Genomic DNA, 72,089 nt, shown 5'->3' on the forward strand with positions numbered 1-72,089 from the left:
ACTGAATCAAAGGTTATTGAGTCAAAGACAACCATGGCTTATTTTAGATTGTCCTCTATAATTTGTAACTTTAACAAGTTACTTGAAACTTGATCATTCATCATAACTTAGCTAATTTATCTCATACTACCAGGTGCTAAATTCTACAATCAGACAAAACGTTTGGCAAGAACCATGCAATAAGTTGTATCATGGGAAAATGGCAGAAAGACAAGTGGCCACGTCTCAGAAAAGCAAGAGAGTGAGCTGAGAAGGTTGACCATGCTTCCATAAGACTTGTTTAATAAGTCACATTGTCTCATGGCTATTAACTCTCTCTCTGAAAAAGGCTTTTATCCTAAGGATCCCTGAAACGCTACCTTTCATCAGTTCTTCATACCAGTACACTGGGATAAATTTGTGCTTGCTTTTCAGAGTTGAAGAGGGGGAAATCATAATAGATTAATGTGTCACTCTTGATCTAACTGTCTAATATCTTCTTTGGAGAATACGCAGCAGTTCTCAAGCCCATTGGGACTCTCCTCAAGTGTAGTGTCTGAACAGTGGGGCAGTCAGTGTCTAAGTCACAACAGGACTTAGTAACATGCACACCCACATCACTTACAAGTAAGTTTATATATTTTAATGGAAATAGCACAGCATCATTATTAAAAGAATAAAATTAGGATAAATATATGTGAATGTTAAATGAGGTTATAGGGACTAGTAAACTAATAACAGAAAAAAGTATAAATTCCCAACTATAAAATGTTATCTAGTGATGTTCTAAATCTTTTTTGAGCCTCTGAGATGTGTTAGGCATTTACATGCTTCAGGTAGACACAAAGGATCACCTGCACTCACTCTAACACAGCAGTCTTCAAGTTTATTAAAAATAGAAGTAAACTAGTTGGTGTTAGCATACCCCTTCAATCCCAGTACTTAAGAAACAGAGGCAGGCAGATCTCTCTGAGTTCCTGGCTAGCCTGGTCTACAGAATGAGTTCCAGGACAACTAAGGCTACACAGAGAAACTCTAGTCTTGAAAACCCCAAAAAATGCATATATAAAAAGATATGGGGGCTGTGGACCTCCAGACTCTAAATTTCCTGTAAACAACTTGTTTTACTGTGCTCTGGGCAAAACAACTTTTTTTCCTGTGTTTACAGCTGCTCTGAGCATGAGACCCTTAGGAGTTCCTGATGGCAGGGAAGTGGTTTCTGGTAGGTTTGGCTGGGGTGTTGGCTATCAGTTAAGAATTCCTATATAAGCTGCCCTGGAACACAGTAAAGGGATATTCTTGGGGAATTCAAGGATGACCGATGTTCCTGTGTCTCTATCTCTCTGTCTCTCTGTGTGTCAATCTCCAGGTCCTTGTTCAAGACTTGTGAACTTTCATGTAGTACAGGGGTGTACCATACCATAGCGTGTAGCAAATAGTGTAAAGAATGGATGTGGTGTTGTGCTGTACATAAAGAAAGAAAGCAGCAAGAAGCAAGACAAGTATTAAGAAGCACAGTGAGTAGAGAAGGTCTATTGGGATATGGAACTGTAAACTATGTACCATACTTGAGAGCTATAGAGAGTGATTTCTCTTCTATGTATGTTATGTGATCGCTGTGTGTGCCAATATATACCAGTACTTCTAGGATCTGGGAGACTGAAACAAGAATTTAGAGTAGGAGTTCCTCCTGGATTACAAAAGGAAAACCCATGTATATATACACAGTATGGGCACTTTGTGTCCATATTTTATAACACACAATGGAGTTTTACATAGTAACAAAAAATACCACAATTATGTCCTTTACTTAGAAATAGGAGCAACTGGAGATCATTGCATTAAAAAATAATAAGTCAGATCAGAAAGACAAGTAGGTCATGTTTTCTTTCATATGGGGCCTACATAGACCCATATGTACAAATATGCTGTGAAAACAGAAGGTAGATTGGGTAAGTAGGGGCAATAGTGGCAGTGGAAGTGTTGTTTTTGTGAATTAAAAAACACATATAGCTCTTAACATTAACTTTGACTTTTCAGTCTAACCAGAGGAATATGCATGTATTTGATTGAAACACAAACCTGTACACCAGGCAATGACTGAGTGACATGGTCCAGTTCAGAGTGGTGAAGTTGTATTTATGTAGCAGAGGGGATGACATGGATGAAATAGAAGTGACCATCTGTTTATGGTGGCAAACAGAGCTTTAATGACCCCTTTACGAGTCTTACATTCACACTTGCACATACACCCATACCCTGGCCTCCAAAATGACCTGTTCTTTTATGTTAACATGAGTCATTTCCAATTCCAGAACCTTTTTTTTTAAAAAAAAAAAACAATTTGTATCTAAACTTTTATATGCCCATGGTCCTTGCATTCTAGTACCAAATAGTCTGAATACTTATGATGAGATTTATTCCAAAAGATGTCTCTTATTTAACAAACTAAGAATCAGAAAGGAAAAGCTGGGGAATATGGGTTAATTCTTGCCTTTTCATTCCCCACTTGTTTCATGCTGTCATGAATGTCACATTTTAACACTTTCAGCAAGAGGATAATGTCCTCATTAGTGTCTTTCTTTATTGTCCCAAAGTCATGTCCCACAATTGAGCTGCACAGTTCCAGGTCTCTTGCCTCATTGTGGCAAAAGCTCTTGATTTTCTTCAATGCATGAATGTTTAGCCAAGCTTTTGGGAGCCCTATGTATGGGGTATGGACAAAGATTGACATCTTGTCATTTTTCCCTTAATCAAATTTTGAACCCAAACTCATCCCCTATCCTGAAAAGTCTTTATATCTGTTCTCTATTGAATCATTTCTTTTCTCAGTTCTATTTAGAATCCTTGTCTGTACACTTAATATATAAGATACTTTTTAATCTATTGAGATAAATAAATTTTATGGTTTTGTACCAACATATAAATGGACTAGGCTAAGAAACTTTCCACAAGATTTACAAAGTATAAAAAATTAGCTAAAATTGTTTTCACCATTAAATTAATCCTACTATATTTTTACCTATGTACATATAAAATATATTGTATGTGACTAATGTATTCATTAAAATTATCTGGAAATATAGTGATAAGTACAAGTAATGACAAGTATAATTAAGAACTGTCATTTGTTTTTAGTTTTAAATAGGAAATGGTTAAAGTAACTATTTTCAAGGCACACAAAAGTAGCTGAAGCATTTCAGCAATATGTATAATATGAAGATCTTATTTGGTTTCAAGCACACTGGGTCATATTTATATTGACTTTATATCATCAATGATGTGATGAATCTGAATCAGGCCATGTAACACTAAGGAAATTAAAGAACAAGAGGTAGGTGGTAAGATACTGAAAAAGAAAAAATATATTTATCAATATATGTTGATGGAAAGAGGGTGGCCCTTTGTTTGTCCCAGCCGCCCAGTTAACTTACACCAGAAATAATCACACAGAAATTGTATTAATTAAATCACTGCCTGGCCCATTATTTCTACCCTCTTATTGGCTAACTCTCACAATTTGATTTAAACCATTTCTATTAATCTGGGTATCACCACAAGGTCATGGCTTATGGAGAAAGATTCAGCATGTCTGATTCTGGTGGCTCCATGGCAGTTCTCTGACTCTGCTTTCTTTCTCCCAGAATTCAGTTCTGTCTTCTCTGCACACCTAAGTTCTGTCATCCCAGGCCAAGCAGTTTCTTTATTGATTAACCAATAAAAACAACACACAAACAGAAAGACCTCCTACACCATTTCCCCTTTTCTGTTTAAAAAGAAAAGAAAGGCTTTAACTTTCTTTAACATAGGAAAATTACATATAACAAAACAGTCATCAAGCAAGAATTACAGTTACAATATTTATATCTATTTTTTTCAAAGTTTATTAAATTATGAAAGTTTCCATTTCCGCCCCTCCTCCCAACACCCTCCCACTCCCCCACTCCCCTTCCTCCTCCCTCTCCATCCCTAAGAGCAGTCAGGGCTTCCAGCCCTGTGGGAAGTTCAAGTTCCTCCCCCCTCCCTCCAGGTCCAGGAAGGTGAGTATCCAAACAGACTGGATCCCAAAAATCCAGTATATGCAGAGGAAACGAGTCCCAGTGTCATTGTCAGTGGCTTTTCAGAAAGGCTCCGGGCCAGCCACATTCAGAAAATCTGGTTGGATCACATACTCATTCAGTCCCAGTCCAACTGGCCTTGGTGAACTCTCATTAGATCAGTCCCCTTGTATCAGTGGGTGATCGCACCCCTCGTGGTCCTGAGTTTTTTTTCATGTTCTTCCTCCTTCTGCCCCTCATTTGGAACATGGAGGGCTCAGTCCGGTGCTCCAGTGTGGGTCTCCGTCTGTATCGTCATCCATCAGTGTGGCGGTTTCTCAGGAAACTGGGAGTCAACCTCCCTCAGGACCCAGCAATTCCACTCTTGGGAATATACCCAAGAGATGCCCTATCATACTACAAAAGCATTTGTTCAACTATGTTCATAGCAGCACTATTTGTAATAGCCAGAACCTGGAAACAACCCAGGTGCCCCTCAATAGAAGAATGGTTAAAGAAGGTGTGGAACATATATACACTAGAGTTTTACTCAGCGGTAAAAAACAATGACATCTTGAATTTTGCATGCAAATGGATGGACATAGAAAACGCTTTACTGAGTGAGGTAAGCCAGACCCAAAAAGAGGAATATGGTATGTATTCACTCATAAGTGGATTCTAGCCATAATTAAAGGTCTTTGAGCCTATTATTCGAGATCCTAGAGAAGCTAAATAAGAAGGTGAACCTGAAGAAAATCATGTACTTATCCTCCTGGAGATTGGAAATATTTACATCTATTTTATCTTTTATTATAACTGAGGAAAACAATAACTATCTATCTATTCTTCAACTCCATCAAAGACTCCAGAAGGATATAATATTACTTAAGTAAAAAGGAAGTGCATTTCAAGCAACTTCCAAAACTCTAAAATTGACATCTCACTACCTGGACAGTCACCCAAAGTTTTTCTGTACAATTGGGGCATCCATCTTCAGCCTTCAGGCCCATAGTATCCAGCAGACTTTTCTATGAGGCACAAATTTCAAAGACAGTTCAGTCACTTTCTTCTGTATCTTGTATAATGTCTCACAGACTCTTTCATGAAGCAGGAACCCCAAAGGATCATCTCACCTTTAGGCAAGTACAGCAGTCATCTCTCTGTGGGTTCTCTATGTCCAGTTTTGGAATAGTCCAGGAAAGAGCAGTTTCTTGCCCAAATGGCTAACCAACTCCACAAGGAGCCTCTTCAATGCCCATCTTCCTCTTGAAGTAGTTGGTGCTGCCAGGAGCAAACATGTCTCACTGTCATAAAAAGCCCGAAGTTATCAAAACATTTTAAATGTCATATTTAAAGTCTCTGAAAGATTTGAAGACTATCTAACTGAAATATATCTCTATATATCTATAAAATCTAACTAACATGACTACAAGCTTGACTATTAAAGATGACTCTCTATTAACCTATATTTCTTAATTATACATTTTCAAATGAGCTACACAGTCATAATACCTTAATCAAGATCAGAAATACATATACATATAAGAACTTACCTTAAATTTGTATCAATAAAGCAAGATCCACAGCAATGCAAATTATTCATATCTATATAATATCCCTTTAAATGTAAAAGAACATTTATAAACAATATTTGGGAATATAGGTGTAGCTATTTTCTCCAAACTTTTTCCTGCTGTATGGGGGTGCTGTTAATCAGGTCTTTCATGTTTGCTAGATTCATCTCAGTCAGCAGTTGAGTGAAGTAATTTTTTGAGGGTTTTCATGGCAACCTTTCAGGAGGCCTTGATCCATGAAACCATATTAGCCTGGAGGCAATCCACAGGTTCTCATCTTCTGTGAAAGCAAAACAACCTTTTTTTCAAAGCATCATATCCTTAGATCCAAATTCAGAAGTCGTAATATCTTTATAATTTCAACATTGGTTTAGCTTAGTAGCCCACACAATGAAATGTATTTCTGTACTTAGCTCCTTCACAGTCAAAAAATTCAAAGAAAACAAAATAAAATACATAATCCAGACTCTCTGTGAATTTTCCATTTTTATGTGGCTTAGTTTTCTTTACTCCTTTTCATCTGTGACTATCTGTACTCTGTCTCTCTAAAGACTTTACTCTTTGTTTTTAAAGCATTAACATTTTTATGACTCTCTATATTCTTTTTCTTCTCTCTCCTGAGCCTATGTACATTTATCCAACATTGTGAATCACTTAGAGGTCTTTTATGTCTGAATTTGTCCTACTGTGAATCTGTAATTCTTTACTGTCCAGGAGCACCTCTTAAAATGCTAAGCGCTTCTTAAAACTTAAGCTGTGCCATTAATAAGGGTAATACAGTAACGCCTGTTTGCCTGCCCAGTCTAAAACTTAAGCTGCACTGTTGTTATGGTAAATATGGTAGTTTCTGCCAGTGCTCTGCACATTCCAGCATGGCAGAGCTGCTTGTCTTTCTGAGCTGTGCATACTGACCAACTTCCAGGCACACAGCTGATCCAAGTTGCCATCAAGCAAGCAGGAGCAATCTGCTCACAAATCTCATGCAAATGCTCTGTCTCCAGCAAGAGATAGAGGTTGAGCTAGCAGCATAACCCAGGAAGCCACCATTTTAAAACTGCCACTCCCTCCCCGTTATGGGTGCTGTGTCAGGAAATTCTCTCTTAAAGAATCTATGTCATGCTGCCAACTGTGCTAAACTATATCTTTGTGTCTAGAATTCCTTCTCAAGCCCTCTCAGGTTTTACATAATTGACCACGTTGAAGCACCAGTGGAGAGAAGGTAGCCCTTTGTTTGTCTCGGCCGCCCAGCTAGTTTACCCCCGAAATAACCACACAGAAATTGTATTAATTAAATCACTGCCTGGCCTATTATCTCTACCCTCTTATTGGCTAACTATCACATCTTGATTTAAACCATTTCTATTAATCTGTGTATCACCACAAGGTCATGGCTTATGGAGAAAGATTCAGCAATGTCTGATTCTGGTGGCTCCATGGCAGTTCTCTGATTCTGCTTTCTTCCTCTTAGAATTCAGTTCTGTCTTCTTTACATACTTAAGTTTTGCCATATCAGGCCAAGCAGTTTCTTTATTGATTAGCCAATGAAAGCAACACATGAACAGAAGAACCTCCTACACCGAATATAGAAGACTAGATGGAGTAAGCCTTTTTGTCAGTAAACAAATGTCTGTATTTTGAGAAGAATCAGTTACTTTGCCTGTCACAGACCATCTAGAAATAACTGGAAAGTTAGGATAGTATCTCAGTATTTAAATCTCTTTAAATTATAATTTATTTTCACATTTTGAAAGTTTCCTCAGCACCACAGATTGAAACACTGTAAATCCAGTCTGTTTTGAACAATGATGCCCATGTGCAAATATATTGAAACCGTATTTTACCTACACTGATTGACAATTTTATTTGTTTCATAGAGACACTTTTCATAAGATCTGAAATGTATAATAGAAATTAGGACCAAGTGAAGTTTGTGTCATTTATGCCTGAGTTGCCTGGAAAAGTCATCATACTAGAGTAACAGTTTATTAAAGCTGTTATAAGCATTACTATACATTAAAGGTGTGAAATTCCACTTTCTACCTTAGTGTTTCAGTTCAAAACATATGCAGATATAAATATTCAAGTTGTACTCATAGGCAGAGAGGCTCAATTAAGCATCTGTGCCATTGTTCTGGTAACACACACATACATATCTCAGAAGAATATGCTGTCTCCTACAAATTATAATTATGCTTATGACTTTTGGAGGTCTTTCTAAGTGGGAAATCCAGTACAAGAAATAGCACATAAGCAGGAGCAGTATGCTAGGAGTGATGTGTAGACTAAGAGAAGGGAGAGTTACATTAGAATATGTGAGAGATGGTGATGGGGACAAACACAGTATACAACACTAAGTGAATGTTGTTGCATATCAGATGTTTTGTATATTCTCAAATAAATACACTGAAGCTAGTACTATAATATCTGTTCTATAGGAAGAAAAGAGAAAGCATAAATTTTTCCAGATCCAAGAGATTGTCACAGAAGCAAATACCATATTGTTAGTGCTTAGTGAAAGAGAAGGTATGAAGAATAAAATTCAAGGAGCTAAGAAAAATGAGAATATAAATGGGTAAATCTAGACAGTGCATATTTTTGTGAGTTAAACTTTACTTTTTTTGTAGACCAGTGTTGACTTCTTTTCTTTTTTCAAGAGTAATTTGTAAAGTGAATTAAAGAATTCTAGAGCAAGAAACATAGTTTCAATGGAATACATTCACAGTATTAGTTCTGAATGGTGAAAAAGCAAAATTGCTGCTATCTGAAGTAATCACATAGCTCATTTTACATGATCTTAAAAAGGGTTTCCTCTATCTGGGAGATGCAAAAATCTGCTATAGAAGTTTGACTATCACTGACTAAATAGGTAATATACTTTGATAAAGTCACTTAATTATCCTAAGAGGAAAAAAATAAGAAAATTACAGAGAATACAGAATAGTAAGATGTATCTCACAGAAAATAGACATCAGACATGCATTACAGAAGGTAAGGGCATAGTCATTCTTTCCATATTCATGCTAATTGCAGTGCTCCAATACTTCAAAAACCTACTTCATGTCTCCCTTTCCCTTTCAGTCTCCTTCTCCTTACAGTCCCTTCTTCAGCTCGTCACTCTTTTTAGTAATTTGAATGCTAACTAATCTTGTTACATGAAGTATGAGGTTAAAAATTATTATTAAATATAAAAATAAAATTAAGGACCACGTGAAGACCTAAAGTATACAAAAAAGAGGCTTCATTTAAGGAACATGCTGATATTATAAAGCAGGCACGAGGTTAGGAAATGTGTGACTCTAGCACTTAGAAGGCTGAGAGATGGTCAGGGTCACTCTAAGTTTGAGGTCACCTAAGATCTAGAGTATGAGGGTCTATCTCAAATCACACAAAACAAAAGCAACTGAAGAAGCACCATATATACTTCTAATGTATCCAGTAATAAAGCTACAGTTTCTTTGCTTGTTGCTGTGATAAGACACCTCCATGAATGCACATTAAGGAGAAAGGGTTTATTTGGGCACAGAGTCCAAGATTCCTGTTCATGGATGCAGAATAATGATAGAGGCAGACACTTAAAGGGCTGGTCATGGTCCATACACAGACATAACGCAGAGTGATGAGTGCAAGACAGTGTTCTGCTTTCTTTATCCGTTTGTAGAATCCAGAACCCCAGTCCTGGGATGCTGTTATCCACAGCAGGAGACTTCCATATCAATTAACATAACCAAAGTAACCCCCTTGAGGTCCATTCTCCTGGTGCTTCTAGATTCTACTAAGATGACAGTTGACACCAGCCATGGCAAATAGCTGCACACACATAAAATCAGGGTAAACTAGAATGTTCGTGTCTCATATTTGGTAACAATGATGCTAATTTTTTTTCTAAAATATAAACAAGGGTTATTTTTATCACTGTTTTAAGACAAAGCTTTTGAAATTTGGTGCATTTAATCTGCAATTATATATATGCTGCAGAATCCAGGGTATTATGTAAGGTTACAACAAAGTGGGCAATTTTGCATCAATACCTGAGAGTTAAATAAAGTTGTAGCAATGTCAGTCTCAAACGAAATCATTTCAACAGGGTCATCAATATTCTTTCACATTTCATTTGCCATTTGACAGCTGTCAGAAGCATTCTTGGGTGCATCTCAAACACTATCTTTATTTAAAGGCAAAGGTTTTCTTTCTAGTTTGTATTATAACTTACCATTTTAACTTAAGGCATACATATTGTCAGTTTTCAAAAATGCGAGTATCAAATCAATACATAGGGAAAAGGCATCAATACAGAGAGCAAATTAGTGATTTATAATAATTAGTTCCAGAGTAATAACGGCAACATGAGGTAAACTGAGAATTTCTAAAACATCTGGCATATTCTTGGTAGAGCTAAAAATGTGTAGGCTTTGACAGGCAGAAAAGAGAGTGTTTGCATCTGGTCGAGAAGGCTGAAGTGACAAAATCTACTTCCTTGGAAATATATTTTTTTTTATAGAAAGGATATTTAAATGGTAGCCTTTAAAATCTTGATTCTAAGAATCCCTGAATCAATCCATGAGGAATAGTGAACAACCAGGGAAGCCCTGCTTTCCCTCAAATGGTCACACTGTGTGTATTTCAGGCACAAATTCAAATCTTCCTTTGTAAACCCCTGAAATATGGAACTGTAGACAGCAAACCCATGATCAAGATAAAGTTTACAGAATAAAAGGAAAAACAGAAAGAGTATTATGAGCAAGATTACCTGAGGCTGAGGAAGAACCACAACACAGGATCAGAAAGAATGGACCTCAGTGATCATCCAAGGTAGGAAATTGTGGCGTTTCAAGAGCAAAGCTGCAGCAGGAGAGTCTAGTTTATGCAGCATTGGGCCAATTGTTCAGAAAGAACCTGAAGTGATTAACAGGGAACGAATAGACTCAGATTGTTCTAACATGTCCTAATGAGTCTTACAAGTACATATGAAGAAGACCAAACACTGCTTAGAGGCCAGTGAGGAAGAAGTAGGCAAAGGTGCTTGCTATGAAGCCTGACACCTGAGTCTGATACCCAGAATTCATGTGATCAAAGGCAAACAAATTGCTGACTCCTACAAGTTACCCTCTGAGTTCTACACACATGTAATGGAATACATATACATGGTTATTTGTCCTCTCACACATACATTCAGACACAGAGAGAAATAAAATTTTTAAAACTGAAAGGAAAAAAATTAAATTGAATACTACAAAAAATTTCTCCAGTTTTCAAGAAATATTCAAGACTTCTTGTGATATTTCCTCCCACTTTTTCCTTCTCTTTTAACAATCTCTTTCTTTTTGACAGAGCCTTCTACTTTAACCCAGATTATATCAAACTTTAGGTCAGTCTGCCTCAGACTCCCTGGCTGCTGGAACCTTAAGTATACATCGGATTATTTTCCTCTTCAACAAAGCTTCGCCGTTGTAAACAAGTTTCACTGAAAAAAAAGTCTAAGTCATATAAAGTCATTCTGATCACAAAGAAATGAACTAAAAATCAATGCCTTTTAAATGTACTCTGTGGCATATGTACACATGTGTGCTCCACACAAATAAATAAATAAATATAAACAAAATGTTAGTGAAAATCTATATTTTGTGACAAGCAGCAAATCAGCTGGCTAGGAATATGAAGGACTTGCATCACTGTGACTGGTTAAGGAGTCATGAATATATTTATCCTTTAGACTATGATTATGATAAAATTTATGGTAAAGTTGAGAAAATTTATGGTATAATTATGGTAAGATTACGGTAAACAAATTTAGTTGTATTCTTGACATGGTGTGACTTATTGTATGCCTAACACAGTTCAATAAGGCTGTTAGAATAGCTAGACCATTAGCAATTTTTATATGTTCAGTTGGTATTTTGTTCATATATATGAATAAAAAGAATAGTTTATACTATTTATTTATACTGTGTTGGTACAGTTATACCAACACACCCATATATTCACATACACACACATATCCACATAGAGGGAGAATGAGTTTTAGAACATTTTGAATCTACTTTGTTCTAAAATTTTTAATAATTCATTTAATTATTCTGCATTTATTGTCTGTCGTGTTTCAGAAATTTTATTGTGAAAGTTTTTTCTTTGTTATTTTCTTTTTTGTTTCTTAACATGAGACTCCCAACAACTAAATAACACATACATACATGTAAGAAGACAAGGTCTACAAGCCTGAGAGAGTAGTCAACCTGGGGTCTATCTGGGGACCTAACTACAGGCAGTGTCAGAAGTCCTGATCATGCGTAGCCAATGAGGTGTGAGCACGTGATGCTGCCTGAGTGCCTAGCCAATGAAGGGCGACCATGCAATGTGGATGGATTAGAACACAGCCTGGGTGCTCTTCCCAGTGCTGAATACAGGAGTCTGCTGTTTACCTTTGACATGCCTCCTGGTGTCCATGCTGTTGATGCTGCACCTTCTCACTCCCTTCCCCAAGGGTGTTGTTAGGACCCAACAACATCTGGCAGCTGAACAGATTCTAGTCATCTCCCTCTCATCACTCATGGTGTTCAACAGCACCCTCAAGATGATGTATTTCGATGAGAAATCCTTTCCATGCTGTGTGTCCCTTCAGCAGTTAAGCACTGGGACCCTCTTCCTTTCCTTCTTTTGTGTTGTCTGTCATGTTTGTTGCCAGTCTGGTTAAGAAGGCAGATTTTGGCTGCATCTGTTCACCCGGCGCTTCCACATAAGGGCTGACCCCTCAGGAGGTGGAGCTATGACTTGACTCTGGAATGCCATCTCTCGTCCAGAGACACCATGTGGACTTAAGATCTTGGCCTAAAAAGCCACAGAAGTCCCTACTAAGCACAAAACCTGAAATTCCAACACAATTTTCCTTTCCTGTTGATTGCCATCTTCTCTCTGACTGTTGCTCGCCTGCCCGCTATCTCTCTCCCTCTTCAAAATGTGTAGCTCTCCATCACCTCCACTCCTTCCACGTCTGATCTCTCTGTGGCATCCGATGATGAAGAGGCAGACAGTGCAGGCCCCGCAAAACCCTCTGAGGAGAGCACAGCCAGTTAAGACTGCATGTGCTGCTTCCCTGTTGGCTCCACATCCCCTGTGGGAGGCTTCCACCTCCTTCACGGTACCCTTGGAGTGAATTGCTTCAATGTCTGCCTCCCCCTGAAGGTGGAAATTCCCTCACACTGCAGTATGACTCCCCCAGCCAATGTAGCCCCCTGACTCAGGCCTTAAAGTCCAGTGGATGTCTTTCCGGTCAATGAGGGACAAGATGTCTTTTAATGTCCTGGATCCCACACCCATAGGTGAACTCTCCCTTATCCAGAAGGTGGCTAATGAGTTGGACACAGATTCACCTTCCTTCAAAGAGGCTCTCACTCAATGGGCAATGTAACTACAGACTTACACTGAGTGATACAGTCTGCTCAAATCTGTGCTAGATCTGGCTGCCTTTCTTAGCTGAACATTGGCTTACTATGATAGAGCAGAAACTTAATCACCAACAAACCTCTTAATTAATGTTCCTGTGACCTTTGACATGCTCACTGAATGGGGTAACTTTGTCCATCCCATCCATCAGGCACATATTGGCTGTCAAACCTACTACCAACAGGTTTCTGACTTGGCTTCAAGGCTCTTAAAGCATACATCCCACGGAACCCTTCATCCTAACTCTACAGTCTATTCAATAGCCAGGGTAACATTTACGGAAAGGTTAGTCATAATATAAAAATTCTGTTTGACCCCTCCTGGATTCTCATATTTGCCTTAATTTGTGGGGTGGTATTGTTAATCTTTATTCTTTTTAAATGTCTCCTACATCATATTCGAAAGCACTGGACATATACTGACATGACTCTCAGGTGTTAATAGTTCTTGTCTTAGGCATTGCTCTCGAAGACCTCCACAGGAGGTTATGCATGCCTGATTGATTACCTGAAATTCAAAAGGCTACTGCCTAGTTCCCCACCCTGGCAGCTCCCTAGGAATAAATGTTCTTTGAGGATTGATAGTTAATGACAGATAAGAGCCTGTTTGGCAGTCCAAGCTAAGACAGACCCAGTTCAGTCACTGAGCTTTTCTGAGGCTGGGTCAACAAAGGCTGAGCAAAGAACTCTGGCTCCTGCTCAGTGCCTATGTAATAAATAAAAGAGGGTGAATATGTATGAATATAAGGCCTATAAGGCCAAGAAATAAGCCAATGTGGAGTCTCCTTGACGGCCTAGCAAAAGGTGCTGTCTCTGGTCCTGATCATGCCTAGTCAATGAGGGGTAAATACCTAATGACAACAGGAAGAAGGTATATAAGGTATATAAGGCTCTCCCCATTGCTGAATAAAGGAATATGATGTTTGCCTTTTAACAGATTCCAGCTGTCACACCTTTTCACTCCATCCCCTGAGGGAGCTGTTAGGACCCAGCCACACATACAAGGCCAATTAATTCAGCATTTTGATTTTGGTTGATTACATTGGTTTTTGTTGTTGTTGTTGTTTTTACTTTTTTCTCTTTTTGGTTTTTCAAGACAGGATTCTCTGTAGCTTTGGAGCCTGTCCTGAAACTAGCTCTAGTAGACCAGGCTGAACTCAAACTCACAGAGATCCATCTGCCTCTGCCTCCTGAGTGCTGGGGTTAAAGACATGTGCCACCACTGCCCGGCGGTTGATTATATTGTAAAACAGTTCATCAAATAAACTTAAAATACACAGAAAGTTTAAAGCTGAATCCTCTAAAGAAGTCATTTGTTTTTCTACTTTGTCTTTTAGTACAGCTTTTCTTAATGAGATAGAATACATATAATGAAAAGATTCTAATCTATAACAATGAAGCTACCTAGGATAAAATTTCTGATGCTCTACAGAAGTGGTTCTCAAGCTTGCTAATACAGTGACTCTTTAATACATTTCCTTATGCTGTGGTGCTCCCAACCATAAAATTATTACATTGCTACTTCATAACTGTGGTTTTTCTACTGTTATGAATTATAATGTAATTATCTGATATTTCCATCGGTCTTAGGCTACCCTGTAAAAGGGTCATTTGATCCCCAAAGGGGTCATGATGCATAGGTTGAGAACCATTGCTCTACAGGCTGTCAGGAGGACAGAATCAGACTAAGATATTTTGTCCTTCTTCTTAACAAAAGCACTTAATAAAACATTTAATTCAGTTAGTTGACTTTAGGAATATAGTTGTTAAGCATGTCATTAATATTTTAAATATTATTAAAAGAACACATTGTACTTGAAGACTTAGTGTCCATCCTAATCGTCCTCACCAATTGAATGCACATCAAAACAAGAAGGGATCTGTGATATAAAAGTATCATTTAGGATTGATCATATTGCAACCCTTTGTTCTCTGTACCTTGACCAATTATGTGTATTAATCACCATCTACTGTAAACAGAAGCTTCTCTGGTGATCCTTAAGGGATGCATTAATCTATAGAAATAATAATGAAATCATTTTGTATTTTTTATAGTATGTCTATTTATTAGAATAATAGTAATAAGTTCTCCTCTAAGACCTATGTGCTGTTTAGGTACACATTGTTGGGCTGATAATACTGTCAAGTATGTTTCTTTTCATTTTCCTTATTTGTGTGTGTGTGTGTGTCAGGACTGAAGTCACTCAGAAAGCCATTGTTTACTGATTTCATGCCATTGTTGCACTGATGGTTATGCCTTGCCAGACCCGTCCATCATTCTAACTTTCAGGGTTCAGGAAGCAAGACTGATAATATTATTGCTCTTCTGTGGTGGTATGTGAATCAATTTCCAGCACTATTAAAACTAATGAAGATTCTAAGACTTGAACAGCTTAATGTCATCAATTTCTATGATTTTCAAGTTTGCAATTTCTTCAGCAATAGGGTCATACCATCAAGTTCTCGGAGGCAGCTAATGGTCCTGGTAATAGTCTATGTTGCTTGGGGGTCTGTGGGACCTTGGCAGCAAATAATTCCAACAGAGGTAACCAATTTCTGACACTGGGTGTTTTACTTTTTATCCTATGATGTTTAGTAATGGTATTATCACCCGAGGATAACCACAATTTAATTATTTTTACATGTGTATATACTTAGGAAGGTTATTCAACAATAGGTTATCTTTCCCCCAAAGTCTTTCATTTTATTTATTCCTGCTTCATATTCCCTCCTCTGCCAAACCAGTTTATCTCTGTTGCTAATTTAACCCTTTCTGATCCTTTAGCACTTTATACCACTGAGTTCTATGATCCCTCTTGAAAACTCTTCTACCATGGCCCTTTACCAACTTATTGAGTTCTATGGGAATTTTAAATGAAACATACATATATACATATCTGAAGACTCAAAGCTAACATCCACAAACGAGAGGGAATATCGGGCATTTGTCTTTCTGGGTCTAAGTCACCTAACTCAGAATATTTCCAGCTCCATCAGGTTACTCAAGAATTTCAGAATTTCTTTTTCTTTCTTCTTCTCCTCCTTTTTCTTTTTCCTCTTCTTAATTTGGTGGTTAGCACAGAATTAGCTTTTTTTTGTTATTATTTTCAAAAGTTTTCTAAAGAAAAAGTCACCATATTCAAAGACTATGTAAGTTATTGAATTTATACAGTTAGAATTGCCTGATCTTGGAGAAGAACTTGACCCAGGCCCTCTTGATTCTTCATTCCCAGGGCTCTGCTTGCACAGATCCTCATCTCTGTGACTTCCTTGAAAACCATTTCCTGGATGAGGAGGTGAAGGTCATCAAGAAGATGGGCAACCACCTGACCAACCTCCGCAGGTTGGCTGCTGGGCCCCAGGCATCTCTGGGCGAGTACTTCTTTGAGCGGCTCACTCTGAAGCATGACTAGGGGGCCTCTCCTTCCGAGGGGCTCCCACCTCTGCTCTGCACCAGCCAGCCTCAGGACCTTCACCCCAACCTCTCAAGAAGCCACTAGGCAGCTTTGTAACGCCCTGGAGCCCCTCTCAAGTCTTGGACCAAGTAAAAATAAAGCCTTTTGGAACAGAAAAAAAAAAGAATTGACATTTAAGATAGAAACTGTGAAGGTTCACATTAAATTTATACACTTATGCACTACCAAACCGTAAAATAATTCATGACAAAATTAGAACTAGGAAAATTGAAATATTTGTGTGTATATGAACTCATACCCATTACCTGCATTCAATTCCTGTCTTTGTATTTAGGCTTTATGGTGTTCTCTTTTGTTTGTATTCTACTGTGGCCACTTGTGCGTTTGTGTCATATATTCTGCATTTGAGAGGAGAGGGAATGCAATTTATTACTTTCCAAGATTGTGTTACCTTTCTTAATATAGATTATAATCAATGGATTTTTCAGAAATATTTCTAGCTTCATTTTTCTTTAGAGCTGTGTAGTGTCTGTCTGTGCGTGCATGTGTGTGTGTGTATATATACATATGTTACATTTTCATTATCCATTCATCTGCTTATGGACAATTAAGTTGACTCCAATTCTTCACTATAGCAAATAAAGCAGTAATTAGAACTGAGTAATATTCCTCCATGCAAATATACTATATTTTCATTATATACTTACCAATTAAGAGACAAATAGGCTGATATTTCTGTTCATTCCATGTCTGTTGTGAATAGAGCAGCAAAAAGTATTACTGGCAGGTATCTCTATAGTAGTACATAGAGTTCTTTGGGAATCTCCCCAATACTGGATCATGATCTTTTTCTAGCTTTTCAACAACATCTGCAATGGTTTCCACATACGTTACACAGTCTTCTCTTCCACCATGAGTCAATGAAGAGTCCTCTTTTCTCAATATCGTGCCTGCACTTATCATATTTTTTATTTTTACACATAGGCATTCTGAGGAGGGTAAGATGAAATCTCAAAGTAGTTTTAACCTATCTTTCCCTAATGGATAAGAATACTAAACTTCTCCTCTAACAAGACTAAGGGATCACTGTAGGAAAGGGACTGGAAAGACCAGAAGAGTCAGGAATGGTGGATGCCTACAAAGGAGCATCATCGTTTAGATATAACGCATGGGCTCCCTATGATTGTGACAGTGTACATAGAAGCTGCATAGACTGAAGCCAGAGAAACGTCATAACAAGGAGAAGGGAATGTGTGCACAAAGTGCCACCTCTGGCTGAAGAACCATTGGCAATAATAACCACGGTGTGAGGAAGAGTCCGCTTCATTTAAGAGTGTATCCCATGATAGATTGACTACACTCAATAATAAAAAGTACCCCCAAGAGTGTGTGGGTAGCACAAACTGAACTTGATACATTTAAAAGGGGGAAGAAATAAAAACAAACACAAAGTTGTGGTAATAGCGAAAGGGACGTTGGACCAAAGAGGTGTGTACGAGAGTAATTATTATTACAGCACATTGTATAAAAGTAATTTTTAACAGATGTCTATAAAATTTAGCGACTTAGCCATTGGTCTCTATCTTCAGGAGTTCTTAGCCAGACAGTGAGAAACCTTTGCATCCCCACATCAGTGAAGAAACACATCCAAGTTCATAAGACAGGGGAATCTAAATTGTCTGATGATTCATACGATGGATTTCAATTCTCCTTGTCCAGCTGTATGAAGATGGAAGTTCTTTGTGGGCCTTTGCAGGTTATCCACAGTCTTAAAATCAAACACAGCTGCGTGTCCCAGACAGTGCATCACCCTGGAAGTCTCATTTGCCCTCTTCTTCAAACTTACTGGCAAGAGACACCCACATCTTACTGTTGAGGAAGTCAGGGATTCACTGCCCCACATGACATGATTCTCAGCCTTTCTGTTTTCTCCATCCATCCTCTCTTCACCTTCCACCTCCTATTTAATTATTTATTTGCTTTTTTTCTTTCCCTTTCTACCTACACTTTCTCTATCCAGGTGCATACCTTGCTGTGTGAAATACATAAACCACCCTTATTCTAAAAAAAAAAAAATATGCAAACAGAAGAAAAAGGGCAAATTTCACACCACTAGCAAATTATTAGTGTTGGATTATTTGTGTTTTACCAGTAGCTCAGCAGTCCATTTATAATTGTATGGATTTCTCAGACAGCAAGCTCCTTAAATCTAGTGACTCAGATGTACTTTGTCTTTCATCTTGATTGCTTTCACGGCATTGACTACCTCCAGTCTCCGTGGAGAACTGAGTAGGTAGCACTGTTTTCCTCAAAAAAAAACCTGTCACATAAAAATTACCTTCTGTCTTCATTTTAACCTTTTATGTAATCTTCCTGAAACTGAAAGAACTTTGAACTAATTCCTCTATATAGGTCAGACTGTGAAATTTAAACTCTAATAGTTGTGACCCAATTGAAACCTCCTATTTATCATCCAGACATGCTGTGTCATTGTATAACTATGCAACTTTACTCAAAGCAATAATCAACAGGTTCATTTCTACCTAGAGGATACCTGTGATCTGCACCCATTGTAAGAAGCTCTGTACAGCATTCTCAATTGTACAGTGGATGGAGAGATTGAGCAATTCATTCCACAAATGTTAGACGTTAAAGCTACATAAAATAGTTCCGTTATCAATGGGATGGGTCAAATTTAATAAAATATGCTTATAGTATTGAATTTAGGTATAATAAAATGCTGTCACATGGATAATAGAGAAAACACATCTGGTTGCAGCAGTGAGGCAACACTATTGAATGCCAGGAAGCTCCATGATGCTCAGTGCTTACTTCTCAAAATATATCTCATGCTGTAGACTCCTCAAATTACCATCCTAAGCATTCAAATTCAAATGATTGAAGAGTTTTTTGTCTAAAATGGCTGAAAAACACAATGACAGGTTTAATTCTCAACTGGATCTAGGTATTGCCACGAATTCATTTTTCTCCATTAACTATTTTTTTGTCTATAGCACATTGTTGCCAGGCAAGGCAATCACTAGTAGATTTGATTTAATCTATTTTATAACAGCATGGAGAGGGAGATTTCTGTCTTTCATAGTTCTAGTTATTATCAAAAGATAGCTCAGAAAGCTCGGTGAGTGTGCGGGTCTGCTGCTGTATACAACTGGGTGGGATAAAGGAATGCTACCTCAATTATTTGAGTTAATGACAATCAAAAAATAGCTCAAGAATGAAGCACACAAAAGCAATTCTAGATTTTGTTGCTCCAAAGAAACAAAGAACATACATAAAATTGTCTACTACATTGATGTACAATGTCCAAAATAAAAATTTAAAGATATTGAAAATTTTAGTAAGGGCAATATATTATTGAATCAAATTGAAATGACTGAATTATAAAATTTTTCATTCAAACAATGTGCAAAAACATGTTTGAACATGTGGGAACAGTAAAGTGAAAAGTTTTGCCTTTTTCTCATTATATGAAGAAGCACATGTAAAGATTAATGTATTCTTACTGTGTTTAGAAAGAAAAACTTATACGAAGGTTTAGAACTTACAGGAAATTGATTTTTATATTAATCAATATTATAAAAATATTTTGTAACATTAACCAATTTCAAATAAGATCTATGGCCTCATAGGCAACACATTTCCTGCAATTTTCCAGGCAGTATTTCAAGTATTTAACTCGGGAATTATAAGGCCAAGGTTACAGTAATAAATTTATCCTTACTTTTCAAAATAACAATGCATAAGAAAAATGTGAACTTTTCTGTCTGTGCTTAGCAATTTTCTTCAAATAGAAACATTTCCTCCCTGGAGGGAATAGAGAAACTCATGGAACTTAAAAGAATCCATAAGCTTATGCCATTCACAAGGAGCAAGAATCCCAGAAATGTACTAGATTTACAAACCCCCTCCCCAAAGTTATACAAACAGAAGCAATTGCATGTAAGAGGAAATACTAGATAAGCTGAGCTGAGATCCCCATAGAACCTCAAAAAAATTCAATGTGTCATCAAGCTAGACTTGAATGAACTCTGCTTTTGGTCTGTCATGGTAACTTTATGGGAGTAAACAGACAGCATTTTGCCTCTAACCAGGAAAGTAGCAAAACATTTATGGTGTGTTAGTTACCTGCTGCTGTGTTAAAGTGTCCATCAGCTTTCTGTTGTTGTAACAAATTACCCTCCTGAAAAGAAAATGGTTTGCTGGGCAGTAGGGGCACACACATTTAATCTCAGAATTGGGAGGCAGAGGCGGACTGATTACTGTGAGTTCAAGGCTAGCCTGGACTACAGAGGAAGTTCCAGGATAGCTAGGGCTGTTGGGTTGTTATACAGAAAATCCATGTCTCAAAAACAAAGAAAAGGGAGAGAGAGAGAGAGAGAGAGAGAGAGAGAGAGAGAGAGAGAGAGAGAGAAAGATTGAAGCTCATGCACATCCACCCACACAAAGAGATAGAGATACACAAACATACACACACACACACACACACACACACACACACAGAGAGAGAGAGAGAGAGAGAGAGAGAGATTGAAGCTCATGCACATCCACCCACACAAAGAGATAGAGATACACAAACATACACACACACACACACACACACACACACACACAGAGAGAGAGAGAGAGAGAGAGAGATAGAGAGAGAGAGAGAGAGAGAGAGAGGCAGGGAGGCAGATAGGTGACAGAGATAGAACAAAAATAAAATGAGAGAGAGTGTGGAGAGAGAGAGAGAGAAAGGAGAGAGAGGCTTAAAAGTCATACCTCAATTATTTACTTCTTCCAACAAAATCTCATTTCTTCTTAGTTTACCATCTCCAGCTGGGGCCAAGACATGGTCTTTGGGGAATCTAAACCATAATGCTGCCTGCCAAAATTTTCCTCTTTTAGTTTCATATAATGAGAGAAATAATGATACATTTCAATATAGGCGTACATATTTTCACACTAGATTTCATGAAAATTTTATGCCCTTTTCAAACTTCCATTATTTTCTGCAGTACAGTAAGAAAATTGGGAATTTTAATTAAGCTTTATTGGAATCAAATTTTTTTGTATCCTAATTGTATTGATAGGTATTTCCCTCATTCATAATGCAAACAATATTTAAAGAAGTCGAACAAATATATGAGGGTTTTCTTTATGATGTTAGTATTAATTCACTAATCAAAATTCTGAAACGAATGAACTATGCACATTCTGTTCAGTAGGCATGACTGATGTTCAATTATTAGCCTCTTGTATTGTGCCAATTATCTAGTTATGGGTGATCGTCCACTACTTTGACTTGTGGAGGAGTCTTGAATGTAGGAGACCAGGGATGGATGGGCAAATAACAACTCAGCATTCTTTAAAGGTCTGAAGAATTAAAGTCAATATGGTTTGTTTGTACACAAAGAATTCAACCTCAATAAAAATATAGGTAATGCTATTTTACCCTAACATCTCAGTGAAATAAATGATTTCACTTTATATCTGAGTATGTATACATAGATATATAGGTATTGATTTTCACAACTGGCTATAAGTATACTCATAAAATTGCTTGTGATGAGAGAATAGAAAAAAAAAAAGGAAATGAAACTTTTAACTGGACTTGAATTGAAAGGACACCAGGATTTATGCTGTCTTGGAGAGAGAAATATGTTTATATGTACGTATTTAAAATATGAAAATATATCAATATATACATACACTTATCTTTACAAACATTGGCACTAAGTTCTGAGAACACTGAAACTGAAATATCATATTCGGAAAGTCAATAAAAGGATTGCTTTAGTCATAATTACAGTCAAGCAGTCATATTTTAATCACACCTGTAAAAGGAGTGGCTAGGTTTTACGTGGAGTTAGTTACCACATTGGGTGCCACTCTGTAAAAGGACTCTATAAAAAAAACCTGGCTCCCGGCTAACTTTATCCAAAATAATTACACAGAAACTGTATTTTTTTAAACACCGCTTGGCCCATTAGTTTCAGCCTCTTATTGGCTAACTCTCACATCTTGATTAACCCATTTCTAATAATCTGTGTAGCACCACGAGCTCGTGGCTTACCAGGAAGGATTCAGCATGTCTGACCTGGCAGCTTCATGGCGGTGGCTCTCTGGCTTCTGCCTTCTTCCTCCCAGAATTCAGTTCTGTCTTCCCCACCTACCTATCTTCTGACCTATCAGGCCAGGCAGTTTTCTTTATTAACCAATGAAAGTAACACATAGACAGTTAACCCTCCTCCATCACACACCTAATGTATGTGAGTCTATATTCTACATTCAAGGAAATCCCATCTACAATTTATCTCTGCCTTATAAGACTATCACAAATTACTCAAAATTTATGGATTAGTCAGATTTCAGTTAAAATATATAATGCTTATTCTTATTATGTGTAGGTATGTGCATGTGAGTGCAGAGCAATGAGAAGCTAAAAGAGAGTGTTGGACTCCTTGGAGTTGGAGTTAGAAGTGGTTGTTAGCCATCTGACATGGGTTTTAGGAAATTCAGATCTTCTGTAAGAACAGAACATGATCTTAGCCACCAAGTTACCTCTCAAGATTCTAGGTATCCTTTGAGGAATTGGTATTTGAACTTAAAAAAGTAGAACTTAAAATGTAGAACACAAAATTGAAAACTATGCTAAAAATGGGTTTCAAAGAAGGGATCATGGCAAAATGCATTATCTCACAAACCAGGAAAGGTGGCTAAAACAATTCACAGAAAATCAGAAGACTGGAAGCAAGATAAGTTTTTGGATAATGGGTAAGAGCCAGTTTTCTATGATGAGAGACAAATCCCATGGAGCATCATGGGTACCATGGAGAGAGAAAGACCAGAACACTCATTCCTGGAAGTGTATTAAGCTTGTTACCTTCTGGTTTGTGCTCATATTAAGGTCAAGCATTCTTTCCACTTCATTTCTCTCCATTTTAATTAAAACTTTTGAATCTTGAAACTAAAAATTGCTTGTGCATCTACAAAGAGATAAATAAAAATAAACGTAAAATAAATAAGATAATAAAGTAAATAAAATAAGATAAATAAAAATAAAACATAAATAAGTAACTATAAGAACAATTGAATAGTAGAATTTACATTGAAATTCTTTCATTTACTTTGTGATCTCCAGCTGGTTGTTGAATGACCATGGTTCACCTGTTCCATATTTTCAAGTCAACTTTATTCAGCTACAATTTGCATAAAATAAAACCATAAAACATGCTTGTTTTGGCTGTATTATTAGGTTAGTGAATAAAACTTTTAATATGTATTGTACCAATCACAACAATCAAGGATATTTTCAATCATTCTACTCTAATTGTCTGTCTCTCTATATGCTTACTGCCATAATGTATGAACTGATATTTTATAAGTCTTCAAGATAGTATCAGTTTTTGTTTATGTTTATATATTTCTGTGTGTTTATAGGCACATGCATGAAGTTAGCTACAGAGATCCAAAGAAAGTATTATAGATGTTCTGGAGGTAGCATTATGAGCAGACGAGAGGATGCTTGCCCCAGTGCTTGAAATAAAACTGAAGTTCTTTGCAAGAGTAGTTTGCTCTTAACCATTGAGCCTTTTCTCTAGCCCTGGGGTTTCACTGTAATTTTCCTTTGCAAGGTTTTATTTTTATCATTATGGGTCATATACATGCACGAATGAGTACATGCATATGCATGTACATTATATAAATATGCAGCTATAAGGTCAGAATTGGTGGGGACATTTTGTTTTGTCAAGTTGTGGAGAACTGGCATCTTAATTCTTCCAAACAGTTTTCATGGATTTAGTCTTGTTTGATATCTCTTATTATTTTTTAGTTTGTTTTTTTTAACTTTTTAATTTTTTTAAAAAACTGTCTTTTCTCATTTTACCTACCAATCCCAGTTCCCATTCCCTCTCCTCCCTCATTTGTTCCACTTTCTCCTCCACCCCACCACCACCCACACTTCAGAGAGGGTAGGTCTTCCCCTGAAGAATCAACAAAGTCTAGCACATTGATTTGCCTCGATATAGAGAGGAGAGCCTTGGTTCTGTCTCAAAGAATTTTTTAGTTTTTATTCTACAACTATTGCACATTTTTGTGAATTTTGATCTATTTAAAGTTTTGCCCAATTTTCAAATGAATAAATAAATAAATTACAGGTACATATGCCACTTTGACTGTGTGTGCATGCCTTTGTTATACCTGTTTATTTGTAGCATTTGAGTATGTGTGCATGCCTTTGTTATACCCTGTTTATTTGTAGCATTTGAGTATGTGTGCATGCCTTTGTTATACCCTGTTTATTTGTAGCATTTGAGTATGTGTGCATGCCTTTGTTATACCCTGTTTATTTTTAGCACCTGTTGCTTGCTTGTTTGTTTTGTTTGGTTTGAGATGATTTCTCTCTGGTAACAGCCTTGGCTGTCCTGAAACTCACTCTGGAGACCAGACTGGCCCTGAACTCACAAAGTTTATTTGTAGTATTTAAAAGTCAATTAACTTAGGTATACTTTCTTGCATTCGTTGATACAAAATTAATTAATCATGATATGCTTCTTAGTATATGACTGTATTATGTTTCCCACTGTAGTTGTTTTTGGCTCCTTTTTCTCGTCTTTGTAGACTGAATGTCCAGTTAGTTCAAAGCTGAATAGTTAAGTTAAAAGTGAATGATGTTAATTAAAATGTATGAGTGTTCAATTTTCAAGTATTTTTTTTATAACTTATTAAGATGTTTATACCATGAATAAAATTTAGATCAAGGGCTAAGGTTGGCTGCACAGTTGGTTAATCCAACTCTGGTTTATTTCACTTATTCAATTTCTGTCTTTTTTCATAAAAATTTTAAAACTGTGTTTCTACGTACAACTAGCTCTCTAATGTAGAAAACTGCATTTTTTGTTCTGTATTATCTCCAACTTAAAGTCCCAAGATGAAGCTTTCTTGGTTATACTGCATTATATTTTCTCATGTCTTGATAAATCTTTTCTAATATTATGTTAAATTTTTGGGTCTTACTACACAATACTATTATTTTTCAATGTCCTTTGTTTTGTTATCAAAATAATTTGGATGCCATTGAATTTGTTTAATATTGTTTCTTCTAAATGTGTATACTAAAATAATATGCGTGTTTTGATCATAGTGATGTCTTGTTATCTTTGGATGCTAAACTAGAATAGTCTATCCACATCTGAAGTATTTTAATCTATTTGTGAGAAGGTGTTTGACTACAATACCCGACTAGTTTTGGCCTGTGTGTAATGCCATTTTTCAACTCATCTTATGAACTGAGAATGAAAAATACACTTCCTATAAGTTTTGTGGAAATCATGTGTATTCATGCCTTAGTTTTAACAGTAGGATTTGGCAGTTGGTAAATATATGAATAAAAAAACAGTATCTATTGCAATATGATCATTATGATTATAAAGGTAGATTCAATCTAAAGTTAATTTTCTGTTCTAGTTAAGTCTTGTGGTCAAGGAAACAAAATTTAATTTACTATTTAATTTATATATATATATATATATAATTTTAAAAGTAGATATTATAATGCTGTGAGTTTCATGTGTTCTGTATCTGTGGACAAGTAATTTTAATATGTCCAAATATTTAGAAAGATGAATTTCTCATTAAGTAGCAGAAATACTTATTCAAGTAGTTTTAAAGGGAATGCAGTATATACCATGTGTAAAACTTAGACCCAGGGCTAATGTTGGCTGCAGAGTTGGCTAATACAACACTGGCTTATTGCCCTTATTCAGTTTCTGTATTTTTTATAAAAGTTATAAAACTGTGTTCCTATGTATACATGTTCACCTTGTGATGTGTGTGTGTGTGTGTGTGTGTGTGTGTGTGTGTGTGTGTGTACACACGAGTAGGTACAAATGTGTGTGTATGTGCAAATGAAGGCTACTCTAGATAGCCAGTTTCCTTTGTGCATAGACTGTGACTACACCACATGGCCGATGTTGATAAGGATCCAGGGATCTAAATTCTGGTCCTTAAATATATTGAAATATTTGTTTAACTATGCAAAGATGTGTTATTGCTTTACCTTGCCCAAATGGCTTAGAGTAAGCAATGGAATTGATCCAGTAACTTACACTGAAACAAACTGGTGGAACAGAGTTGGACTGACGGTTGTCAAGCTTATGAAGGCAGGCGTTATTATTTTTCCCATTTCCACTGTGTCTTGTTCTTCCTTAATGTCGTATGTAAATTAGCTATCTACGTCATCATATTCCCGAAAACTTTGTGAAAAGGGTCAATTTCTGTTGAAGGTGAGATCAGGCTCCATCTTCAGGGTGTAACTTTCCGAAGGGAGCATATTCTCACTGTTTCTTCCCTCTTGATTTTGGATGCGAATTTGATGACTGTACCTTATGGAGACATCTGGGACCACATTGGGAAGGATCGGAAGAGTAATCATCCTCATCCTTGCTCCTCACTCTCAACTGCTCTGGATTATTTAGCTCTGTCCACTATTTTCATGAGTGAAGGCAACTTTATATTTTATTCTAGACACCACTTATTTCTAGTGTGGAGGATTCAGAGATACGTTTTCAATTCAAGATTAGGGTAAAATTATTTTCAGAAACCGATGTCTGAAATACAGTCTTGTAGTTTTTCAAATATCACTCTCACTGTGACTAAGAGAGGTATGTGCCCCACATGTCTGTACTATCAATTTGTTAACTTTGTGTAACTTCTTAAAAACAAAGCTCAACAAAACCCCCACTAATTTCCTTAGGCAAGCGCCTGCAGGCTAGCTGCTAAGTCCTTCCTAAATGCAGTATACACATTAGTCTATGTTTATTTATATCTCCGTACCTGCAAAAGACACAAGGAAGCATGAGCTGGAGGCCTAAGGCACTCTCAGTTACCAAACTCGAAGGAGACCTATGGAAAATCAGCGGAACCATTTATTTGTCTGTCTGTGCTTTTGCGCGGAAGCTTTTTCAGACTCATTCATCAATTTCACTTCAGTTTATCTCAGTTTCTATTTTGGGCACCTATGAGAAAGTGATGCTTTTTGTTTGTTTGCGTCTGCACAGACAACTCCCCCGCCCAATACTCTCTCCAGGCAGTCCCTTAAGACTACTCAGACTATAGAAATCCATCTTCCACTACCTCGAACACATTTATTTGGGTCCAAGATAGCTGATCTTTATTTTCTAAAGTTAAAAAAAAAAATCCCGTTTCTTTGGCTATTAGAGACAATGTAGATAGTCTAAATTTAAGGTTACTAGAAAAGTATCTAAAATACTTTTGTTGAAGGCTTCCACACAGTTAATGAAAAGAACTTTTAACCACGGAAAGCATGGTCCCATGGTCCCCTAGAGGAGCCCAAACTCCTAGGAGGAAGAGCAAGCGGATTGCTACCCACCTTGCCCTCTTTCGGCTCCCACTAGCCCACTCCTGTCTGCTGGGTTGCAGAACACTGTATCACTGCGGTGCTTTCCCAGCGAGTTGCGTGCTGCAATGGTTTGGGGCTTTGTCTTTATTCGCATCACATTCATGTGCCTCAGCAGGGGGGGAAACTGCACAGTTGCCTGCCAGCCTGTCCTCTTTGACAGACTGCCTGCTGAAGAAACCCGAATGATAACTCTTAATTGAGAGAGAGAGAGAGAGAGAGAGAGAGAGATCGCAAAAGAGGAGGGAGGAAGGGGGAGGAGGAGGATGCTCTCCGCACACTCGTATATTAGGTCTCCGTGCAAAGGCGGAAGGCTGCAGAAGCCGCAGCAGCAGGGTTTCGGACACAGACTGTAACTAGTGCGTGTGACCGCCGTGGTCAGGAGGACTTTGAAGAGGCAATCTATTTATGCACAGCACCACTCTAGCTCTGCTCACACTGAGAGCGCAAACACCCCTTGTTCTCTCATTTAGAGACTTGCATCTTCTTGGCACTCAACACTTCCCAAGGCACTGCTACCACAGGTAAGATGCAGTTAAGATTTCTATATTCGTGACATCATTACACTTTGACACACTTTAAGCGGTGAGTCCTTCTTAATGCCTGGTTTCTGTTGAACTGCTCGCCCCCCATCATATTAATCTCCCTCCACACACACAATTCACAAGACAAACTGTTAAATGAGGGAAGAAAAATTGAATTCCTCTTAATAGAAATTTTCATGATTGCATTTATGGGAGTTTCAGGTCCGCAGTTGGGACTTTGAACTCACGCTGTGATGTGCCATGCAAATCACAATGTCTAGTATTTCTCCACAGACTGCATTGCCCACTATCACTTGTATAAGCCACAGTCTTTTCCTGACAACAACAGTGTGCTGTGCATGTGTTTAATCAGTTAATATCATCTCCTCTAACTTTTGAAATTTATGGGAACCAATGGTAAAACACTGAACTTGCAGAGTTTGATCGAATCATGATGATGTAGGGGTACTTTCTCATCCAGACACATCTTCCCAGAGTGTCTTTGCTGAAGAGGGGTTACCAAGAGTTCATACATACACAATTAACAGGTAGTACATGCAGTGAATGTCTGAGACGAAAAGGAAATGCAAGGTGTTGTTTTTCATATGCTGCATGATATCATTGAGACTCACTTCTTAAATAAAAGGAGTCTCACTTTTTAAATAAAAAGACTTTGGGTTCTGTAACTGTATCCATTTTCACCTGTCATTATTATTATTATTATTAAATAAAAATATCTCTTCAGCAAGGTCAGTCAGTATTGCATATGTATTGCTTGGAAAATTGTAATCACAGAAACATATTAAGGATGTGTTATGTGTCTGTAGAAAATAAAACAGTAACGCTGTCAACAGGTTTGTGAAATTTTAGTCTGCACAGTTTAGATAAGAGTGTTCCATAATGTTAATCACTTGTAGCTTGCATTGAATTCTGTTGTCCCCTTCAGGGTCCCAATAACTTGGAATAACAATTATATTACTTTATATGATCAAAGGTTAAAATGTGTAAATTAAATACAATGCCAATTTTTCTTGACTCTTTCTCATATGTATGTATTTGTGTGCAGATACATATAATATACTTTTTATCTTTTTATATGTTTAGTGTTTTCTGTCAGGAATATATAAATGTTCCTAACCAAACTCTCCCATGTGAAGTATTCATATGCTCCTAATCTCGAATCATTACAGTGACAGTTAATGGCTTTAACTTTGGCATACAATAAAATATGTAGCATAAGATTAAAACACATCCTGGCAGAGTACAGTAGAGTATTGTGAAAACAGGAGCATTTGCATGCAAAAAATGCATAATTCATGGGAAGACTTGTGAATCTTGTTCCTGTGCATGACTTATTTCATTTTCCAATTTCACTTACAAAGGGTTTAAGTCCACAGGGAGTGTATGTAAAATACTCAATTGACTAAGGATGTGAAAATTAAAGGAGGGAAGAATGATTACTGCAATGATTTTTGTGGTACTGTTGGGTAGCTGGCACGAATGCAAAGAATTGGTCTGAGAGGCGTGCCTAGGGTGCATTAAAAAAAATCAAGAGAAAGTTGATGGAAAATATGTCCCTGTGTAAATCGTTTGGATGAAGAAAACGAATGATGAGAAGGTGCAGAGGAGTCTTCAGACTGTAAAAGGAAGACAATCCTCAGTAAACATGCAGGCAACTCTGTGTTCTTCCTTTGGTTACTAGCAGGAAAGAGGTGTGAAGAGTTTCATTTCTCAGGCATGAATGTGATAACCCTGGCCCACCAACAGGTTAAAAAATGGTCTCTTTGCTAATTGACCAAATTTGAAAATGCAGTTACCAGATTTATATATGGACTGGAAAAGTTCCAGAAGTTCTCTTATTTAAAACTTTATTTACTGATATGGTTTTTAAGAGCTTACTGATGTTCATACTTCTCTGATTCACATGAGTTATATGAGTTTTACTTTTTGAGAAGTAAATATGCTCAACAAGCTGTCATGTGTTTTTCTTTGGAACTTTCAACATTGAAGTTGAAATACAGTATAATTGTATTTTCCTCGGATAGATGCAAATGAATCAACTTTCTGCTTCCAAACATCAATGGAGTATGAATGACTTTTTTTTGGTGTAAATATGCATTATCACAATAATTTTCTTTTTAAATTTCCAAAGGGTTGAGTTTTTCTAATTCCATAATTTTTTTAAAAAAATGTTCAGGATAGAATTAATTAAAGTTTTCAGGGACTAGAATTTCAATTTAAAACGGCAATTCAATAACTTCCCTATTTGCAGTTTTAAGTGCTGGAGCATGGCCTCATTCTTTCCAGTTTCAAAACTCTTTGGAAAAGTTTGGCCTCGTGGCATTAAAACCAATTGGATGTTTGTCTGAATCATCAATGGCGTCAAGTTCGACCCTTCATCTATTATTTCACTGTTTATTTTTCCATTACTGTGCTTCAGTAGTACTACTCAAAAATATTACTGATTTAGAAATTGGTTAAGTAAGTTTGAAACAAGGGCAGTAGTTAAATATAAAATATCTGTAGTTAAAAGTTAAAGACTCCTGATCTTTGTTGTTTGAAAGAAATTTCAACTTTATCCTAAGCACGAATATACTTTATTGATTATAAATGGCTTGTTGGTATTAATTTTCTTTTGTTAATGTGATAATAATATGCTGGAATGTTTCTTAATCTGTAAAATTATAGCAATTTTATGTTGGTAGTTCTGGGAGAAACATATGAGTCTTACTGGAGTCATGGACAGTTATTCTGAAATTACCCTCTGAAAGTAAAAATTAAAACCCTTAGTTCTATGACAATAATACTGAAGCATGAGTAAACTTCATTCCACATAAGAAATTAAAAAAACAACAAGTGCAAAAGAATAACGAGGGACCTCAGAAGTGAAAGATTCTCATGAAGGTCACTAACTGGAAATTCACAACTCCTTATCCTGCCTTTAGGTACGAGTCTTAGAGCTGTAGGCTCTAACAAGAATTGTTTGAATTCAGTGTACCGTTTCCAGCTACTAAAAGTAAAACATAAAACTCTGTCTGAATAAGTGAAGAACTATCACAGCTGAGTCTTAATTTGAAATTATCTACTCTACATTTTAAGAGTCATTATACATGATAATGAAATGGCAAAATGCTGTCGTTTGAAAAGTATCCAGACTGCTCTCTTTACCAAATAATATTATTCCTACATGCACATATAGCTATCATTATCAATATAGTAATAGGTGTGACTTGCTTCAAGGAGTGCTGATACAGAAAAATCAGTTAATTAAATCAACAGAAAAATTACAAAATTTATTATTTCCTTTAATATATTTTTCTAAAAGGATAATGAAAATAGATTTGAAAGAGTTATTCTAATTAAGTACATTGAAGACAACTAGTACCAAGGACCATTTTACTAAAAAGATACTTTGTTCACTACCTATTATAAGCCTAACCTAAACTCCAAGCAATGGGACACAGGGACTTCAGATCATAATTCCATACAAAATGGGTGAGGTCAAAAATTGAGACAATCCTCATTTGAAAACAGTACAGTTGTTTACCTTCTTATTATCCATGCAAACTTGCAAAAACACATCAGTGTGAGCATTAGTTTGGATGATATCTAATCAAATATAGCTAACATGGTACTTAATTATGCATACATGTAGAAAGGTTAGATTGTTTGTTTTGTTGTATATGAAAAAGTAGAGATTAAAGAGCCTTTTCTAATGTGAACTTTCTGTCTCAGATTAAAGGGCTCCTGACATTTCAGTAAAGTTCTGTTTAAATTAGCTCTCTTTGTTTCTCTTTAATCTACACAGGCAAATAGTAAATGCTTTAAAGTCCTGCTTAGAAGGTAACAGATACCAATTAATTAGTGTTTGCTGGCAGATACATACATTTTAAATACAAACCATAGGGTTCGGATTAAGAGGTTAATTCAGTTTCTACAATATGGGATCAATACTCTCTTTGAAGTAATATAAGAAAAGATACTAAACATTAGGCAATTATAGAGTGAAGGTCAATTTCTAGTCATGATTAAAAGATTACATTAGTGCCTACATTCAGAGCATATAATTCTTCATATGTGATTACTCAACTAAATATGACTTGGCTTGGTCTGTTTGAAGACTGCTATTACCCAAAAGATTTCTTACTTCATTGGAATGTAAGTTATCATTGATACTTTTCATTAATATGTTACAAAACTAGGTTCTCGAGCACTTTAATTTATCATTAATTTGTACAGACCATAATCAAAATATGTATGTTAAATGAGGGGAGATCATGCGATACACCTTTCAGTAAGCTTCTTCAGTTTAGAATACCATTTTATGACCTTGTTCTCAGCAGCAAATGTATAATCTCATGTTCAGAATGCATCGCTCATCATTCGACAGCTATAGGATGCCATTGCAGTATCTTCCTTTTTAAAAATCCAGGTCCGCTGAATGAGGTTTCAGTTCCAATTGCAAACATGTGTTGTATCCAGATGTTCAAACACAGTCACTCCCTATAGGCTTACAGTTACAGGTTGGTTCAAGACTTGCTATATATGAATATACACATCAGAATCCCAAGTTAAAATTAGAACACAGACTGTGAAGTGCATAAAATGGTACAAGATCACAGCTAGCTGAGGAACTTTCTTGCTCAAATGAAAATACATTTTCAGTTTCACAGTGTACACTCAGGGAATTTTGACAAAAGAATACACACGTACAGATAGAGAGTATATACAATGACGGTGTCTGAATGAGAAACATGGTGTGCTTGGTAAGTCTAAAATTTAAGTAAATTTTGAAAAATATCATTGGTCCTGTTATAAAATTCTAGGACTTGAGTTGCTTAAAATGGGTTCTTTTAGGATTCTACAGTGACTAAGGTATTTAAAAAATAAGTTGATTAGAGAAATAATAACTTAATTGGTGGGATTTTCTGGCAACTTATGTCAATTCAAACTGTCAGGAAGAACATTTGGAGAATGTTTTTTATGGAAAGCTAGCACTTTCTGTCTGATATAGTTGCTATGATTTCTTTAATAATTTACCTAAAAATATCAAGCAAAAGCCAGTTCTACATATCAAACAGTGAAAACAGCAGAAAGATTTGTGTATCATGTAGTGACACACCTAGGACCCTCTGTAATCAAGTTCTCTCACACATTTTATGTGTTCATTGTTCCCTTCCCTACATTCCTTCAGAAGTCTGAACAAGGACAAGAAACCCATCTTAGACATTTTCTCAGTTTTAAATGTATTATGTATGTCATCTGTTCTTTCAAAAAAGAGTTACTTTCCATCTAGCCAAAGCATTGTCGCCATGCTAAAACAGCAAGATTGACAAAGAAAGGAAAGAGAAACCCAAAGAAAGAAACTCTATTATGAAGGATTGGTACATATTTTTGCATCCACGGGGATGGGAAATGAAGTATATTCTTCTTAGTAATCAGTGTATGTTTCTATCCACCTGGATGGAAAATGAAGTATATTCTTCTTAATGATTGGCATATGTTTACATCCAGGGGGATGGGAAATAAAGCATATTCTTCTAGTGATTGGCACATGTTTGCATCCAGCTGAATGGGAAATGGAGCATATCTTGGTTGCATGAGACTGACGTTTAAAGACCCAAAGCCTCCCACCGACATAGAGCTGATCCTAGAATATCAAGATTTTGGTTTTACTTAATTGAAGACATTTCTGGAGTTCTCGGAAATTTATACCAACTTCCAAGTAAAACATACAGCCTAGAAAAGGTAAAACAAATACAAGGAGACACTAGGTACACAATAAAATCACACAATAAATGTGAATGATAATCTCTTTTGTCATTTACTACTCGAAGATGTGTACACATCTATTGCTTAAAAGGTTAAAATTTATTAGACCTCATGCAAACACAGAGGGCACGCAATGTTACTCACCATCAAAGGCATACAAAATACAAAAGTGCATATTAAATCATAGCTCCATAAGCTCTGTTGTAGAGCATACTGGACAATTCTAATTACTTTGTAACTCTTCCTTATTAATATTGTAAAGGGTGAGATTTTTCTCTGAATTTTTGACTCTGAGGCTTTACCTCTCATGCCTGTTTACTCAAGATTCTAAAGCATTCCCCTGATTTAAATGTATTTTAGCTTAGTCTATGACCCTATGTACTTAAACCAATAAAGGATACATTTTTACAAATATAAGAAGAGGGATAATTGTGTGCACTCTAAGCTTCTATGCAAAGGTTATTCATACACGTCTAAGACAGTAGATATAAAGTTATATTTCTTATAGAATACTAAGCAAGGTGGAGAAGTCAAACACACTTTTCCCATCCCTCTCCCTTTTTAACCTTCTGAGTGAATGTGTTGGATAGAGTACCACTAGTGTAAAATTTAGAGAAATGCTGCCTGATCAAAGAGAACATTTATAATAATTAGCAATTCCTGCTGTGGCATATGATGTTGCCTCTGATACATAATCCTTTACCATATGCCATCCTAGATATTTATATGCATAATCCACTTAAACTGTATGAAGTAAAAATTAATGACAATGCTTAAAAAATGAGAAAATGCATATGGTTAAGTTAATGTATTTGACAAGGATTTCTCTGATTTGAAAAAGTCAGTGCCATAATTGAAAGACAACACAGTACTTTCTGCCTTTTCTAAACTCTACAACCGGGTTTAGAATATTCTACAAACTTGCATACTTTTTAGTTAATATGTACATAATACTCAATTGAAAAACAGAAAGGAAGTAATCATAAGAATATAAGACCCCATGGATTTTAAAATTTTACTATTAGTTTATGATCTTGAATAATTAATCTTTGCTGGCAGCCCTCTTTCATATGCATCTTTCTCATTTTACAAGTATAATAAATATATATTTAGGAAATATTGATGAAAGAAGTATAGTCCTGACAAAGGAGAGTGTAAGAAATGGACAGTTATGAGTCCTTAGTTAAGAATGCTAATAACATCTACTCTGTTATTATACTGTGAACATCAGCTGTACCTGTGAGGTTTTCCTGCACCAAACTCACCACTCAGACAAATCATGACATAAAAAATAGAGAGAGTAGGAATCCATAATGATGATCTCAGCTAAGACTCCTAGCAATAATGGAGACAGTGTCTGAACTGACCGTCCCCTGTAATGAAATTGATGGCCACCCTAAATGTCATCATAGAATCTACATCCAGTAACTGATGGAAGCAGATACAATGATCCACAGCCAAGCACTGGGCTGAGCTCCTGAAGTTCAACTAAAGAGAGGAAGGAGGGATAATATGAGCAAAGGGGTCAAGATTATGATGGGGAACACCACAGAGACATCTGCCCTGAACAAGTTGGAACTCATTGACTCTGGATGAACAGCTAGGAAATTTGCATGAGACTGAACTAGATACTCTGAATGTGGGCAACAGATATGTGGCTTGATCTAATCGGGGCAGAGACTGGCAATGGGACCAGAACTTATCCTGGGTGCATGAACTGGCTTTTTAGATACCAGTGCCTATGGTGGGATACCTTGTTGGTTAGTGGTTCTGATCAACTTATGACACTGCAAAGAAAATTTAGGAGTATGGTCAAGTCCTGACTGGAGTATTCTGTGAGGTTTGATCATCTCAGCCAGCAGTCTTGAAGCTGTTCAGGATGTAGAACTCAGAGGAAACTGCAACAGAGGTGCTTTGAAACATTGGATTATCTGGGACATCTGCTCCCATTGGAGATTTTTCAGAGGGTCTTCCTTAATCAAATCTTATTTTTCTTAGCCCAGAATAAATCCAAAGCCTCTCATTTTCTGTGGAAACAAAAAGAAAACCTCTTCTCCAAAGTAACATATCTTTTGACTTAAATTTTGAAGTCAAAGCATTTTCAAAATATATATGTTGTAATAATCCAGTGGCAATTATATTCAAATGTCTTAGCTTCTGTTGTTCCTTCCTCAGCCATCAAACCATCCAAAGACAACACAATGACTTACAGTATCTAGATTCTCTGTATATTCCCCATTTTTACATGGTTTTTTAAAATAAAACTCCTTTTCTTTCATTTTTATTTTTAATTTTTAGTTTTTTGAGACAGGGTTTCTCTATGTATCTTTGGCTGTCCTGGATCTCACTCTGTAGACAAGGCTGGCCTCAAACTCACAGATATTTGCCTGCCTCTGCCTCCCAAGTGCTGGGATTAAAGCTGTGTACCACTATACTCAACCATATTTCTTTTTTTAAAAAAGACTTTCTCTATCCATTTTCTTTTCTCTCCCACCTGTACATATATTTATAAGCAAACTTAAAACCATTCGTAGATTAGTTTTTTCATTTGAATCTGTCTTTATTATATATCTTTATCTTTTTATGACCACATGAGTCTTTAATTTGCTAAGGTACATGACTACGACTAAAGTTGTGGCTTTGACATTTGGATCCACCCCATTCCTGAGCTTTCTGAGAATCTAGTTTCATAGTGGAAGTTTGGCAGGAGCCACATGTATCACCACAACTCTTCAGAGTTTCTAGGTCCATGCCACTACTAAGAAACATGCTGTCAATTATCCACAAACACCATTTAAGTCTTTGGAGGCAGGTCCTCTTAGGAGACCTGTGAGGTTTTTGCTGCAAACACTGAGGCAGGACGCCTCTCTTAAAGGAGCTGCACCTCTGCTCACTTTTGGTAAACAAAAACCACCCAACAGAATGCTGCTACCAAGAATCCATGCTCAACTTCATTCTTTTGTCTCTCTAGAATTTTTTTCTTATCATATAAGCTTTCTCAGGCTTCATGTGGAAATTCTTGACAAATCTTTGTGTACCATTTGTAAATGGAGTTTCTATCAAGCCTGGTTCCACAGCTGCTCAGACCCAAAGAAACACACAGAAGCTTTTACTAATTGTAAACTGTTTGATCTATTAGCTTAGGCTTATTATTAACTAGCTCTTACAACTTAAATTATCCTATAATTTTTATCTGTATTTAGTCATGTGACTTGGTACCTTTTCTCTGTGCAGCATTTTCATCATGCTTCTTCTGTATCTGGGATACAACTGCAGACTGAGCCTTCCCTCTTCCAAGAATTATCCTTGTCTGGTTGCCCCACCTATACTTCCTGCCAGCTACTGGACAATTAGCATTTTATTAAACCAACACAAGTGACAAATTTTTACAGGGTAAAAGAGCATTATCCCACAGCAAATCTGGGTTACATGACTCATCTCAATAAAGAAATTAGATGAATCTCATCACCAAGGGTCTTAAAGTAAGCACATGGGACAAACACATCATTAAAACACTCCAGTTTCCCTAGAAAAGTACAGATTAATCTAATTATAATATATTATTTATTGCTAACTTTAGGGCATCATAATTTGAGTAGAAAGTAAAGTATATCTGTATCTCTAGTTTGATTAAATTAATACTAAGTTTCATTAGAGTGATTTTTTTAGATTATGTGAAATGATAATAGTGTATAGAGATCACAGTTTCACTTCAAACACATTCACTTCTAGAGAAAGAGAGAAAGAGAGAGAGTTATGTGTATAAGATTACCTGTGTGAGACAATAGAGACCTGCAGATAACCTTGGGTGTCATTCCTCAGGATTGTCTACCCCAAATTTTATCTTGTGTTTTAATTTTTTGATTTAGACAGAGTGTCTTGCTAGCCTGGAACTCACCAAGTAGGCCAGTCCAGGTGGCCTCCTGTCTCTGTTCTCCTTCCCCTTGGATTGTATATACAAGGCACCATGCCTAGCCTCTCCTCTATGAGTGTAGAAGTTAGAGTGTAGGTCTTTGTGCCCTTAAGGTAAGTCCTTTCTGGACTGAGTTATCTTTCCTGTTCCTAAGCACTTCCTTCTAAAAACACAATCAAGCTGCAAGTAGCACTTTCTCTTGCTTATGTGGAATGTCTTCCCTAATGCTCTTTGGAGGTTTCCTTAATGATTGTGGTTTTCAGCAATTTCTGTAGCAGAGTCCCCTGTTGGCCTCGGTGTTAAGATTCCCTCTAAGTCCACCTTATTCATCAACTCATGGATCACTCCACTAATTTAGAAAATTTTTCTCATGTCTTAAAGTAAAAGTAACTGAAAGGACAATCTATCTATCTGCCTACTCAGGACCTCATCTCTACAAAATTTCCAGTATCAAGAATAAAGCCTCTGTCATATAAGCACTTATAAAACATTAAACACAGAAATGTTTAAAGTCTTTGCTTTCTGCCTCTAATAGTGTTCACAATTCAAAGAAGTGGATATTGATATTTGTCTTAGGTCGACTCAGTATTGTAGTAGTGCAGAGTTTCTGTTGATGAAAGTTAATTCTATGAACTACTGTCAAGTGAGAACATTCACCCACTGAAGGGAACACACTGAACAGATATTGTAGAAATAGCTTTTGTGACTGTAGACTGGAAAAATTTATCACACCCTTCATGACCCATTTGTGTTTAATTTTGTCTCATTTTGTAATATTTGCCTTACAGATTGTCAGAGAGAAAATGAAGAAAGCTCACTAGGCAAAAGATATTTATTTCTGGAGCCTATCTGTTTTGTTTAGTGTTTGGTTCATAATTAAAATCTGAATAATAAAAGAAAAATATTTAAAGAATAATATTATTTTTTATTATTTGAAATATAGGTTCATGTTGGCAAGCTACAGAACTTTTATGTTTCTTAAATTTAATAAGTTAATATGTTTAGCTGCTTGGAAAGTGGACATAACAATTCAGTAGCTCAAAAAACATGATATATGTCTATGTATCATATAATATTTGATACAGTTTAATTAGAAAACTAATGAAATATGATTGACAATCTGATTAGTGAGAAACTGATACAGCAAGTTTGTACTAGAGGACTTGAGGTTTTCTCCTCCAGCTCTGATGTCAGCCTACCTTAGAGTATCTAAATTATTGTATTGGTCACATGCTATCCTAGTTTTTGAGAAACATCATCGCATGAAGCTACCAAATTAATGGTAAGAATAAAGAAGGATTGGCAAAACCAACTATTTATGAACGTATCTTAGAAATATAAACCACAGAACATATGAAGTATAGTAATTAATTAGATGCAATGATAAATCTGAATAATTACTGATGAAGAGTACTGTTGTTTGGCTAGCTAGATTTTAAATTTACAAGGGTTTGTGGGAATCACAGTAAATGCTACACCTAATAATTATATGTTATGTAGAGCGGACAACAAGTGCAAGAGACACAAGCTCAGCATCGTGAACTTTGTTCTGAAGATTAGAAGTTTTTTCCAATATCCTCAACAATTTGTGAACCTGTTTATGTCTCTCTCTCTCTCTCTCTCTCTCTCTCTCTCTCTCTCTCTCTAACACACACACACATACTCTCTTTTATCATGAATCACTTCTCATGATGGCCTGCAAGTTTATATTTTAAAGGTTTTTTTTACACACACATACCTTCTGAGTCTAGATACCACACTTACCAAGATTCTAAAGATGTTAGTGTCAAATGCAGAGCTTGCACTGACAGAGTGACTCCATGAATCCACCTGTTCTATGGAATCATCAACATTCCATAGCTTGATTTCATCTTGCTACCATGGAACAAAGTTCCATTAGTTCTAAAGAAATACATTTTAAATCTAGCCACTAAATGACTTAGTTTTTTTTTTCACTTTTTTAAAAACCTAAAAAGTAGTTTATTTATAGAGTAAAATCTGAATCATAAATACCAGGAAATGTATTAGTATTATGGTACTTACAAAATTTAAGTATTTATTAATAAACAAGCAGCAACCTATATCAGACATTATAGTTCAGTAATTTAATGTACCATTAATATATTTCCTTTCTTAAGAATCTGTGAGTTGTTGTTGCTATCAATCTTACACATTAAGAGTAAAGCAAGAGGTTTAATTATTTGCTCAAAGACACAAATATGCTCACTTTGAGTATACAACAAAGTCTAACTAACGCCACAATCACGCCTTTTAATATTTTGAGGAATTAAAAATTAAGTGTCCATGATTATAAAACTGCTTTCCATGTACATGGAAATTATAACAAAAATGTTGTAAAAATTAATTTGAAGTGCAGTCAAATTCACTATTAAAGATCAATGGTGATTTACAATGTCTACAATGTAAAATAACCCAATAAACAATAATATGATTATTATTTAATATATTTTCCCCAAATACTACTTCTGTGGAGAGAGGAGTTAACTACTCCCCTGTTTTGAAACTCTTACATAAACTTTTCTAGTACTGTCTATCCAGAAAAAGAAGTCATCATTTGTTTTATATTATATTACACATATACACACACAGAGAGAGATGTATACACACATATATACATCATGCCAATAGTGGAATTCCTTTTCTGTGTTGTTGCTTTAGATCTCCAGCTACTAGAGATGAGGAGAGGCAAACCAGAAGATGAAGGAGCAGAGGAGTGCAATTAAAGGAAGAGTGAGCCAACTGAAGATCAATTCAAAATAAAGGCTAAAAGCCCTGAGTAGATAATGTAAATCAATAAAAAAAAAAGATGATGGGTCTGTGAGAGGTGTGAGTTTTCAAACTGCTTCTCAGAAAACTATTACATAAATTAATACCACCACATTTCCTTCTAAGAAGGGGTCATCTATTTGAGTTCCTTAGTAATCTTACCAACTTTAATCCCACAGGGTCCAATCAATGTGTTGTGGAAACTTTCATTCAAAGTGTTAGGACAAAACATTTTAAGTACCTCTGAGTACAGTACAAACTACTGTACCTACCAGAAGTCCAATGGTACAGAGTCATTTACCTCAGTGACTGTTAGTTAATCCTTCATCAGCACACAGTTAGGAATAATGCAGTGTTGAAGGAATGGTTGAAAATCAAAAGAACAATATGTCTATACACTGTGTTTGAAGATGCCTAATATGTCTATACACTGATGTATTTATATGAAGATCCAAAAAGCAAGGTGCTGTAGCCATCATTTCCTTCCTGGACTTTGGGGAAGTACGTGTTTCTATTATGCCACAGCAGTGACTTAAGAAAGGGTATACTGAAGCATCCTTTGTGCCTGTTATTTAGGAAAGCTCTCTCAAAACAAAACAAAATGCCACAATGTTTAGGAAAAAAATAAGGTTTTTTAGATTTCTGGTTGACAACATTTTATCACCTTATTGTGTAATGAATAGGACACAGTTACTTTCTTTTAAATGCAGTATTAATTATGCTGCCTCAAAAATTCAGTATGAGAAGGGAATGAAAGTATGTGAAATGTTTGTGGTATCCTGGACCGCACATGTAGACATCAGAAAGGCTGTATTTAGGCAGTGGAAATAGTTTTCAATGTTTACTGGGATGGAGTGATTAGCTAGCTGATCATGCCAAGCATATATGAAGGAAAGATTTGCTCTCTCATGGTCTGTTTCTTAGACTCACATCCTTGATGTAGGTGGGTCTTTTTTCTATGTGTTGCTTTCATTATAAATAATAGATATATTTATTTATTATATATTTATTTATTCATTATATATTATAATATATAATATATATTATATATTATATAAATATTTATTATATATTATATAATATTTATTAATATATATCATTTATTATATTAATATTTATTCTATATTAATAAATATAATAATAAATTATAAATAATAAAGAAACTGCTTGGCCTGATAGGTCAGAACATAGGTGGGTAGAGTAGACAGAACAGAATGCTGGGAGAAAGAAAGCAGAGGTAGTCAGACGCCATGCTTCTCCTGCCCAAGATGGACGTGAGTTAGAGTCCTCCCGGTAAGCCACGACCTCATGGTGGCATACAGATTATTAGATATGGGTTTGTCAAGATGTGAGAGTTAGCCAATAAGAGACTGGAGATAACAAGCCAGACAGTGTTTAAAAGAATACAGTTTCCGTGTAATTATTTCGGGTAAAGCTAGCCAGGAACCAGGCGTCAGGAAATGGCTCACAGCTCCTACTACACATGCTTATGCCTGCATAAGAATACACTCATAGAAATACACATCTTGTTCTGAATATAAACTATTAAAAATGTTTCATACCCTCAAAATTATGTTACCTCAGTCCTTGACAAACATTACAAAAACTGAAGTGATTGTACTATTTATTACTAGTGGCATACTTTTTAATTTTTTCCTTGAAGAATATCTTAATGGTCACATTGTCATTTTTTAATATCATTATTAGAAGAATATCCATCATTTACTTCTGATTCTAGACACTGAGTGAAAAATTATGAGTGAAAGATTTAAAGATGTCTTTACAAAATCTTAGGGTCATAAAACAGAACAGTAACAATGAACAAATACAAAGAACAAGAACCAATCTTATTCTATTTGGAGTTAGTTTGCGTGAACGATGGGTTTTTATGGCTCCAGAAAACAGTGTTGCCTCCTTGTTGACTTACACTGTTCAAACTGGATTTCATAAAAGAATGTGGGACAAAAATACTCTTCTCTAGAGGCATCTTTATTTGGGGCAGATTGTTGATCTGGGTTCTGTCGATGGATAGGCCTAAAGGTCTTTGTACTTTTTCAAAATCTAATTAACTTTTATGCAGGTTTACTCTGTAGATTTTAGCTTTTACAGTCTTCTCGGAGAATACTTTCAATGGCTAAGAACAACTTTCCTGAAGGATACTGTCAGTGTCTAATTGTTCCAACCCTGTGTTCATTTCCTTAGGCCTAGAGAATCCCTCAATAGTCCCTTTTGGATTCAGAGTTCTGGGACCATTTCACTGTAAGCAACTTATAAATATTTCTCTCAAGCTCCAGGCTTTCTCTCAGACATTTTCTGCCAGCTAAATCTCACCACTGTATTAGACTCAATTATTCAAAAACTTTGTAGCTCATCTTCACTTTCAGACATGCATTCCTTGTTTTTATTAATGGAAAAACTCCTAAAAAAATTTAGGAGTTCCTCACATACTTGGTGGAATCGAAGATTTTTTTCTTTAGTTGTGATTGCGCCATTACCCCTAACGAAATGGTATGATTATATAGAAAGGAAGTTTTAGGAACAGTAGAGAAATTCCTCCAATGGAATTTGTTTGAAAGGAAGCTAAAAAAAGGATTTATTTCGACGTTGATGAGATTTTTAGAATGTGTGTTTGCATGAGAGAGACAAAGAGAGAGAGACAGACAGAAAGAGAGAGAAAGAGACACAAAGAGAGAGAGGGGGGAGAGATTGGGTTGGTGATTTTGTAGATTGCTCTCCATTTTCTTAGACGAGATGTGTCATTGAATGTGGAGATCATGAGTAAACTAGACGGCCTAGAAACTGATTGCATGGAATCCACATATCCCTGACCAGCTTCCCGCCCAGCAGTACTGGTATGACACACACATTGTGCCATGCTCAGGGTTTTTATATGGGTGTCAGGAACCTGAATTGAGGTCTTTATACTTTCTTAGTAAGTTACCCACTGAGCCATCTCCCTATCCCCAAATGTTAGAACAAAAAAGAAAAATGTATTCAAATATTTATTTAATTTTAATATTAATTATGTACTTAATTTAAATATTAATCAAATATGCATTTAAAATAAAAGAAATATGCATTTATTACACAATTGCTAAATAATTTAAATGATATAGGATTAAATATGAACTAGAAAGAATAAAAATGACTTAACTGAATGAAATTATGATTAATTAATATACCTGTATGGGACTATTGTATGGTTATCTTGACCTTACTAATTACCCAAACATAGTGACATTTATGTTTATCTTTCTGGACTAAGTTGGTTGGTTGTTTCTGGTGATCTGTTTCAGCCATGGATGTTATACTTGGTCTTACTTACATGTATCTGGTCACTTGGTAAGCTAACCAGGAGCGGACTGATTCAGAATGGGGCATGGTGAAATTATTTGTGTTGACTTTACTTAGTTTCTCCTCCGGTAACCTGTGCCAAAAATCATCTCAAGGCAGCAGCCAGTAGTGAAAAAGCTCTAAATATTCCCTTGCTTTCTAAAGCTACTACAGTCAGGTTTTATTTTAATAGTACAATATTCCAGGGCAGTTCACATGGTAAACTTAGGTTCTTTGTGGAAGGTCTCCGCAGTGTACTTAAATATAGAGAAGTCATTGGCTGTAGCTATCAACGTAATTACAATATTGTAAGTCAGACTTGTTATGGCTGTAACATTTGATTCCTCATCTCAAAACTGACACATACTGAAGATGTTTATGTCTGCTGTCATAGTAATTCACTGAATCAAGCCAATACTGAGTCTATTTCAATTAAAAATAATATACACCTTTGTTTTAATAGAAACCACTGATGGTTTTCTATCACGTAGATACTGGCTAAAGGAATCACAGGGGGTATCTCTTCATAAACACTGTTCAGCAAGTATCAATAATATCTTGCAATCTTTGTTATCTTATAGAGTTAGGCATAGATGGAGATAATTGGTCATAAAGTACAAGAGCTCAAGGGTAGCTATCTTAACTCTGTGATCTCACTCCTCCCCCTTACATTCTGAAATGCTAAACCCTGTCGTGATAATATTTGAAGATGTGATCCATTATAAAGTAAGTAGTTCTTAGTGGATGCTTTCATAATGAGTTAAGCATACCATAAGCACATCATAATGAGTTAAGATCAAAGAGTGCTAGCAAACTTTTTTTTTAACCATTGCAGACTTCAATGGTAAGGTAATACCTGTCAATCAGGAAACCATGTCTGTTGGTCCTTTGTTCTTGGAATTCCTAGATTTCAGCAGTTTTGAGAAAATGTTACCCATTTTTAATAAAATAATTAATTTATGCTATGTCTCTGCAAATATTTACTTTTAAATATAATTAAATTTAAACAAAAAGACATTATTTCATTACACAGAAGTTTGTGTGACAGACTCTTAAGATGTTTCATATACAGGTCATGTGATTTTCATTTTATAATATGAAGTTATTTAAAGATTTGTTCAGCATATTTCTAAAAACAGAATTCTGCAGTCAGGTGCTGTTCTCATTTGACCTTCAAGAACCAAGGCCTTGAAATATTACCCAGTATTTCAGAGCTGTGGTTTAGACAGCAAATCCTTTCGCTCTCTGATCATTAAAATCCACTGAAAATTAAAGTTTCCTCTTTAAATACAAGCAGGCACATGACATGTTTAAGTAAACTGCTAAACAGAACTCATGGTCTAGAATTTTATTCTTGTTCGTTAAGCTTTTCCCATGTTTTCTTCCCCGGTCTATGCATATTTCAGTCTTCCAGTGTACACTGTTTCCCTGACTCTTTGAGAGGTATAAATGACACCTTCTCCAGCAGGGCTTATGCAGCCACTTTTCTCATGCCAAGGTACACACAGACACACAGACACACACAGAGAGTAACACTGGATTTGTTTTTCTTTTTTTCAAATGACAGCACAGTGTCAGTCCATATTAATTATTCTGACTCTTTCCAGCTAAAGGCTGATACAATAGAAAGATGGAGGCAATTGTCCAATACTGCTAAGTAAGGCAACTCAAGCATACCGTGTCTTAGCCGCATTGTTATTTGCTTGTTAAGAGAAAATGAACAGGGATGTAAACAAGGGAAGAGTTTTGCAATCCCTCTTCACAAGCGGAGAGAATGCCATGTAGATCATAAACTAAGAGATTTCAATAAATAACCAGCAGTGTGTATCTGTCAGGGGAGAATTCACTGCTTATTAATCACAAACTTGGTTTATAATGGTTTATACTTGTTTCAAAGCCCTAGTTTCCAACCCCCAAGTTAGCAGTGTTTTTTTTTTTCTAATTAAATTGGATTTCTTCCAGAATGCTTCAGCACAGTCACTGAGATTTATTATTCTTATTTTTTTCCACGTGGAGAGAGTAGTATACACAGCAGGTCTAAAGATTTTCCTTCAACCAACCTTAAAATTTTAACTGGAGATTTCTTTTCTGTATTAATGTATTCCAGCCAGCTGACAAGATAATGTGCCTGTGATGTTTGGTATCTGATCTAACCTTTTGTCTTTGTCAGGAAAGGCAGGATTTTTCGCGGAGATATCTGAGTTTAAAAGAAAACAGCTCATCACTTAAATAGTAGGGCAGGGAGTTTAGTATAGTATATGTAGTGATGTTCTGGTACAGGTACTTTCCACTTAATACGATAGGATTCATCTATAAAAGAATAAAAACACTAACTAAAGGTATGTTTCTAAGTTTGAGTTGCTAAAATGAATAGGTTTTAATGCAGAAGAATCTCAACTTGCACCATCTTTAGGGTTTTGACAGCTTCTGCTTTGATAGACTACCTCTCATTATCACAAAAAGAATTAAAACATTTCTCAGCTATAATTTTATCAGCAGTAAGATCAGCTGCTGTTTTTCCTTAAGCATGCTTGGCTTGTTCTCCTGATTAGTGATAATGTTTAATATTCAATTCTTATTAAGGTCTTATTTCAGAGGAAAACTAGTTACAATTTCATTTGCAATTTCAAGAGAAGCATTTTATTTTCATTCTTTCTGTGTTCTGGAAATCAGGAAATAAACGGCGTTAAAACCCAATGAGACACTGGCATAAATGCACAGTGCCTACATGAGGCCAAGACAGAGAGGTTAGGCAGACTGGGCCACAAGCCCCATCTCTAATCAAGAAGTTATCTCCAATTGACTGCTGCTTGCAAAGAAATATTAGTTTTCTCCAATGGAGTCTCACTGGGTATATAAGCCACAATTAAGGATAGGCCACATGCCCAGGAGTAAGTGGCCAACATAAAACCAACTCTAAAATTTTTTTATGAATTTTTAATCTCTTATTGCTTCATTTGGGCACTTTTTGTCTTGTTGGTCTTTTGTTTATATATCATAGTAACACTCTTAAATTCTTTTCCTAAAGTAACAAATATCAAAATGTGTATGTGCAACTTTATAACCAATCCTTTTCTTGATTGCTCTTCATCCTATTTGTATTATCTACTATATAGAAGCAAAATATTAAACTTCAGTAGTGTATTATTATTTGAATAAAATTATCCGTATTTCAAAGATCTTTATCTTAGAGCTTTTTGTTATTTATTTATTTATTTATTTATTTATTTATTTATGTGTGTGTGTGTGTGTGTGTGTGTGTGTGTGTGTGTGTGTGTGTGTTTAAGGGCATGTTTCCACACGGTGGTTGTCAGAGGTAAGCTTGCAGAAGTAGGTTCTCTTTCAACTTGTGGGTTTCAGGGATCAAATTCGGATTTGCCTGTCTTGAAGGCAAGCACATGCTGAGCCATTTTGCTGAACCAGATGTTATTTTTCTTTTCGAAGCTGTTGCCTGTGACAGTAAGATTAAAATTGTATCTAGACCAATGTGCATCATTTATTTGTGTAGCTATTAGTATTTTTTAAATTCCATAACAACCATTGGAAACTAAGAGATATAAACTTCTTTTGATAACCAGCATAAATCTACTTGGCATGGAATATTTTTAAATTTATAAAATCTCTAGGAAAAGGATATACCTATAGGCATAAAAAGAAAAATGTCTGCATAAGTAATTATTATATTAACATACACTAACTAGTAACAGTTACCCTTTAGCACATCTAAGTAGGCAGTAATACATAAAATTATACAAAGTTGAGGTTTGCATTGTTCTGTTTGATCTTAAAATAGCTGTTATAACTATAACTTTTTTCCATAGAATTACAAAAAAAACCCAATTTTATTAGAGTAAAAATTTTTATCATTCTTTAAATAAGATGATTATTTAAGATTGTTTATAAAAGATTTTCTCTAATAAAAACATTTTGTGGTCAAAGTTAAAATTTTAAGTTTTAATAACAATTAGATATAAACTAGTGTAACTGAATATTGTGAAGTAAGAATTGTGTAAATAGAGTATGTAATGTCATATACATACTTCAATAAAAGCACCTTCAGAAAATCTATTATCTTACAATGTTCTAAGTTTAAAATGTGAATCATGGTTATTTAATTTTAATCGCTAAGTTTCTGCTGACTTTGGGGAAGGGAAATCTCTGTTCATGTAAGTATTCTAACAAGGAAGACATTATTCTTGTCACTGTTAAAATATTACAAAATACAACATAGGCTACATCTGGCTTTCTCTTTGGCTATTCAAAATATAATTTTAGGTATATTCCTTTTACAGAATACTTTAACTCTGGCATCACTTCAAAGTTTTGAGTTGCTGATATTCTAGATAAGGATATTTTCCACAACGTAAGTACCTCATACATGACCACAATGTAGCTCACAACTTGACTCAATGATATAGGCCAAGGGAATGGTTTATGTAGTGCAAACATCCTGTTAATATGGCCACATTATAACATCTCTGGGGGTTGCCAATCAAAGTCCCCTCATACTTAATGTGACAGGTCTTTCTCTCCAGAAGCAACTTAGGCTATCACTGTAGTTCAGTGATATCTTTATACTCTGATGCTTTCTAAACAGCAGGTTCTTCCATAATTTCACCGTGGGCAGGGCCATGATTATATATACCATACACAGCAAATTTTGATATGTTGTGTGAGCAATAAATTCTACACTAAACAAGATAGTGGTCACTGCACAGGGTTAAGGCTCATCAAATGTATCCAAACAAACCATTTTTCATCCAATATTTTTGTTTTCTCCCATTCATTTTGTTCAATCAATATTTTCTGCTGTGCTGTTAGGCAAAAAGAGTAGGATACACAGAATAAAGTTATTATGCGGCGCCTGCCACTACTGAAGGAAGACCCAGTCCAGGTCTACCAGGCTATAACAATAAGAACTCCTCTCTTGATACTATTTTAAGACTCAATCTCAGGATTAGCATATAATTTTATGATAAGTCTTGTAATTCAGTTTGACAGTCATTAGTTTTGTTTTAGATGTCCCATAAGTTCCTATAAAATAGAGGATGCATATGGATACTGAGTGTAAAAGAATGGGTGAAAGTTTGAAGGTTACCCCAATAAGACATAACATACATACAAATGCTTGTAAAACAGATGTATTACTTGGTTTCCTATTGTTTTAACTGTAAAAAGATGTCTTGTGGTTATGAATATGCAGAATGACTAACCAAAGGAGACTTGTTGTATCTCCTAAGAAATCTCCCCAAGGTTATACAAGTATTCCCTGTCAAAACTGGGGCTGAGTTTTCCCCTGCTGAGAACATAGCTTCAGGCTCATTAAATATTCCCCACCACCAATACACAGGCGAAATATAACTTTGGGAAATGAATCAAGGAGACTTCTAATGTAGGGTTTTAATCAATGGCCAATTTATTAATAAAATATCGTGGTACTCATTAGCAATATCAATCTGCCTGGCCTTGCTTGCCTTCATATGCATTTCCTTATGTGAAACATTTCTGTAGCCTCTTTATTCCTGGTACATCCTGTGAAACAAATCAGCTTCTACTTCTCAGTGTAACTTTCAAATGGCACATATTGAATGTGGGTTTGGGTGGAGCCAAACAGTGCAAACAGATGCACAGAAAGCGTTAACTTTTTCTTTTCTTCTAAGAAGAAACTTCAGGAAAGAAATTTAGATGAATGGGTCAGCTATCAGTAGACAGCCAGGTACAGCTTTACCAAAGAATCCTAGAAACGAAGTCTTGGTTCGGTAGCTCGGGCCTCCACTCCATATTTAACAATTATTCATTTATTCACTAAATGCAGCTACATCAAGCAAATAATCAGAATGAAGGGAAGAGCTACTTTGCAATCCTCTAAATGATTAAATACTTACTAGGAAATACAATGTTTAAGTGTATTAAATGGATTGCTTTAAAAAGGTAGAAAGGTTAAGAATATTTGTCTTTAATTATTTCCTTGCTTTATTTTGTTTATTTGCTTGGTTTGGTGAGATGCTTGCTTGTTATATGACACTATTTCTCCAAAGACTGTCTAAGTAAAAATGTCTGAGGATGTTTCATGTGATAAATTGGTAAAAAATTCATTACTAGGGAGCAGAGTTAATGAAAGATTTTCTGAGCAAGACTCTGTTTGGTGGAGTTTAATATGTATAAATTAAATCTTCTACTTGGAAACATACTAATAAAAGCAATGAATTAAACATCAGGACCAAGATATTCAAGCTTAATAATATGGTGTAACTCTATTTAGCAAGCCCTAATTTGTTGAATGCTGATGATACTGGTAAAATTAATGACTATGAAAAAAGTGTATCCAACAAAATTCAAATGTATATTATATTAAACTGTAAATTTTAATAAACATAAAATAAAGTATTAAAGTTGAAGTAAAATAAACATGATTATTCTGAACAGGTATCATGATTTTATGTAGAAGATGGATGTAGATTGGATGTAGAAGAACTGGTAATTTTATATTAGGCTTTCGAGGCAAGGATAAGTTCTCAGAAAGAAAAAATAAATCTCATTTATCTTTCAAAATTTGAGATTTTAGACATTGTATTTCAAAGCCATCGAGCAGCATACAATGTGCTGGTATTGACTATCAACATTGAAATGAACAGCTTCACGAGGCATTAGAGACACGAGAGTGATAAATGTGTTGTTTTCCATTTTGCAATCCATTCATCACAATAATTCTTCCTCATGCTAGAAGTTTTAATGAAAGGTGCATTAGAATTTTGAGTGCCTTTTAAATGTCAGGCATTGTTCTAGGTGATGGGGACACAAAGGTGACTGAGACAGCCATGTATTCAGCCATTACAAAATGTGTTTTTTTTTTTAAAGGTGGCATATAACGAACAATTAAATAGTGTGACAAGTGACAAAAGAAAAAAATAGTGCAATAAAATCTAGGGTGTGTGTGCGAGAGGATGACTTTCCTCTGACCTGCAGGACTATAAATACACCAGATTGAAAAACCAAATAAAATTACTCTTATTTAATTGAAACTTAAGAAGACCAACCTGGAGAATGATTTACCCTGATAAGATGGTAATATATTACAACAAATCTAATGTCCTATTCTGGCAAAGCTGAGACCCACAGTGACATCCTCGATCTTATAAATGCTTACATTCTGCTTTCTAGAACCATCTTGTAGCTACACATTGGGAGAAGTGTTCTGAAGCCTTATCTATTGGGTTCCAGACAACACGTGTAAACAATGTGTCATTTGTAAAATATTTGTAAAAAAAAAAAAGAACTTGGTTATTGTTTGACTTTTGTCACTGTTATTACTTAGACAGTGAATTTAGTGTTAAAACACTGAAAGTAAAGTAAAAGTCCAAAGTTGAATGTATACAATAGAGGAAGTAAGCTAGAAAATGAAGCATTGAAATTTAATCTTAGAAGAACCCTTTCTCTCTCCCAACACACACACAGACCTGAGAGACACAGAGAGGTGAGGGAATGTTCTCTATGCTTATTTGAGTATCTTCATCATTAAAAAGAGAAGTCTGGGAATGGCAGGTGCCTGCCTGATTTCAGGGGAATTCCTTCGAATGTACCGCAAGAGTGAAAGTGGTCCGCAGAGACTAGTGTTCGAGAAGTCTGGTATTCACGAAAAGGAATATTCAATGGGATGTGCATAATCTCTCGCCATACTGCATCTCTTAGATACATTTTAAAACTTTTTTTTAACCCTCACTGAAATCGGAAAGCCTCCATAATATTAATAATATATCCTCTGTATAATAGATATTATTTTGATAGTGAAGTATAAAATGATGGTAGGTCTGATGTTGATAGTCTTTTGGATTTGATTAAGTACTTTTCTCTCCATGGTAAATAATAATAACTAGTTTGGAGGCCATTGGGCAAGATAATTAACCTCCAAGAACTCGAGTCTCCATTTTTAAAATGGGAAAAACATAAAAGCAATTCATGCAGTTGTGGGGGCCAAATCAGATGAATTATGTAAAAGTGCTTTGTAAAATGCAGAAGGTTACAAACCTGTAGAGATAGAATCATCACCACTGGCTAAAGCAGGTTCGTTCTTTGACTACAAAGATACAGTGTACTCAAACAAGGAACGAGATTGATTGCTCTGAAATTAGCCTGGAAAAAAAAAAAAAAACTATGAGCTGCAACTCACCCCGTAAAGAACAGTGCAACACAGCAAAATAATATATAAGGTTTTCTCTAAGTACAAACATTCTTACTGAGGATGTTAACATTTTCATGTAACCCACGAATAATAGAGCATGTAAGCTATGCATGTCATCTGAATTACTCAACTTCATCCAGTTTTAAACAATTACATGACAACCCACGGCATCAAACTGCACTTGCTGTTGTGTGTCCTGGATGTGTGATTATGAAATGTACTAGATAGTATGTTTTCTGGTTTCCTGTACTGTCCAAAAAAGAGAGCTATCACTTAAAACAGTCTTTTTACCTGTCAGAATTTCATACAGACTTAAGATGGCGTGCAGGGGATAAAGAATCGGCCTCCACGGCTTCCAGCATCACAATGGATTGAATGATTGCACGAACAAAAGGCAGAATTATGAAACTTTACTAGGAGACAGCTCTAGCTTTTGACCTTGGGCAATCCACTTAATCTCTCCCGCTCTGCGTCTTTCTTAGCCACCTAATCTGTAAAACAAGATTCATGATTCCTGTCACCCACATCTTGTTATCATGCTGCAGTGCACATATTTCCCAGGTCAGCACATAAAATGCATATTTCCTTGCACGAAATTTTTAGGATTTGATTAAAATAAATCACACAATGTTAAGTTGAGTATTTGTCTGGGCAGCCATGTTTTTTTTAAATGTAGCTATGAGGACCTGCAACTGTCACATTTTCTTCAACAGTCCAAAGGAAGAAAGGAGGAGGAAGAGGACATGTTGTGTAAGCAATTGAGAGTCTACCAAACTGGTCAATATTAGTTTATGAATATAGAATAATGTATATAAATCATAAAATGTAGTGGGAAAATTAGGTAAATACCAATTAAAATGAAATCAACAGGGCTGCTATTGTCAGAGGTGATTTCCTATTTCACATAATTTCCACTCATCTTAAATTTCTCAAAATATTTTTTCACATTGACTTTCCATTTTATTATTACTTTTATATCTAAAAGAGAGAAAATAAAATGCCCATTTGTAGGAATTCCTAATAATCTTTTCCTTTTGTGGTCGCTTCTTTTCTCATCAGTATCATTTTGAACACGCTTGTTCTTGGTAATAAAAGCAAAGGTTACTTGTTCTTTGCTCAATTGCCAAAATGACCATTATGCTTGTAATTTTTATTATATGCAATGATCCAGTATTATTCTCTAAATTATACAGAATACTGATACATGTCAAATAAAATGCACAGCATAGCCTCTTTTCAACAATCTGGTTTCGAAAACCATATTTTTATTATAGGTATTTTTCTTCTTTTAGTTTTGAGACAGGGTCTGATGTATGGAAGCTGGCCTCAAAGTCTATGTAGCTAAGAATGACCTCAACTTTCCTCATCCTTTGTTTCCACTTCCCAAAGTATGAGACTACAGACATGTGCCACCATTTCGGGTTTAATTTTACGACAGACATTGCATAACCTTGATCATGGAGTTCCTGAACAAAACTTCACTTAGCATCTTTATATTCACTGTCTAATGATCTCCTCACTGCCAAAAATCTTCCCTAAACAGTCACCTTCCATCTCAATAGTCCTTCCAAACTGCACATACGTACATAGAACAAATACAAAGTTTGCTTTCTTTTCAAAGCCTGCTGTTATTTCAATTCCTACTTCTTTTCAAGAATGTCCTTCATGACTCCTGTGAGTTGAAAGTCTGGATTCACTCTGACTTGTGTGATCTGGAATAAAATATGTATCCAGTATTTTTGGAATGCCAATTCATAGGTAGTTTTCAAATAAGGTACAGTAACTGACACTGTGGAAAAAATAGAGCAAATTGTTTAGGTTTACAAAAGCTCTAATAGGTAGAACAAAGATTTATTGCTACTAAATATGCTTCCATTCAAGCAGGCTAAGCACAGAGGGATGGCAGTTACCTGCAATTGAAATATCATTTTCTTTCATCTACATTGTATGTTCAATTCTCCCTTAATTTTTGGTCATGGTTATAGCCTTCCGTAACAAAGCTAAGTTTCTCTGTCTTTTCACTTCCTTCAGAGCTTGGAATTTATCCTTAAAATGTCACTTGCAGGACTCTGATTCCAGAAAGAGAACTCTCTGGATTTCTGGTCATTGTTTTTTCTCCATGAATATCCTTCTTCTGTAGTTTCCCTGTAGAAATTTCCTCTTGTTTCAGCACAAACATTTTATTTTCTTACTTTCTTCCTATTTTTTTCCCTGTGGAGAACAAAACCTGAATGAGTTGAAACTAGTGTGTTGAGATGCAGAGCATTTTATACATGAGCATGAGTGTGAGACACAGACCTGTTCTAAGAGCACATACAATAATTAACTCAGGAACAGGTATGCAGAATGGTTAATACAAGCACAATCTTACTTCCATTGGTAGTAAGGTAATCTTCCCTTTCAGTTGACCTAGGACACTGAGAATGATACCAGAATGATGAGTTCCTTGGTGAAAATTGAAAATAAAATAGGAGAACCCTTAAGAATTGAGATATAGAAGAAGTGCGATTCGGGGCCCTCATCAAGCTTCTTCTAATGTTACGCTGGTTTCTTAGGAGCCAGGCATGTTTCAGGTTTGGGTTTTTGTTGATGCTTGTCTGTCTGTCATTGTTTTTAAGACATGGACCAGGAATCAGCAAGTGCATTAATTACTACAAAGACATAGTTCCTTTAAAGCCTAAATTATTTGTCACTGACCGCTGAAGAAGCAAAGAAAAAGCATTGGTGATTTCTCATGGCCACTTCATAAAGTCAGCAAACATTTTTATTTTCTGTTCCTGGAGACTTTTCTTCTCCTATGTGATCTTACGGCTTCATATTGAGCTGCACTGCACTCTTCCCAAACAAAGTTTTCAAAAGAGATTACACAAAGATACTCGGTAAGAATAGGAACAAATATCTGATCTCTAAGTACACACAAACCCTTTGTACCAGTTTTGTGACATAAACATAATGCTTGGGGTAGTTAATGTGCATCGTGTGGATTCAACAGATGTTCACAGATGTGTTGCGCACAGCACTAATCACATGGTAGACAGTATAGAAATTCTATTCCAGTACACAGCAGGCTTGCCATTAGCACATTGAGAGAGGACTTAGTAGCAACGTGATACTAGTTTTTCTCTGAATGTGTCATCACTTATCCCATAATTACTTATTTTGTGGAATTTTACAAAGGTAGTATTCAGCTAGAGAATGGGGGAGAAATTAGCTCTTCAACAACTTCATGATCACTGTGGTAAATTCTTGAATCCCAAATATCTTTGAAGATGTATACATCTATTAAATATGCACACCCACATATTTTATTCATTAGATTTTGAATTCATTAAAGACAGAAAAGAATTTTACTTACTTTTGACTTTTTCTCAGCAACTTTTTCACTGTCAGACTGCATTTGCACTCTCTTCTTCTTTATTAAATTGAATGAAATCACAAAATAACCAAAAGTAGAAAAGAAAGAATGTGCCTGACAAAGGCTTCACCTGATTCTGCATGAGAAAGAGAGCCTTATTATTCCAAAAGTCAACAGGCCCTCTTATTCAAGGAACTCATTGTCTTGTTAGGAACTTGCCTTTGACTTCATCTGGGGACTTGTATTCATGTTACTGTCTACGCCCCTGGTAAATAACACAGAGCCACAACCATCAGTTTACGAGATTCTCTTCGAATAAATTGGCTCGAGCATGGGCTAGTGAGCTGGGTTTAGGGTTGAGTCTGTGCTGGGATCATTGAACTAAGGCATTAACATTTCTCTGATGTTAGAGTGCCTATATCTTGTGTGTATTGTGGAATCCCAAAGGAAACTGCTCCAGGATATGTAGACTGGTCCTCAGAACTGTGAGAAGATATACTGTTAGTGAATGAGAGAAACACACGAAGGCGAGCAGTGTTCAGTCAGAAGAGAGACAGTTCTGTTATCATTGTCTAAAATTCTAGATAAAGCTTCATCCACTGAGCACCGTAAATCAGCCATCATTACTATCTTTGTGGTTATTTCTTTTCTTTAGCTAGCCTTTCTTATAGATTGTAACCCCTTAAAGAGAATAAAAGTCTCGAAAAAGATACATGATTTCATATCACACTTTATTATGTTTTTATTACTGTACTAATATAGCTGAGGCAAGTTTCCTAAACACAGAAAAGCCTTGGTTTGTCTCATGGACTCTGAAGTATCTGTCCAAAATCGGTTGGCTTTTCTGTATGTAAGCAAGTCTGCACATCATGACTTTAGCATGTGTTAAGGAAGCAGCTCACTCCTCAGCCTGGAGGTGGAAAAGAAAACAGAAAGAGGGGTAGAGGAGAACTGGTCTCATAATTTTCTTCAAGGACGTATGCCCAGTGACTCAAAACTTTCCACTGGGCCTAATCTTTTAAAGGCTTCATTGTGTTCTAAGAGTGCCAAGCTGCAAGGCAAGACTGCACATAGCTATTGGGAACAGTGATAGTTCAAATTTATTTACATTCAAATTAACAAGTGTCAATAGTTTCCTTTGCAATAAATTAAGAAACAGAGAACTCCAATCCTTTTCATACTGTTGAGTTGTTAAAGGTAAAAGAGTAGAAACTTCACCCCACAGAAGGAATTGTGGGGAAAAAGATATTAGAAAGTGAAACAACTTAATTAGAGCATAAGCAACAGTAGATGCCCTAAGGAATTCCTGAAGAGACTATGAGAACATAGAACATCTTAAAAGGTTATTCTGCTTTACACACACACACACACACACACACACACACACACACACACATATAAAAATTTTTTGTATGTAAGTGTTTGTCGATCTATGTGCATGGTCATGTGTGTGACACAGTGTGCATATGGTTATCAGAGGACAACTTGAAGCAGGGTGGGTGTGGGAGTTCTTTTTTTCCATGATGGGGAAGCTATCAAACTCAGGCCATTAGCCTTCATAGTAAACACCATTCCCCCACTAAAGTATATTGCAGTCCTAGAGCTGCACATAAGTTTAAAACTGAATTCAATCTTTATTCTCTGACACACTGTGATCAAAGTTAATTTTGAAAGCTCAAATTCACAGATAAAAGAAATAATTTCTTCTAATTAACTTTGATTGATATGCCGCTGAAATAGCTTTTAAGGAGCCAAGATTCTTAATCACGATGATCACAAATACACAATTACTTACAGGTAACAAGAAAAGAAATACAATTTTATGCTAGGTCATGAATTTGTTCTTTGCTCCTTTGTTTGCTATAATCATGGAGACACACACATATGGGAAGAGCTGGAGGGAAGGTGATAGAAAACTGTCTACATGACAAGCATATGTCTACATTTCTAACATAATATTCAGTTATCTAAGTATCATCAATAGAGAATTCTTATTTATTTTTTGTAGTAAATCTAAAAGTCAGTACTGTAGCCAGTTTCACATTATAGAGGTAGAGACTGAGAACCAAAACTATTAAATCAGTGTAGTAAATTTTTAAACTGTGTGGCTTAGTACTCATATAATGAGAATTCTGTCTTAAGACCTAAATTATCTGCTGAATCATTTTTATTAATTGAATACATCACTTTATTAGATATAAACATAGATGCATTTCTTTTGGAGAATAAAAGGATCAACCCCCATCTTCCTATTTATTTGAGTAATTCTACAAATCTAAGATGCCTTCTATGGCTTATTCAAAACTGAATTTAAACCTTCTTGAAGAACACAAATTGACCATATGTGTTTTTATAAGCCACATTGCACTGAGCCAGTAGAAGTTAATGCTTAGAAGTTAGATTATAATTCTTTTTCCTGTTTGAGTGTTTCAGTGTTGCTCTAATTTCTGTTTTGGTAATGTGTTGTATGTGAGAAAGTCAGAAGTGAGCAGACAAAAGAACGGTTGAAGGACTGTACATAGTTTGTCGATGATGAGTTTCTATGAACAACGTTCATAGAACATGTTCTCAACTCAGAGGCCATTTTGCAAGCTCTGTTATAAATATAAGGAAGTCTATTCAGTTAATATCACCATAGAACCCTCATCTGGCGATGGATGGAGATAGAGACAGAGACCCACATTGGAGCACTGGACTGAGCTCCCAAGGTCCAAATGAGGACCAGAAGGAGGGAGAACATGAACAAGGAAGTCAGGATCGCGAGGGGTGCCTCCACCCAATGTGACGGTGGGGCTGATCTAATGGGAACTCACCAAGGCCAGCTGGACTGGGACTGATGGAGCTTGTGATCAAACCGGACTTTCTGAACGTGGCTGACAAGGAGGGCTGACTAGGAGCCAAGGACAATGACACTGGGTTTTGATTCTACTGCATGTACTGACTTTGTGGGAACCTGGTCTTTTTGGATGCTCACCTTTCTAGACCTGGATGGAGGGGGGAGGACCTTGGACTTCCCACAGGACAAGGAACCATGACTGCTGTTTGGACTGGAGAGGGAGGGAGAGGGGGAATGGGGGAAGAGAGAATGGAAATGGGAGGAGGGGAGGAGGTGAAAATTTTTAATAATAATACTAATAAAAAAGTTTAATAAAAAAATTCCTTAAAGTAAAAAAAAATTAAACAATGTTCAAGTGTTGGAAAAATGAGTCCCCACAATATATTGCACAATTACTTGACCGCTGACCCGAAGAGGTTTTACTGCCTTTAAGAACGCATGAACACACATGTACAGAAGACTTCTGTAGGTATATTTCTTTTCAGTGTGTCACACATCAGATCATAGAACCCACAGCTACAGCTTCATACCTTACTACTCTATGCAAGCAACCCAAAGTCTCTGGTACTGACAAACTGACTCTGGTAAATAATTGTGTCAGCAAGTTTACCTTCCAACAAGACGGACGATGCAGGCTTTGTTGTGTCTACTATAGAAGTTTGGTTCAAAGTCCACTGAGCAAACTGACAATCTTTTCTAACCATTTTCAATAATGCAGTGGTTTGGGACTTAATATTGTAATTGTACTTTAAGCCTCAATTCATTTCTAGTATGATCCACCAAAAGGTTGAAATCCTTATTTTACAGGTGCTTATATAATCAGCCCAAAGTGAAACTATTAAATCAACACAGGAGGTAAATCTGCAAAAGTCAGAAAACTCCATACTCCAGAGCTTTGAGCAATTATAACTTCACCCCTTGCCTTCAACAGATTTTTATTCAATTACACACAATTTCAACTGAATCTTCTCCCAATATTTACATAAAACAAATTTCTACCAATGAAGAAAGGAGCATGTGTTTGATTTGTTTTACAACTAATTGCTAAAAACTTAGTCAATACATTTTATAAAATCATGCATTTTGTGAGTATACTTTATAGGATATTTAAACTTACAAATTTGATCTTAAGTAAAGAATGAAATAGAAGAAAATGTTAGCAATTGGTAATAATAGCGCTACAGGAATACAGAAGGTCATATTATTGTGGGGTGTTCTGGCCCAGCTATAACCATAGTCAATAATATTTACACATTATTGCTGGCATCAAAATTTAGATACTTGCAAAAAATAGAAAATCTAAGACTCTCTGATTATACCTTTACAGGTCAGGATTAAACTGATGTGTAAAATAATATGGTCATTTGTTGCATTTTATAACCTCTATGTAACTAAATAGCACTCCTATCATTTAAGGCAGAAAAGTAGATAAATCCCAATTTTCCAAAATTTATATTTAACATACGCAAATACAGCCTAAAATATTTGATTTCATTCATTCTGGCCCAAGAGCACATGTGCATGTGTGTGTCTGTTCATGTGTCCATGCATATACACATACAGAGAATAAGGGAGTGACATTTTAATAGCTCTCAAAGAATATTCTAGAATTCAAAAATTACACTCTAAACTTTTAATATTATTATATATACTTTCCAGTAATAGCGTTAGAATGCATTTACAAAGCTCTTATTTTCTTAATGCAGCTATGTATGAAACTGAACTTAAAAAAAAAAACTTGGAAGGAGTGGAATGGGAGATTCTCTAATAAAATAATTTAATAAATGTTACTACTGCTTATCCTTCTGTTTGTCGTTAGAGTGTATTAGTAAAAAACATAATTATATTATCATCTCTTTGGAAATAACAGCATCATTAATTCTTCAGAGCACGGTCCTTTGTGGTTCATAGATATGTATACAACTTGTCCAAAAGCCAAAAATGTTATTTTTTCCTGAGAAAAATAATTGCATGGAATAGGACCTACATTTTCTTTAAAATGCAGATAGTAGAATAACACTAATTGCTGGTAGAGATTTCCAGATTCTCGAGTTGAAATTGTGCTCTCATCAGGCATTATACATATTGAACAAGAAATGAAAGGCCAAAGTGGGTAATATGCTCCTAAAAATAGCTGTGTAAGCTCTACAAGGCATTATAACTTAGCTGATCAGTGTTAAGAGTATTGTTTTACATAAATATTCCACAATATTGAATGTAAGTTTTTTTCCTGCCTATAATTAGAGCTCTGATTTACTTAGAGAAGGGATAATTATGGAATAATAATTAGAATGTGTGCCTCATAATTGCTAGAATATATATCCATTCTCTTGGTTAAAAGCTAAAGAAACACATACTTGCTTAAAAGAAAGCAGCAAGTATCTTCAGATAAGCGACGAGTTTTATAAATTTAATGTGAGGAGTGTTTAATATCAGTGCATGCAATTATAAAGTATTTTAAAGTGTACCTTTGATGTAATGTTCTTTGGAATTCTTGATTTGCGATCTAAAACAGGGAAGAGTGGCTTTCTCAAGATGGAGTATTGAAAATTGTGTTAACATTTGAATATGTTTGAGTAACATAAACAGGATTTTTCTTTTTGTAGAACATTTGGCTGTGTTTTTTTTATATTTTCACCCCTGCATATACTTTACATGTTTTTTCCTTTGTCTCAGTTAAAAGCAAAATGTTCAACATTGGATGGTTATGTTCTTCTAATCAAATAGGCATTTGTGCTTAATGGCTGAAACCTAGTTTAATGTGTACAGAGGAAATCTATATGGGTTGGATAGTGGTCTTAGGTAGTACTGGCTTTCTTTGGTTGAACCAGATGGAACTTTGTGAACTAAAGGACCAGAGAAAACATTTTATGTGTTTTATTAGGCCATAAATATAGAATTATGAATTTTGCTTTGATTTCCTGTTGGCAAACCTTTCGTTCTGAAACAAGAACTTGAGTTTTAGCAAGAACTTTCACAGTTGTTACTGTGTGGCATAATTTCTTAACCTTGATAATACAAGCTTGTTTGCTGTAGTTACATTATCACCGTTATATAGCCTTTTTGATTTTAAGTGCTTCCAATATGTGTACCAAATGTTAACCTAATCCATTATGTAGTTGTATAGGACTTCACAGTGTAATCTCTACAGCGATTCCCAATAAAAACTGGGGAGACTTGGAAAGGACTATAAATTATATATCAATAAAAAAATCACCTCAATTTACAATTCCCAGCACTCAGTTATATAATAGTATTTTCTAAAATTCAAATAAAATAGGGATTAAAAAGAAGGTCGAAGTTGTTTATCAGTGGGTACTAACTTAAAAAAAGGTACACATCCTGGTGTTCAATAGGAAAATGGTAGCTAAAGTTACTTAAGAATTGTTGATAATATGTTCCATACTTCCTTAAAGCCAAAAGAGGCCTAAAACGGCGACTCAGTAGTTATGAGCATTTGCTGTTTTTGTAGGGGCCCTGAGTGTAATTTCTTGCACCCATGCTCCATTTCAGAACTGCCTGTAGTTCTATTTACAGGAGATCCAACATACTGTGTGCTACCTGCAACACATTTGGTATATATACAGACAAACAGATACTCAGGCATCTTCAGAAACAAAATAAATAAAATGTTTAAGATACAGGAACTACATGCTTGAGGAGACATGTGTTTTCCCTCGTTTGAACATGGCAAAATGCACACACGTGTCAAAATATCACCTGATTTGTTAGCTGTCATCAATATGTAGTTTTATATGTCAGTTCATAATAGTATCTTTAACCATTCAAAATTGTCCGAAAGTTTCTATTTAACCATTGTATTTAATAATTTGATTACCTCATTAACAGTATTCAAGAATAAACCTTCCCTTTGCTCTTTGATAAAATGAGGCACAAGGTACGTGTAGATGTTTAGTTTATGAAAATCTTAGGTAATATTAAAAATATTTTTTAAATCTGCATTGAGCCTTTTGTGTGTGAGAGAAATAGCCAGTGACTTCCCTTTCATCAAAGTGTGTCTAATTCTGTTTTAGGGAGTTTCTAGATGTTGATGTTGCAGGTAAGTTTGTCTCACAATTGTGGTGACTTGGATGAGTCAAACATTGACATAATGAGGAACTGCATAGAGTATTGTACTATATTAAACTTTTGTTTTATCAAGCAAAGGAAGAGACGCTTGTAAGAAAATTATAGGAAAACAAACAACATTATAGTATTCAGGCTAACTCACAAATGGTTAAAGGTTTATTAAGACATATGTTGCTATCATATCATCTTCAATTATATATTTCTAACATTTTGTTCAACTTATGATGTTAGAGGACCTAACACCAACTTCCTAAATGAAGACTCACCAAAGCCTAACAATATTAACTTATGAGAAATATTTGAGTTTTTTTTATAACGTATAAAACATCAAAGTCCATTAGAGAATTAAATACAGAGAAATAAAACAAGCAGATTCTCTCTACACACTTTAACAAGTGTTGACAGGTATAACAGAGTTACTTACAACTTAAAAGCCACTACCAAGTACCACCAGGAAAATTCTGCCATGCTCCTGAAAATAGCTTCAATTCTCAAATAAAGCCAAAATGCCAACGTGTCTGCTTTCACTGTGTTACCTGAAATAACGCCCACCTGAATGAGGAATGATGGCGCTGAAGATCAGGTCGGTAGAACACACTCAGGCTTTGCCAATAGAAAACAATAACTGTTCAACAGGGAAAGACAGACATCTTCTGATTTAATTACGAATCAATGAAGGTCTTCGGCATGAACTCAACCTTTTTTACAGGCATTCTGTAACGGCGTCATTTCTCAGGTCTGTTGTAATCATAATTCACCACAAGACCCCAACAAGCTTAAAAAGTGCTACCAGATGTTTCTGGAAGGAATAGCATTCTCTCTGTGGAAGCACATACCTGCCCTTGTGGCGGGAGTCTGCATTGAACACTCTGGAGATAGGCTTCTTTTTCCCTTTCTTGTTTCTTCTCCTTTTTGGAATCATAATGCTCTTTTCTCTTTCTCAATCTACTTTTTAAAGAATTCAGTTACTTCAGGTCTAAAGCTGCTTTCCGAATAAATCCAAATGGTTTGATTTAGAATTTGAACATCTTTAATATATTTAGGAAAATGAAAATGAAGGGATTGGTAGGTATGTGTGACTTCCAAAGTGAAAAGAGTCAGCAGCCATGAAAACACAAGATAAAATGACTAACGAAGGGAGCCGGTGGCAGGGTGGCAGAGTGGGAAGACAAGGACTCTGTGTTTATTTGCCCTGACACAGAAGACAGACTCAAGCATGATGGGATAGAATGTTAAAATGTACGGAGGAGAAGTTTCCTGATGGAAGGAGGTTAAAAGAATGTTCTGACAGAGAGAATTGAATTCTGAAGGACTGTCCAGGGGGAATATTGGAAAATCCATTTCACTGAGTATATGTCCAGAAAAAGCTCAACTTCTTTAGGCTGTGCGGAGGGTCCTGAGTTTGGGGCTGTTCCCTGGAGATGGCGTGGAGCGCCGGTTAGCATAATCTAATTTCTATTATTAATTTTTAAACTTTTCCAAACAACTTGACTCTTAATTTGAGTGAATGTACCTGAAAAAATGAAACTTATGGAGACTTTTTGGAAAGTACCAAGGAGACAGATGGGTACAGAGATGGTTTTCCATGATTGTGAACCAAGAGAAAAGAAAAGTCATGACCAGAATAACGAAGTGCGGCCTGCTGGGAGCATTCAAGCATGGTAAGGTTGTCTTCCTCATTGAGAGGGAGGTATTTCTGCAACAGATATGTTATAGCTTTTTCAAGTGGCTGATGTTTATCTGAGAAAAGATCTCTTCATAGACAATAATAAATACCACAAATAAACTCACTACTCTAATTCCTAAAGACTAACAGGAACATTTTCTTGAAAGATTTGCCACATAATGATAAAACTTTAGCTTAATGTTTAAAGTTTAAACTTTTGTTTAAAGCCTCTATTGACTGTTATTTTTTTCTTTAAAAACTCTTTATGGTTGTTAGTTTGTTTTGTTTTTTGTTGTTGTTTAGCTCTTGGTTTGTTTTTAGTTTTGTTTTTGATATATTTACTTTATCTATTATCTATCTATCTATCTATCTATCATTTATTTATTTATTTTACATCTCATCTGCAGTTTCCCCTCCTTCCTCTCCTCCTAGTCCCTCCCCCAAATCCCCCTCTTTTCCAATCACCCAATCCATTCCTCCTCCATTTCTTTAGGACAGGGTAGGTCTTCCATTAGTATCAACAAAACATATCAAGTTACAGGAAGAATAAACATCTCTTCATGTATTAAGTCTGGGCAAGGTGGCCCAGTATGAGTGGGAGGGTCCCAAAAGCCAGAAAAAAGTTGGAGACAGCCCCTGTTCCTGTTGTTAGGAGTCCCACAAAAGGACCAAGCTATGCATCAGTAACACATATGCGGAGTGTTTGTATTGATAGTGATTACTTAAGGTTCGAATCTGACTCTCTATTTTAACTGTAAAGCATAGCGGAAGATGCCAAAGCATATCTAATAGGCTCCTGAAGGAAAGAGGTCCTGTGAAAGACAGGGACACCATTAGTGGTTGTGGGACACCAACATGTCGATTAACTACTCTTAGTAGCAGTTTTGACATTCTGAAATGGCACTAATGACCACCCAATGTGACTCCGTAAACATCATATAGAATAACTAGTGTCGTGATTAGCACTTAGTCAAATTATGCAAATCAGTATATCCAAATTTAGAACTTTCCTCTCAAAAGACCACTGTGGAATTATTTAAAATGCACTGTGTAAACTACGCCCTACAAAAACTTTCCTAACTGTTCTTTAATTTTATTCATCTGAAAGTTGAGGAATTGGGAAGAGAGAACATTGCAATATAAGCATTCATATTCTTGTATTTTGTTCATATTCTTGTTCATATTCTTGTATTTATACTTTAGTGGCAATGTAAATAAGATTGAGAAGGAGTGTGGCTTCTCCATGTTGAAAAAATGTGCATAGTTTTAATCTAGCACCTTCATTCTTGACTTCTTTGCAGCCTTCAATGAGAGTGACTAGACAGGCAATCAGAAGCTGATTTGAGCATCTTTCCCCAAATCTATGTCACCATGAAATACTTTTTTGGTCAAATAGTTCCTGTAATCACTGGTTAGTGCTTTGGGGGAAAACTTTGATTTATGGATCAGATGACTGTGATGATGATAATTGGATAAAATTCCCAAAATTTCTTAGTGAATAAGCTGAGATTTGAACTCAGTTCCCTTATATTCTCAATTCCATGGGCATTTTATTATGATGTATTCTGAAAACATCTTCAATAAAACAAGTCAAGAAGACTCATATTGACATTATTTTTGTGTTTTGAGTCAATGCCTTTAATGTCCCCTTAGTTCTCAGTGTGTACATTGTGGCAACCTGTGTGTGATGAGGGGATGTGTACAGATATGTGTGAGAAAAAGGGGAGGGAAAGCCAGGGGAAAGGAGGAGAGGGGGAAAAGAGGAAAGAGAGTTCTACTTTCTAAGCAACATTTACTATGCATTGCTAATGTTAATTATGAAGGAACGGGGACAGTGACCCATTCTGTGAAGAACAAAATATTAATAGAGGTACATTCTGAAGGTTTGGCTCCCTCTTTTGTAATTGTGGGCATCCCATTCAGAAGCACACCAAGCATTTCAGCTCCCATGTTTTAAATTTAATTTCTTTATTACTTTTTAAGTAGCCTGTCATGGATTATTGAGTATTTACTGTATGCTTATACTGTAATTCTCTGAAATGACATACAGTAATTGCTTTAGCTACTGCCACTGATGTCTAATTACTATAAATGTCTGTAAAGAAGTAATTAAATAAAAAAAATAAACTTTTCCTCTGAACTTTGTGCTACAAATGAAGCAAACAATGTTAGTTTTCTCCTCTGCCCTTCTCTCTCATTTTCTTTCTCACCCATTCTCTGATTTTGGTAATAACATATTCTTATGTAAGCAGTGTAATAAATAATATTGTAAGTAAACTGGCTTTCTCTCTCATGTGGAGCTAAGCTTCACAGGAGATGGCAGAACATTCATAAACTTGAACATGGGATGGGCAATCCCTTTGTCCCTTGTTGTATCCAAATGCTGAAACAAGGCCGTCTCCAATCAAACATGTTTCTCATCCATTTTACTGTTTTAACACAGGAAGAAATAGCATGTTTCAAGATACTTTGCTTAAAGCAGTCTGAAAGAAATTTTATGTCTAGTTGTTGAGAGAATCGACCCATGAAAGTGTCACTAAAACGGAACAAAAACCATAACAGCATGGGGACTAAAGCTTACATGTGCCGCTGTTGATGAAGAGCATTGAAAAACCAGGAACTTTTCTGTTTTGTGGGTGATGTAAATTATTTAGAGCAAAGTGATAGGAGAAGCTTGTACATGCCAGAAGAAAGAGTACAATGGAAGAAGGTCTATCTTAGCATCCAAACAAGTAGTGCTATATTAGTTAGGCAATGCTAGGAGTCACCAAATAATATCTCAACCCCCACCCAGGAAAAAGAATCACAGCTGGGCAGACTTAAAGCAAAATCTGAAATTAAAGACTCCATTATTCCTCTCATCCTTCCTAGGGTAGGTGAGCACAGAGGGGCGTTTTCAACCACTGAGATAATAATAAAGGCAGACACAAAGCACCCGTTGCAATCTTGCTGCTGTAAAGTTTAAGCTGATCCAATCCTTTTCTGACCTTTTTATTTGCCAATTGGAAAAACACAGCAAATGACTCTCAGCTGAGAAGCAGCTCCAGCGAGCTCTGGACAACCTGTGGTCATTCCCTTAGGCATGGAGTTTGAAAGGGTTTCAGATTTGTGCTCTGTTTCTCATGAGCAGCATCTGGGACATAATGGTTAGGTCGGAAGTGGACCCCATTCCACTGGCACGTTGAAACTAAGCCCCAGTGTTTATTTCTCTTTTAGGTCTGATCCTGAACCCAGCCTGGTAGATCTGACATTGCAAGCAGTCAATAGTCTAAATTTATCAATCAACTGATTTATGTGAATGATGTTATTTTGTTGGAATGAAACTAAATAAAATGGATACAGAAACATGGAAAAATATGTCCCTTGTTGAAAATGAGAATTGACACCAGGGAAAGAAATGCCTGGATTAAGTATCCCTGACTGGCACCTTGTTCAGGTTCATAACTGTTTCCTTTTTAGCAACAAGAGCATAAGTGAACTTGTAGACCAGCCACTCACAACTGTCTTCAGTCTCCACTCTGGTCCCTGAATTAACTTTGAGATTCATTCTAGGATCTCCAAAGCCTTTCATAAATTTAGTTTAAAAACAAATGTCGTCTTTAGAATTAATCACTGTTAATACTCATTTTCTTTTGTTCAAGCGACAGAAATTTTTACATACTAAACACTACTTATACTTTCCTTAAGGCCAATGATTGGCAGCTGACCTCTATAGATTTTTAATACTATAATTTGCTTATGAAAGGATTACTTCCTGGACAGTTGGAAATATAGAATTTCCCTAATACCCCTTATCTTCCGCTTGTAAGGACATGGGCACTAATGAGCTTTAGCTTATATAGGTTTCATGACAATAGGGCTGTTAATATTAAGTGTATTCAACAAAATAGATCATTATTTGGTGTGTGATGGAGACCAATTGTGAAGCTTTGAAGACCTTAAAATTATATGAATGGCTTTTGCAGATGCCATCTTCATAGACCAGAAAACATCATTAGGTAAATCATAGTAACAAGCAACATATCTCACACTGCTTAAACTTTTCTTGATCTGTATTTATGATAATGGGTTATTTCTGATGTCATAAAGATGAGTACTTGGAGCAAAGAATGATTAAATGACTGACACAGGATCATACATTGATAGCAAGTAATAGGAGACAGATCTGAATCTGGACAGATCTAGACTCAACCACTGACTTAAGTTTACAAGGAAAGCACAATGCTGTTATGAGAACAAGTCTATAGTTGCAGCACCAGAGAAACAGCATTTGGGTTTAAGAAGATATTGACTGAGGATATAACTGAATCTGAGAAGTCAAAGAATATTTACTCTGTACCCACCCTCTGCTGACATTCAGTGATTAATACTTTTTAATATCAAGCTATGATGAGAGTCACTTGTTATGAATTTCAATTTAGAATACACTCGTTTTTGAATTGTTTTGATACACTTGGACCAATATTATTGGTATCATAATGTGATATGATCTCCGTGCATGTATAAAAGTTTGGATGCCATACAATGACAAAATTATATCCTTATAAACCCAAGAATGTGAGCACTGCACAGTTCCCCAAAGATCTAGGCTGACGAATACATCTGAAAGTCGGTGCTACAAACAAGTAGTGTGTTACGCTGTTTGGATAGGAAACATTTCATGTTTGCTTGGAGATGTTCAATAATGGGGTGGAACTTTGGGAGACAGGCCTCACAGAAAATGGGAAAGTTCAATTCAGTCCTGAGAGACAGCTTTGGGGGAGACTTGAAGAAGAATTGTCAGAGGTCAGAGGTAAGTAATTCTAAGAACAAGTGTTAAACAGTGGTTAAATCTTGAACAATGGCTGAAGCTGCAATTCTTCTCTGTCTCTTGTTCTCTATCGTGAATGAAGTGATTTTTTTTTCAGCAAGAATAATTCAAGAGGCATGATCAGTAAGCAGAAACCCATCCCTTTTATTTTGCTAGTGTAGGACGCATGTAGAGCTAACAGAACAACTGTTGCAAGTGCTGGCTCCAGTGTCCACCTCCAAACCTTAGAGAGGAGAGTTTTATTTCAATTGCAAACCTGACTCTTACCAGCTCAGAGATCCTCCTTACCTGCTCAAGACAACACTTCCTCTATTCATGATAGACACTGGAGAAGCTGTCAGCTATCCTCCGGATGGGAGCTGCAAACCAGGAAACTCCCCTCGATTCTGTTGGATTTGGATTCCCGTCTTGCCAGACATAGTCTACCAAGTCATGTGGCTTTCCTGAGCATTGCCTTTCATTAATTCTGAATTAATGCCATTAATTCTAAATCCTGCAGAGCCAGTCACATTGAGCGTCTGCAACATACACAAAGGCGTCTGGGATATGTGACTTTGTCTTTGTTGCCTCTGCTCACAAGTGTCATTAACAACAAACAAGAACAGGTATTTGGCAAGCCCATCGAAACTGTCTGAGAATTCATAATATGAGTGTCTTACCATCCATATCAACAAGTATCACCATATCAGCCTTATAGTATTGGGGAGGAACTGCTTCCATGCAAGGACTTCTGTAGAATGGGTCCGGAATAAACAGTAAGGTTCAGACACCAGGTTCCATCCCTGAACTCAAAAACTGTTCTTTCATTTTCCCCACTCAGTTCCACCAAGCTTTTCCACTGACTTTCTAAAAATTTGCTCCTCCTCAAAGATAACACCCTAAGTAAAAATATCTGCTTGCCATTCCTAGTCAAGGACATGCAATTATCCAAGTTACAGGTAGTCACAAGAAGATATTCACAATAAGTATTCTCAATAAATATTCACAGTAAGCAATTCAGGTTGCTTGGAAAACTAGTCTGCCGTATCCAGTAGTTTTGTTCCAGACTAACCCCAGAAAGAAGGGTTTTATTTAAATTGGAAAAGTTATTTGTACACTCCTTAATCCGAGAATAGTGTTTCTTAGAGCTCAGCTAGGATCTTCACGTCGCTATGCAAAAAGTAACAGAGTGACCCAGACAGTGGGTGTAGATGCAGCTAACTTAACTATGCCTGCATAATTGCTGGCAGAGAGTTGCATTCCTGCAATTAGGGCTCATCAGCTAGGCTGGCAGCGTCCCAGGACAAGGGGAGTACATGGCACCGAGCCTGCGGAGTAAGCTAGAGGGTAGGGGCTGGGAGACATTGTCAAACTATTTTCACTTGAGTTACAAGAGAAGTCATGGTGTGGAGCATGCGGATAATTGCTTGTTTGCTGTTCACATTTGGAGTCAGTGTACATAGGCCCACTCTGTAAAAGAGGAATCAAAAATCCAAAGCACCTGAGTGTTTCAATGCTGCTCAGGAAACTGAAAGCTTGTTGGTAGCCACGAGGCAGAAAATGACAACTGTCACAGGAGTGGGAACAGGAAAATGAATAGAATGGTCACTTCCCAAGGATGCTCTGTTTTCCAATTTTCTTGTAAGATAATAGGGACCCATTAGGACATGGTCGCTGAAATGGAAGGAAAGGTGCTATGCCTTAGGGATGCTACTTAATTGCTATGTGGAAGAGCTGAAAATGAGTTAGTCGAAAACACTTTGAGACACACACACACACACACACACAGAGAGAGAGAGAGAGAGACAGAGACAGAGACAGAGACAGAGACAGACAGAGAGACACACACACACACAGAGAGAGAGAGAGAGAGAGAGAGAGAGAGAGAGAGAATAAGAGAATATGTGTGCAAAGAATGCACATTTGATTAAATGTTTAATCAACCCTCCACTTATAAATAAATGGCATGGCATGTCTCCATTGCAGCAAATCAGCATCTTCATACTCCAGGACAATTACATGTGCTGTTTCTGTATCAAAACATTGACTGGAACAGGATATATAGGGATGTACTTAATATACTGACATCAGGAGGAGAGTATTTGCTGAAATTCTTACTTAAGAAAATTAAATTAAATTAATCAACACTTGCTACCAAGTTGACTCTCTGCTCCGTTCCCCTAGAAATAAATGGACTTTAGCCATGTCACTACAAGTGACTTTTTGATCCACCTTACATACTAAATTTGGCAATATAAGAGATGGTGCCAAGCTTCTATTCATAAGCCTTGGCATTTGCGCTAACCTTTATCCTTTCCAGAAGAAAGACCCTGCCCTTGCCTCCTTCCTCCTTAGAAATATAGGACTCTCATACTTATCTGGAATTATCTGGAATTAAATGAATGTCTTTCTTTGAATCGTCTCCTGAATTTTTGATGACATTTTCTTCAAGAGATACCTCTGGTTATAGAAAATGAATTTTGTACATCCTTACCATTTCTCCAGCTTTCCTTTTCACAATAAGAAGATATTTGTTGTGAGCAGATATACTGTATTCTGAGATCCTAGAATAGGGTTAAGGTCATTTTTTCAAAGTGAGTACAGTCTAATCTGGATCAAAGGCAAATAAAGATGATCCTAGGACAGCCTGAGTTAAGTCCATCCTTGGGAATAGAGAAAGAGACTAAGAGAGGTTGGTGGAGAGACACACTGTGCCTGGAGGCATGTTCTAAGAATTGGCAGTTGAACTGAGTTTTAGACTCAGGCTAATTAGGGTGATAAGGGAAGGAGAGTTCATTCAGAAGAGTGATCAGATGTGGAGATCTGGAGGCCAAAGGACACAGTCACCTGGAACATTCTTTATGTGTTCTGCTGCAGCCAGGGCTCTTGTGGGTGTTGAATGGATAGATTTAAACAGTCGATAAAAGATGAGTCAGGGGCGTTCAAGAGTCCCTATAAGGATTTCCAACTGTTTGGAAGAAG

This window comes from Myodes glareolus, chromosome 9 (genome assembly GCF_982192425.1).
Source record: "Myodes glareolus chromosome 9, mMyoGla1.1, whole genome shotgun sequence".
In the NCBI taxonomy this organism is placed as follows: Eukaryota; Metazoa; Chordata; class Mammalia; order Rodentia; family Cricetidae; genus Myodes; species Myodes glareolus.